Below are 72089 nucleotides of genomic sequence, written 5' to 3' on the forward strand. Positions count from 1 at the left end.
TGGCTCTATACGAGCCCTCTTCCTCCTGTCCTCCTGGACTTGCCTGTAGTCATCCTCGAAAGTGATTGCCGAGTCAATCAGTTCCTGGAATTCGGCAGTTCGTGCCAACCTCAGTTGCATCTTCATGTATGGATTCATGCCTTTCATGAACCGCTTCTTCCGTTTCTCCTCTGTATCCACATCCTCAGGTGCATATCTGGATAACCTATTGAAATCCCGAACATACTGCATGATTGGTGCAGTATTCTGTCTCGATTCTTCAAATTCCCTCTTCTTCGGCTCCACCACGCTGTCCGGAACATGAGCATCCCGAAACTTCTTCTTGAACTCCTCCCGGGTGAATACCTTATCCGGAGGGTGTCTTGCTACAAGGTTCTCCCACCATGATGCTGCTGGTCCCGACAACGGATAAGTGGTATATCTGATCTTCTCCTCATCGTTGCAACCAACGGTCTTCAATTTCCGTTCGGTATCCATAAGCCAATCTTCGGCGTCCATTGGTTCGGAGCTGATGTGAATGGTAGTGGTCTTGCATTTTGGAAGTCCGATAGTGTTACTCCCTTGCCTTCATTACCCCTCTCATTGATGACATGGGTAAAGAAATCCTGCATATTCTTGCTCGACTTTCCCGGTAACGCCTTCTGTCTTCCTCCATTGACCTCATATACTTGTTGGAAGTCCGGGTGCAACATTGGGTGTGGTGGTGGTGGTGCGTTTTACTGCTCTAGGCTGCTGCATCTGCCTCCTCTTTTTCTCTTTCTTCCCGCTCTCTCGCGAGCCTCTTCGGTTTCTACTAACGCCATTTCCCCCTAGTCCTGTAACAAAGAGCGATTACTCATAATTACACCATGCGAATGTTTTCCGAGCTCAACTCATTGCCCGATACTAGTCACACAATTAAATCAAGAAGCAAATCCAAAACAAACATTTATTATGTATATACACCGTATAATACATAACACACTCACAAACTTATATTACATGTGGTATATATAAACCATTTATTTGGCTCCAAGCCCAAGCCAACGGGAATTTAAAATACGTTCTATTACAATACCACCTAGATTACTTTATTCTTCCTTGGAGCTCTACTCCTCATCGTCTTCATTCGCCTCCGCGTACATCCCCGGGGTCCAACCGGTACGGCGACTAGTCTTCCGAACACCGTCCGGAACAAAGGTCCTTCCGAGTAGGTATGTAATCTGAATCGGACGAAGTGCCGAGACAGAGATCTGTCATTCCAAAGTAACTAGATAAGGACTCATACATATCCCCAGTGGAATACAGTGCCTCTTCTCCAGTCATCCATGGAGGATTCCTATTCACTTGACCCCTCATCTTCTTCTTCTTCTTTTTCTTGGTTCCAGAACTCTCACCTACTTCGTACTGCGATGGTTTAGATATGCCCATCTCCAAATCTAAAGAAATGGAATCAGTACCTTTCTCTTCCTGCTCGTAGTGTTGGTTAACATTTGGGTTAACCGCATCACTCTCATCTCCGGTATCACATGGAATTGGCTCCTCCTCATCACCGAAAGGTTCCCGAAACGCCAACCCGTCGAGTTTTCAATCGGTGACTCCGAGCAATTTATGTTCCATGAGTGGTCTCCCCCATATCCGAGTATCATATGATGCTGACACATGTGGATAGTGCGGAACAAAGTTAGGTGTAAGTGGGTCTCTTGTAGGTAGATTTCTCTTGAACCACTGGTCACTCAAATCTACATCACTATCTGGGTTAAAGAAGGGTGTAGTATGTTGTGGTTGTGCCCTCAAGTCATGCATCCGAGTTTGGACTTTATCAGGGTCCGTGAACTCAGCTAGCATGTGGTCAATCTCACCTCTCATCTTCATGTGTAAAAGATACATCGTGGTCAATAAAGACTTACGGCTATCCATGTGCTGTGCTGCAGCTTCAGGACTTCTGTGGGCTAACACCAAATGATTAAGAGTGGGATCCTCATCTTCCTCGGCATGAGGTATATGAGAAAACTCTGAACATAGGAGTTCTACTGACTTGTGCTGCCTTATCTCAAGGATTGCCTTGAATAGGCCCATATGGTAGGCTGTGGTGATAGTTTTGGCTTCTCCGTATGGCATTATACGGCTCATCAGCAGTTTTTCCGGTAGTTGGACCGATACTCTGCACTTGGCTAGGATTTCCCCATCATAGTAAGTATACTTGATAACAGGTATCCGTGGATCGCAATGAAGTTCCTTCAACATCCCACACAGGAGAGCTGTTATTGGTCCATCATAATCACCAAGCCAACCCTCAACTTTCCTCAAGTCCTCTTGGGAAAAGTGTTCGCCATTATGGCTGTATACAAAAACAGAATATTAGTAGTGATAATGCATCATAATAGCTATAATAAAGAATTATCGCACTAAAATATATGGTTTTGCTATTCTCAAGTGAATAACCACCATATTTCTAGAGAATCCTTTACTATTTCTACTAGGCTCCTACAGGTTTCTTCCCTATACTAGGTTTTTCCAACCTAAGGTCGCAACATTTGCTACGATACCAGCTACGGTGACCCGACGATACCATCGCATGTTGTAGTATACAAGTCGTTGATATGATCTTTGTGAAGGGACTTCCTCACAAATTGCCATATCCCTCGAGTGGTACAACAGAAACATTGCAGGTCATAACACTCCATACTTTATTACAAACATTGTCTTACAAGTTGGTATCCTCACAGGTCCTATGAGAACACCCTAAGAGACTACTAAAGTACCATTACAACTTATACTAAAGATGAAAAGAGCTCAACAACTTATTTAGGTAAGTTCTACGTTGCTCGGCTCTATGATACTAAGGTATGTCACTACTCCTCCACCTCCGTGTCATCCGGTCCGTAGACTATCCCATAGTCTACGCCTTCTACTCCGCCAGTAAGATCAGGTTCTTCGTAGACCAGCTCGTAGCTTCCTTCTGGTGCTCCATCGTTGATAGCCTCCACTTCGGGATCACGAGTCTAGCAAGGGTGTCGAAAGAAAGTGAGTACGGAGGTACTCGAGCAAGTTCTAAAAGAATAAAAGGTGTTTGATGCACTAGCTACGACCATTGATCGGAAATCGCAGGTCAATGCATGTTTTGCAAACATTTCTTCAAAAGGTTGCTTTTATTATGAAAACTATGCCCGTCGGTCTTCACAGGTTGACCGAACTTCGTGGAGTTCCTTTCTGCCGCGTTCGCAGTTCCCTTCCCGGAACAAGGAGTGACGACCACAATTGGATACACTCTGCAGAGGTGCGTTACTTTTCCCACAAGAGATCTCACCCTTTTTGCCATCCGCGAGGGACTTGCCCCCGTTCACACTTCCTTTGGTGTGAGGCCGGGTATAAAGATCCAAGCCCACACCGCCTTCTCCGCGATTGCAAACCCACCCTTTTGTCCGACCGTATACCTCCGGTAGACTTCCCCGATAATACGGCTTTACTCATGGTATACTCGGACAATCCTTCATAGATCGGAAGAGATTAACATCCCCAATGGATGGGGATTTAAAAGGATTTCCCAACCTATTGCGGCAGTGCCTCCAGCACCCCACCGTCTCCCGATCCGTTGGCGTGCAGAAGGGAAAAGATACAGCTGGCTTTTCCAGAGCCATTATAGATCTCATGGTCAACGCGGTTTGTACGGCGCTAGAATCACTGGACGGCATTGGTAATTTAATCCTAGGGTGATATAACCCATTGCAATGGAACCTCCACCATATCAACACATACCATGGTTCCATTGCCAGCCACATAGTCATATTCATAGTTGGAAATTAACATTTCATTTGCGATGCAGGAATGATAAGTATATAGCTTTGCATTAAAAGTAGTAGAAGATAATCAAGTTGACATGAGCAAGGGTGAACTTGCACGTGGACTCGCGAGATAGTGCGGTTCAATGCAGTTGATGGAACCTGGACCTCGGGTTCTGTAAGAAGCATCATTGTCCGGTAAGGACAATGTTATAAAAATCCAAATAATGCAATCATGGATGTATTATTTTATGTTGAATCCCTTTACCCCATTGAATTATTACAATTTAGGGTTGTATTTAAGATTTATGTCTTTGACGGTAATTTACAATTGATTTAAAAGTATTAATCATTGTAATTCACACAAAGTACAACAATTCAAAGTAACATGAGTTTACTTGGTAATTACCTTAGTCATTCCAAAATAATTTGAAATTATAGAGTTACCTCTATAGTTTTTGGAATAAAAGGGAATATAGTAGTTTTCCGGGAAAAATTCTCTGGTTCAAAAGAGATGACTTGGAATAATAGAATCTCATTTTGAAATGTTTGAAAATAAGTTTTTGAACTTATTTGAGATTTTTCCTTGAATTTTAAATACAAGGAAATAATAATTGAAAATTCCAATTGATTATTTAAATTCTGAAAATTCATGATTTTGAATTTGTTTCATAAATTCCATTTCATATTTTATTCTGGTTAAGATTTATTTTTCATTCATAAATCCAATTTTTATTGGATTTTTAGAGTTGTTTATGATTTATTAAAATTTGGTAAAGTTTTGATCTTTTATTAATTAGAAAAAGACCAAAATACCTCTTGGACTCATATTGGGCCCAGCCCAATAGACTAACCCAGGGACGGCCCAAATAGGCTGGCCCCCTTTTGGGTTTGGTGGCGCCGAAGCGGCCCACCACTCTCACTCTCACTCGGCCCTCTTCTCACTCGTCTAACCCTAATCTCTGGCGACCCTGAGGCGATGGCGTCGCCGCCATGGCCGCCGCCCTGCTCCGGCCATCACCGGCCTCCTCCGCCGTGGCCACCTACCGATCTAGAACCGCCTCGAGCAGATCTATCGATCTGTCCGAGCCGTTTCTCTCCTCTCGTCCTCTCCCGGCGAATCGCCTCGGTCTGGATCTCCTGGAGAATCGCCATGGGCGATCTGGTGATTCTCCGACGAGCTCTCGCCTTCGTCGTCGACGTGTGCGCCTCCGAGACCGACCCGGCGCGGGTGCTGCTTGCGGCGCCCGTGCCGTCGTCTCCAAGCCGTGCTGCTGTGGTGGTGTTCGTCGGCGTAACGCCGGCGACTTCCCGGCTTTGCAGGCTGCTATGGCCGCGCGGGCACCGCCTCGCCATGCCATAGCTTCGCCTCCGAGCGCGGGTAAGGTCCTCTCGCTCCTCCTCCTTCTCTTCCGTGCGCCTCCCTTGCCACTCGTTCTTCTTCCTCCTCATGATCTGTTGCTCTTTGGTGGTCTTGTGATCATCTAGAGTCATACTACTGCTGCGCAATCTTACTGTGCTTCGGTTTACTGCAAGCTCATGGTCAGATTACCAGTTGCTGGTACTGGCACATGTCGATTTGCTTGCTATCTATGCTGTGCTTACTTCTCTGCTGCTCCTAGCATGCTCTGTACTTGCCATGCTCTACTCGTGCTTGCTCAAAAGCTATCTATTCCATGCTATGCTTGGTTATGACTTGCTTATGCTTACTGGACTATCATGCTTGCTTGTCTAGGTGTACTTGTGATGCATCCGTGACACTTGTGTGTGTGCCGCGAGGTGCCCGTGATATGATTCAAGTACTAATTCCGCAATCTAATGATCCATTGGATCATTTCTTGCTTGTTGGCAAATCTCTCTGTGTAGCTTGGCTTGCTATGATTGATCAATTTGATCAATTGTTTGTCGATGATTGCTTACCGGCTAACACTCGTGGTTATATGGTTCACTTATTTGGTGATGCTGATGCTCAAGCATCACTGTGCTGTTGCTTACTTGCTCTAGTGGCTATGAATTAAGTTGTATTGCTTAATAGTATGCTGTTGTCATGCTTAGCATGGATTTGTGATAAATTCATGCTTAGATTACTTAATTATGATGAACTGCTTATGCAGTGATGATTTAAATGTCTTGCTTGTATATGAGTTTGTCTGTTCATGATTCTTTTACAAGCAATTAAACTCCGAATCCATTTCTGGATAGTGATGTGGTCTATTTGGCTTGCTCTTATTTGGTGCTAAGTGTGATGTGACCTCGGTAGCCTTGCTACCGATCGGTTGCTCACCTAGTGGTTGGATCTTGTTGGCTACTCAACTTTGCTTGCATATTAGGGAATCATAGTAAGTATGAATGCCAATATGCTTGCCCGTGAAGAAATCTAGGGTTTCGATGGTTATGTGCCTAGGATTTTCTGTGTAGTCTATACTAGCTGCTATTTATTGCAATACATCTACTGGTGCTATCTGTGCATCAGATCTTGCTTCTGTGCACAAGATCTGTATCTGGATGGTTTCTGTTTTAGTAGCTTTTGACTGGCAGTAATCCTTGGTGAAAACCAAGTGATGATCTACCCATATGAGCATCTGCTCATTCCATGCTTATGCATATGATGGATTAGATCCATTGGATCTCTTCCAGGAACTAGGTATACCTTGTTCCAGCTCCTAGAAAGTAATGCTTTGTTGATGCAGACTTGGGTTTGTTCACAGCCCTTCACCTCCAGAGCTTGGATGATCTTCTAGGTCACCATGATCTCTGGTGGCTTTGAGGAGTTGTGTGTTGGTTCTGTTCTTGCTCAAGAACAGATGAACTCTGCTTGTTTTTGCTTCACCCTTACCTGGTGATCTTATCTGGTCGACTGGTTACTGGTTCTAGGGTTTGTGCTCCTTTTATATGATCCCTACTTCTCTCTCTGCATTGACACACAAGCCTGGCATGCTTGGTGACTATGCTCTTGCATGGCCTTGCTGTTGCTGCCCAGCACACTTGAGCTGTGTGCTCTCATATGCTGAAACTTGAGCCCCCTGCAGCTGCTCAGTTTTGGTCTGATGCTGATCCTATCTTGTGCTGTCCCTGGTTTTGGACAAGCACAAGTGTGCTGTGACTTGGTTCTGTCCAAACTGAAGATTGTGTCACTTGCTAACTGTCTAAACTGAATCTTGAGCTAACACTTATATTCTGGCTAGTGTTTGTGATTTGTTTTGCGGGTTTTGAAGTTGAATATGACCGTAATATGTTCTTCAAGCATTTAGTTTAGGTTTTAGTTATAGGAGCAAATTGTAATCTTCATTTTCATTTCTGTTTATTATTTATCAATTCTTGTATCAAGAATATTGTAAAGACTATGTATTATGTGTTGATGATCAATAAAGCTCAAGTTTTTGTTTATGAGCTTTTGGATTTATGTAATGTTTAAATTCTGAATTACATATTGTATTTATGATTTACTTTGAAATTCAAAGTTGTTTAAATTATGAATTCCATTTATATTGTTCAATGTTTATAGTTTAATGTATTAACACTTGTCAAATGCAAACATTCCCCAAAGTAACAAGTTACAAAAGAGATCATGTCGAAATTTCCTAACTCACATTGCCTAACCCTAGATGCAAAATGAGAGAGAACCTCGATCCCTCTTAGGTTTAGTTGCAATAAGGCGCGAAAATTTCCCCCGTTTTGCAATGAAATGCACATCCCATTTCTAAATCTACCCTTCGTTGTTCCTATGTTCTGGGTTATTACACAACGTCACTTATAACATCGGTGGCGTTGTTATCTGTGTTCGTACCGATGTCGACTATTTCGATGTCAAGTTTCCTGATTCTGTCCAAGGATGGCGCAAAAAGTGGCTCTACATTCACGAAGAAAGCGCCAACTCCGTTGAGCACAACATAATTCCTTTCGACGGAAATGCCAAAATTCAACGTCGCCGTTCTTGGGATGCCGAAGCTTCGAGGAAGAGAAAAGGCGACGAGGCACTCATGTCTCGTATTCGTCGCCTTCAAAACACTCGAGGCAAGGAGCTGTCTGGTGTTCAAATCACTGCCTACTTCCTTAAGATTAGAGTGCAGCCTCTTCAGGCTCGCAAAAATCCCCTTTGAACGTACTCTGGTGAAAATGACGCCAACAGAATCTCCAGTGATCTTTCCACCAAGGACTTCGAGAAGTTGCTTCGAAGACTTTCTCGTCTGGGCAAAGACCCAATTCCTTCCTCAAGTCGCGTGGAACCTTACAGCTCCACCAATCCACTCCCCAAGGTACTTTGTCTTCCCGAGTTTTTTATCCCGTTCCGCACTTTCTCTTCATCTCATTGTATTGTCATCTCTTCATTTTTCCTTTTGTCATTATTATTTTTTACGTAACCATCCTACTATGACTTCCCTTCCTCCTCTTCCTGAGGGTGGAGAAGTCGAAGAAATGGCCATCGTTGCCGAAGATACTCAAGGCTCTTCTGTTCCTGAAAGTGAAGTCGCGGGTTCTCACAAATCTGCGGCTTCTCATGAAAAAGAAGCTGAGTCTGAAGCCAGTGAATCGACGCAATCCCTTCCTCCTGCTGTTTCTCCAAAGAACAATAGGAAAAGGAAAAATGCCGAGGATTCTGGCACTTCTAAGGTTGAAGAAGTTGTTCCTTCTCATCCGAAGGCAGCTTATGATCCTTATGTTGAATCCCTCATCAGCTCGTAAGTCGACTTTATCTCTCCCCTTTTTTTGTACTCGAAATATTTATCTTGTCTTGCTTTTTATACTGTCGATTTTTTGTTCAATAGTGATGAGGAAGAAGAAGTACCGATTACTGACGTGGCTCCTCGGACAAGCACGTCACGTATCGTACTTGTTTCGGACACGCTAGTTGAAGGAGATGAAACGTCGCCTCCTCAACAAAACGTCGTCACCACTACTCCACCATCAAGCCCCTTGCTCCTTCACCAAAAAGGGCAAGGGTTGAAAAGATTGTTGAACCTGCCCCTCAATTGGGCAGTTCGTCGACTCTGCTCTTTGATGATGTAAGCTTGTCGACATCTATATTTTCTTTATTTTTATCTTTTCGCATCTTCACTCTCTTTTTCATGCCGATGTTTCAACTCTGCTCTTTTGATGTTGAACAGCCAATGATCAAAGAGCTTCTTCGCATATGATCCCAATTTATTGGGTACCGTGAATATGCCGCCAGAGCCGAAGGTAACGACTTTTGTACTTGCTATTTTTCCTTGACTTTTTATTCCTGTTGCTTGTCGCTATTTTTTGATCTTTCTTCTATCTTTTTTCCATATCTCGACAGAGAAACTTGCAGAGGCCAACGAACGTGCCAACGCACTTGCTCAAAAACTTGAGCAAAGTGAGGCGGCTCGCAAGAAAGCCGAACTTGCTGCTAGCGAAGCCAAGACCGAGGCTGATGAAGCCAAGGCGAAGGCTGCTGGTGTCGAGGAACTGCAAAAAAGGCTTAAAGATGCTCGAATCCGCTTTAGACGAGCAAAAAGCCGCACAAGCTGCTCGTGAAGAAGGAATTCTCAAGCGTCCGAAAACCCAAAGCCGCCGCACTTTCAGCAATTTTGCTGATCCTTTCTATTTTTATCGAATCGTTGTTTCTTGTCTTTTCACTTATGTTTTGTTTTCTTGTCAGCCCAAACGAACCAGGGTTTTGATCCGACGAATCTCGTCAATGACCCTGTCCTTGACGCACTTTCCTATCTGGAACTTCATGGGTCCGAGATTCGTGAAGGTGTGTCGAATGCGAGCGCAGTACTGTCGGCATTGTTCCCATACTTCTTCCCGAAGAAAGAGGAGCCTGCGACTTTCCTCAGCCTCGCCAAGATGTTCAATACATCGGAGGACCTTGGACTGAAGGTGCGCCAAGAAAATATGAAGGTTGCTGTTGAGAACACTGTCGCGTTGGTTGCCGACAGTGGACAGGCTATTGACTGGATGAAAGTTGGCGACACCGAGCAGATTGAGCAATCAAGATGGCGGTCGCTGATGAAGGCAGCCAAGCCCAACACGAAGAAGATCTTGGCCTATCTTGGGATTAAACCAGCGTCGACTCCTAGTTCGTCAAGGCCGGAGGTCTAGTTGCATGCCTCTCGTTTTTCTTTTTGCTTCTTTTGCTCTTGTCGCCAAAGTAGTCATTTGGCGACACGTATTTCCTTAGCTCCACCGTAATGCCCTTGTAATTATTCCCAAGAGATTAATGAAGAACTCTATCTTTGCCTCGTCATTTGATGTTGTCCCGTTTAAATTTCAGTTGATATTTGATAACTATACTCCAACTTCCACTCCTTCCAATGTTTCGCCTTCTTCCCGCGCGAAGAGAACTCGTATCGATACCGCACCTGTCGATGATACCTTGTCGCAAGAATTGGATGAGCTTCGACAACAACTTCGATATGCGAAGAAGAAAACACTTGTGATGATGGAGCAATCCCGTAAGTCATCCGAAGCCGAAAAAGTTGCCCTTCAGCAAGCTCGCGAGGCCGTGGCTGCTAAAGAGATTGCTGCTTCCGAGGCTGAAAAGGCGGTCACTCGAGAAAATTTCATGCTCGAATTAATGAATGAAGCCAGTGCAGATATGTCGGGTATGTTTGTCTCATCCTGTGATATCTTTCATCTTCATGCTATTGTCTCTTAAAGGTTTCCCCTTCGTTGTTTTGATAGGTGCCTTTATTGATGCTGCTGCCGAGGAAGAGAGGGTAAACGCTAGGACAAACCTCCTTGTTAATCTTTCCTTGGACCATGGTTCTTTGTTTTGGGCTACTCCAGAGAGGACCCGCCAAATTACCAGATTTCAAGATCGCACCTCTCAAACCCGTGATTTCCTTCACTTCTGTACCAAAACCTTATCCATGGTTTACAACTCCATGTTTCCTCGGAATGTCCAACCAAAAAATCTTCCTGAATTGATGGAAAGGTTCAAGGATGCTCGCAGTATCCACGACTTTGTCAAAGCACAACTGGTAGCTGGTGCCAGATTTGCTCTTATCATGCTCCAGATCTGCCACTCGAAGCTTGACCTTACCTAGGTTGTCGAGAAGGTTCACCAAAAGGTAAAACGTCGGAGAGTTGGTGTTGACAGGATTAACACGAAGGTTACGCCTATAGCCGAAGAAATGATTGAGGACCTGCTTCGGATGGATGCCGACTTTTTTGCCGATGGCCATTATGCCAATTTTCTTGGTGCTGCTCCTGAGGAGAACAGAGTTACTCTTGATGACATACTGAATCAAGACTAGTTATTTTCTTCTTGTAGATATTTCTTCTTTGTAATCCATGACTATATTGTAAAGCAACCATTATATTTCTATGTTTGTCTAGCCCCGAGTGTTTCGGTGACTCTTTACTATATTTGTATATTTGCGAGGTTGTGAACCAAGGCATTTATATATTTAAGGCGAATATGAGCCCCCGAGCTTTTATTGAGTACTATTTTGTATTTTTATTGACTCGCGAGGTATTTGAATACCAAGGCAAGGTTTTTCTTTTGTCGATGAACTATATTGAAATTCGTCGGAGCAATGACTTTGGTCATGTCGATAAAGAAGAAAGGTGATATAGCCACTATCTTTATTATATTGCAGCACCGCGAGCCCGCCTCATTAAAAACCTTCTCCGGCCCCACTCGGTGCCCCGAAAAAAAAAAAGAGTGCGTCTGAAAACTCGCGGGCGTTTCAGTACATTGACGTTTTACAAGGACTATATTTCGACTCTAGGCGTAGAACCGCCTAAGTTGCGCCACGTTCCAGGGGTTTGGCTCCTCCACCCCTGTCTTCTTGTCCTTTATCCCGTATGCTCCTCCTCCGATTACTTCCGTGACGATGTAAGGGCCAAGCCACGGTGACTCGAGTTTTTCATGACTTTTTTGCGTGAGCCGAAGAACTAGGTCGCCCACCTGAAAAGATCTTGGCCGCAAACGTCGACTGTGGTAATTCTTCAAGTCCTGTTGATATTTGGTTACCCGAGACAGTACTTCATCTCGAGCTTCATCAAGTGCATCGACACCATCTTCTAGCGCTTTTCTCGATGTCTCTTCGTCATACTCCGTGACGCGTGGAGAGTTGTGCTCTATCTCGATTGGCAATACTGCTTCTGCTCCATGAACCAGAAAAAACGGAGTTTCCTGTGTCGCTGTATTTTGTGTTGTTCGGATGCTCCACAACACACTTGGTAGTTCTTCGAGCCGGGTATGTCGAGCTTTTTCTAGTGGTCCTAACAAGCGCTTCTTGATGCCATTACGGATGATGCCATTGGCTTTCTCGACTTGCCCATTGGTTTGAGGATGTGCAACTGACGCAAAGTTCAGCTTGATACCCACCTCTTCGCAATAGTCTTTGAATTCATTGGATGTGAAGTTGCTCGCCGTTGTCCGTGACGATGCTCGTGGGGCACTCCAAATCTGAAGACGAGGCCTTTTATGAATTTTACTGCGGATGCTCCGTCCGGTGAATTTATCGGCTTCGCTTCTATCCCCTTTGTAAATTTGTCGACAGACTACTAGCATATACTCTTTTCCTCCCGGCCATGATTTGTGTAATTTGCCCACCATGTCAAGTCCCCATTGAGCGAAAGGCCATGACAATGGTATTGGTGCTAGCTCGCTGCCGGAGAGTGAGGTTTTGCGGCAAACCTTTGACACACGTCGCAAGTTCTTACTATGTCCTTAGCGTCCTCAATTGCTGTCAACCAAGTAGAATCCTGCCCGAAAAACCTTGGCTGCGATAGCTCGACTACTTGCGTGGTGGCCACATATTCCTTCGTGCACATCCTTCGGAATTATTCTTCCTTCTTCGGGTGTGACGCACCTTTGCAAGACGCCTGAAATACTTCGCTTATATAATTCTCCCTTAACCACCGTGAAAGCTTTGGAGCGTCGAATTACTCGCCTTGCCTCGACCGGATCGTCGGGTATTTCTTTCCTGAGGATGTATGATATGTATGGCTGCATCCACGGTATCCGTATTACCATGACCAGGTCTTGCTCTTCTTCTTCTTCCTCTTGCTTCTCCTTGGTAGCCCCCGAGGGTTTCTTCTCCTTCTTTTTTGATTTTGTCGACTCGGTGGATCTCTCTCGTTATCTCTTCCCAAAATACACCTGGTGGGACTGCAAGGCACTGCGACCCGATGTTTGCGAGAACGTCGGCTTCGTCGTTGCTCAATCTACTAATATGATTTACTTCGCATCCATCGAATAATTTCTCGAGCTCATTGTACACCTCCTTGTATGCTATCATGCTATCATTGATTGCGTCACATTGGTTCATAACTTGCTGAGCTACCAACTGTGAATCGCCAAAGATTTTTAATCGAGTTGCTCCGCAGGCTTTCGCCATCTTCATCCCGTGTATGAGAGCCTCATATTCTGCTTCATTGTTAGATGCGTTAGGGAACGTCATCCGAAGGATGTACTTCAACTTGTCGCCTTCAGGTGATATGAGTACTACTCCTGCGCCAGCCCCTTCTAGTCTCTTGGACCCATCAAAGTTCATAGTCCGGGTTCTCGATAAATACGGAGGTCCTGTATTTTGCAACTCCATCCAGTCTGCGATGAAGTCCGGCAGTATTTGCGACTTTATTGCTTTTCTTTTTTCGTACGTGATGTCCCGAGGGGAAAGTTCTATTCCCCAAAGGGAGACACGACCCGTAGCTTCTGGGTTGTTCAGTATATTGGACAAGGGAGCTTCATTGACCACTATGATCGGGTGTTCCGAAAAATAGTGGCGCAATTTTCGTGCTGTCGTGAACACTCCATATGCTAGCTTTTGGTACTGAGGGTACCTTTGTTTTGAGGGCGACAAGACTTCGCTCACGAAGTATACTGGCCGCTGCACTCCATGGATTTTCCCTTCCTCTTCTCTTTCGACAACTAACACCGTGCTAACCACTTGGGGTGTGGCTGCAATATACAACAGGAGAGGTTCCTTTTCCTTTGGAGCCACCAGGATTGGTGGTGTCGAGATTTTTCGCTTCGGATCCTCGAAAGCTCTATCGGCCTCTTCGTTCCACCGGAATTAATCTCCTTGTTTTATCGGCGCATAAAATGGTAACGCTTTTTCTCCTAACCTCGGCGACGAATCTGCTCAAAGCTGCGACTCGCCCGGTTAGTCGTTGTATTTCTTTCAACTTCGTTGGCTTTCTCATTGTTACTATGGCTTGTATTTTGTCGGGATTTGCTTCAATCCCTCTTGCTGAAACTAGAAACCCCGAAGTTCTCCTGCCGGGACGCCAAAAGAACACTTCGTCGGGTTCGGCTTGAGGCAGAATTTGTCGAGGTTGTCAAAAGTTTCTTTGAGATCCTCGATCGGCGTTGCCCCCTTTTTTGACGTTATGACGACATCATCGATGTATACTTGCACGTTTTTCCCGATCCGTGTTGCTAAACACTTCGCATCATCCTCTCGATATGTTGCTCCCGCATTTTTTAGACCGAAGGGCATTGTCTTGTAGCAAAACACGCCGTAAGGTGTAATAAACGCTGTTTTGGCTTCATCATCTTTTTTTAATCTGATCTGGTTATAACCGGAGTATGCATCCAAAAAGGAAAGACGTTCACAACCTGCCGTGGAGTCGATGATTTGATCGATCCTTGGGAGGGGAAAGTGATCCTTAGGGCAATGTTTGTTGAGACACGTAAAGTCGACGCACATGCGAAGGACTCGTCGTGTTTTTCTTCGGCACCATCACCGGGTTAGCTACCCATGTGGCTTCTGTAGATATCTCTCTTATAAAACCAGCTTCCTCTAGTCGATTTATTTCTGAAAGCATGGCTTTGCGGTTTGGTTCCGAAAAACGCCGCAAAGGTTGTCTGATTGGTTTCGCTGTTGGATCCAGATTTAGGTGGTGCTCGGCAAGTTCCCTGGGTACTCCTGGCATGTCAGCTGGACACCATGCGAAGATTTTCCAGTTCTCACGGAGGAACTCGACGAGCGCGCTTTCCTATGCGATATCCATGTTGTTTGCAATGGATGTCGTCTTTTTTGGATCCGTCGGGTGAATCCGCACCTCCTTAGAATTTTTCTCTCGTGTTGAAAGTTGATTCTTTGTTTGGCCTTCCAACGTCCGGCGATACGTCGTAATCGGTCATGCTTTTCGACGCCAAGTATTCAGCTTGCATCCCGAATGTTTCGATAACCGATGGAAATCTTTGTCGCACTTATCGGCTAAGGCGAAACTCCCTTTGACCGTGATTGGTCCCTTGGGTCCAGAGCAATCTCCATAACGAGTATGTATAGTGTGGTACTGCCATAAATCTAGCATATGCTGGTCGTCCCAACAAAGCGTGGTACTTGTGATGGAAAATCCACGACTTCAAACTCCAGCTTCTCGATTCTATAATTCTCTCGGGTCCCAAACTGGACATCGAGATTGATTTTTCCCAATGGATAGCTTGGTTTTTCCGGTGTGATGCCGTGGAACCTTGTGTCTCGTTGGTTTCAAGTTTGCTAAGGATATGTTCATCTTCCTCAATGTATCTGCATACATAAGGTTTAAGCTGCTGCCACCATCTATGAATACTCGAGAAACGTCAAATCCTGCGATAACCGCCGGCGGAATAAGTGCTTGACTGCCCTGGTCGAGGAACTTGCTGCGGATGATCTCGCTATTGTGAAGCCGATATCTTGTCCCGACCAATTAAGGTACTCAACTCGTTGGTGGAGGCATTTTCTCTCGCCATAAACACCTGTCGTGAGATTACTTTTTGAGCTCTATTGGACGGCCTTCCCTTCGAATCATCGACACCGCTCCGTTGGAGTTAGAATCAACATAGGGTGGTGGTGCGAGTGCTGCCGCTATTCTGAGCTGGTGTCGATTGTCCTCTTTAATCGCGGGAGGTGGCGGTAGATGAACTTCGCTCCTAGGCTCCCGAGGGTTTCTCTGTGCTGCTCGAGCGTGAGCATTTTCTCGCGTATCCGAACATTGCTCGAAAATTTCGACAGTCTTTCTGCAGGTGCCCTGACTGTCTTTTCCCGTTGTTGTCGAGGAAGAAGTGCATCTGGCACGGTCCGTTCAGCATTTCTTCGGGGGACACAAAAGGTCTTGGAAACCTCGGCCCACTATTTTGTCTGTTGCGGGAGTCATCCCTATTATCGCTTCGCTGCTCATTGCTTCTCTGATAATCATCTCTGTTGTTTCCTCCTGCGCTGGCTCGGAATCCAGCCGAAATTTGCCCTGGAGCGTCGTAGTTCGCAGTACTCGTCGAGGAAATCGTCGCCTCGATTGATAATTTCGACCACGGTCCTCCTCCGGCGACCTGTGTCGTTTATTGTGGACAGCGTCTTCTCCGTCCGCCCATCTATTTGCTATCTCCATTAACGCGGATACTCGTTTTTGGATTGGTTCTTCCCAAGTCCTCGACAAAATCCCCACGCCTAATTCCCGCGACAAACGCATCTATTGCTCTCTCGTCAGATATATTTTCTGCCGAGTTTTTTATGATGTTCCACCTTTGGATATATTTTCTCATTGACTCATCTGGCTTTTGTCGACACGCCCTCAGCTCTTCTAACGACGCAGGTTTTTTGCATGTGGACCTGAAGTTCTTGACGAATACGTCCTCGAAACTTTCCCGAGCTGTCGATGGATCCCGGCGGAAGTTTTTGATCCAAGATCGTGCGGCACCACTTAAGTGCACCTGAATACTTTGCATGGCTGTTGCTCTAGTTCCTCCAGTTAGCTTCACCGTCTCGAGGTAATCAATTAGCCAGTCCTCTGGATCTTGCAAGCCGTCGAATTTTTTGAAGTGATCGGGCAACTTAAATCCCGACGGAACTCGAGTTTTTCGTACTCTCCTTGTGAAGCACGGTAAACCGCACATATCCTCGTCATTAAGCTCCGGGGACTGCCGATGATCCCTTCTGCTTTGCCTCGCTCTATCGACCCTTGCTTGTGCTCCTGTATCTCTTGCTCCGCTTGGTCCTTCAGGAACTGCTGCCGTTGCTGCCGCAGGTCGTGGACTATTTTGCCGTGCCGCTCCTTCGGGAGGCGTTGCTACGAACGCTGTCCCCATAGCTCCAACCCCTGCTAGCGCCATATTGTATAATGTTTCCCTTGGATCTCCTGGGGGTGGCCTGGATGCGAGGATGTAAGCTTGTGTCGCCATATACCCAGCTTCTGGTGTCTTAGGGATAATATTTCCTCTTGTATCTATCGACATAAAAGACATGTCGAGGTTTTGAACCAAATACTCTCTTCTACGCTTCGGGTATGTGTTGTAACCTTGATCTTCCTCCGTTCCGAGCCTCCCCGTGGCTATCACCCGAAACTCTAGATTGTCCACTTAAATCTGCCCTTCTCTCCGCTGGATGCGTAGCTGCCTCCTTTCTCCTGTTCAACTCAGTCTGTCCGTTTTCTATTTCTCGGGCGGTTCGTGCGAGCCTATATTGATAAGCTTGCGGTTCTTGAGCTGTAGCTGTTGTCGTCATTGGCTCCGAACCATCTAGGGCTTTTGCCGCTCTATCCCAGAGCTGCTCTGTGGAAGTTGAACTCTGACGCGTGGTGTGGGCCCGACATATTTAGTGCCCATACCTCTCCTTAGATCTGAGGGATCGACAAAAGGATTACCCAACTCGTCGAAAGCCTCCGATGTTTCCTCTTGATTTTCGATAGCATAAATCTGATGATATTTGGTACTCAGATCTATGTTGGGTTTGGTGACATCATTGTTGAGATTGATGAAGACCTTGCCCATCGTGATGGATTTGTCGATGAGGTCGTAGTCGTCGACATCGCTTGAGCCATCGCTTATATATGAGTCCGCAGATGACTCAAACGATGTGTCGCCGAAGATCTTGGCGAGTCTCTCTCTTGTTCGATGCCGACGTAACGTGTTGCCGAAGTTTCTTCTTCTGACTCAGTTGACGATGCATAGCTTGAAAAATCAGAATCGATCGCCGATGATCCCGACGAAATCGGAATTTCGACACGATACGATCCTTCCTTCTCGACGCGAAAGTGGAACCTTCCGAACGTCATCTCCAAGGGCTCCGCCAGATACGCATATGCATCCAAACGGGAGGGTGGGTGAGGAACAAAATCGACGAGACCAGACGAGCGATCCGTTTACCTCGATCCATAGCGTTGCTTCCGGTTGATGATGTCGAAGATCTTGAACGTGCCATCGAGATCGGATCCTTACGCCTCTAATTCCCACGGACGGCGCCAATTGACAAGGGATTAACTTATCAATGCCTATGGATTGTAGGCTAGGGTTTAGTTAGAAGTAGAGGGCAAGTAGATCTCGAAGGTTTCAGCCGAAAAGTACTCGACGAATATGAAAACTAGGGTTTGCGGACAATGATTCGATGATCTCCTCGTCCCTCGACTCCCCTTTATATAAGAGGTGGAGCCGAGGGTTTCGTTTTGTACAAGTTACGTAGTCCGGGACGGTTTCTAACTCATCCCGCCAGATTACAAATAACACTTCCTACTACAACTCTATCTTTTCCTTAAATACATCTTGGGCTCCCGAATCTTCTTATTCTTCGGATAGTGGGCCTTCAATAAACTCCGGGTACTATATTCGGCAGGCCCATTTGGGATGCCTATGTCAGCCGGTGTCAGCTCGGTGGCGGAGCAACTCAACGGCGTGCTCCAGATGCGGTGCAGAGCTACGAGGACCTGATTGCTTTTTCCAATTTTCTTTTAGGGTCTTCTTTGTAAAAGCTCGGACCTTATCCAAAATTCCCCTGATCTGTAGGGGCTTTTGTACAATTTGTAACCACCGCTTCTTTATTCAATGCAGCTTCTAGGGTCTTCGGACCCTATCCCTGTTCAAAAAAAAGAGATTATTATACCAGCATTTTTGTTCTAAAGGAGGGAGACTACTAACTCACGGTAGTAGAAAATCCTAACATTAGAACATAAATATTACTCCCTCCGTTCTAAAATCATTCATACAAACTTTTGTACTTCCTCACCATTTATTTGTGTACTCTGAGCATAGCTAACAATGAGATGAGATTCAGACATATAAATATGGGCGCACTACTAGGAAACTGCATATTTGTGGCACACTTTTTTTGAATTTGGTGGCGCATAATCCATGTGCCACAGAAGTCACGCCACTAAGTTTTATTTATGTGGCGCATAACTACGATATGCTCCACAGAATTCTCAAAAAATCCAAAAATTCAGAAAAAATTAAAAAAATCAGGAAAAACTAAATATTTGAATTTTTTGAACATCTAGTAACACTTAGAACATATCTTAAATCATATAGAAATAACAACTTCCTGCTAGGTCACCCATCCCCAAACTCCACCTAAGCACGCTTAACTTTTGAGTTTTATTTGATTGAGCTAGCCTTGTACCACTAAAGTTCTTATTGATATTAATATCATATCAACCCTCTTAAGGCTTGTTTGTGTATATGTGTGTGTAGTTTATGTGTGGTATGTATATATATATATATGTGTGTTCAGGTGTGTCTTAAAATTTCTCAAAAAATCAAAAAAAATTCAAAATTTAAAAAAATACAAATTTTTAAAATTTCATAAAAATCAATTTTTTAAAAAAATAAAAAAAATTACAAATTTCATAAAACTCCGAGAAAATACAAATTTCAAAAAATTAAAAGAATTACAAATTTTTAGAAAACTTCAAAGAAACTAAATTTTTTCCAAAAAACAAAGCAATCCTTAAGTTAAAAAAATACACATTTCTGTGTCGCATATGGTTTGCATGCGCCACATAATTTCAACAATTATGTAGAGCATTTTTTTATGCGTCACAGAAATATTTTTATGGAGCACGCATTTTTAAATGCGTCACATAATGCAATCGTGCCTATAAGGGTTTTCCTATTAGTGGTGGTGTGGATGATTTGAACACAATGGCATGCTAATGTCAGGTCTTCAATTACCAGATGCCCAATCCTATCATATTCGTTGTGACAAACCTCTTTTTCATTTACATGAATCTCAATGTTTTGATCAGGTTGTTTTTGGTGTCCAATGAGAAGTCTTCTAAGAAATAATAAAACAAATACTTCCTCGAGTCTGTTTTAAATGACTCAAATTTTTAGTATAACTTTGTACTAATCTGAGTCAATTAAAAATGATCGAACGGAGTATTATAGTTCAGTTCAGAAGAGCAAATATCCTTGGTTAAATTATACTTTCGGAAAAAATTCCATTACAAAACTAACAGATCCAACAGATAACATTGTCACATTATTAAAGTTTTTCACGGGTAAAGTATAACCTCTGTAGAATATATTGAAGAAAGATAATAGAGCGTTAAAATACGGGAATATACCCAAAATATTCTAGGGACATAGAGCAAGAAGATAGGAGTACATATACAAAATATATTATTCATGAAAAAAGGAGAGAAAAACCTGTGGTGAAAAGATCCGAGGATGAACTGGCCAAACCGCCTCCCTTCTCCTTCGCGCTCTCACTATAAATACCTTCTTCCTCATCTCCCATCTACAATCACACACCACAAAGGCGCAGAACCGCAGCAGGCGCATACCACAACACCCCAGACAAACCCCACCAAATCCCGCAACTCCGCACGGCCAAAATGCTGGCCGCCGCCGCCTCCGTAAGGCTCTCCCCGGCGTCCACCACCAAGCTGACCTTCAAGCCCATCCACCTCCCTCCCCTCCCCAACGCCGGCCTCCGCCCCCTCTCCCTCTCCGCGCGGCCCCTGTACCACCAGGAGCCGTTCCTGGCGGCGTCCCGTGACGACCGCGCCGCGTCCATGGCGCCCCCTGCCGCCACCGCGGACGGCGCACGGCCGGTGGAGACGGCGGAGACCGCGAGGAGCGCCAAGATTGGGGTCTATTTCGCCACGTGGTGGGCGCTGAACGTGATCTTCAACATCTACAACAAGAAGGTGCTCAACGCGTTCCCGTACCCGTGGCTCACGTCGACGCTCTCCCTGGCCGCCGGCTCCGCCATCATGCTCGCGTCCTGGGCCACCAGGATCGCCGAGGCGCCCCAGACGGACCTCGATTTCTGGAAGGCCCTGTCTCCGGTGAGCAATCCGCCTGGACCTTTTCTTTTTCCAAGAAACAATCCTGCACACATTGCCATGCATGCATGGTTCGTCGGCGCGGCTCTGTTCTTGAGATCTGTGCTGATGCGTGTCTTGGGAATTTCTTTTGTCAGGTGGCGATTGCGCACACAATCGGGCACGTGGCGGCGACGGTGAGCATGGCCAAGGTGGCCGTGTCCTTCACGCACATCATCAAGAGCGGGGAGCCGGCGTTCAGCGTGCTCGTCTCCAGGTTCTTCCTCGGCGAGCACTTCCCTGCGTCCGTGTACTTCTCCCTCCTTCCGATCATCGGTGGATGCGCTCTCGCCGCCGTCACCGAGCTCAATTTCAACATGACTGGTGAGCAATCTGCAGAATACCATTTTCTGAATCTTACCTCCAGCAGATTTAGATACATGAGAAACATCATGACTTGATATTTTCAATAGTTCTGACTTCTGAACAACATAACTGTCGACCAATCCTGAGGTCCATAATTTAGCACGTCTTCTACCAAAACCTGATCTATCTTTGATGTCAAAACTGGACAGCCTTGTACTTCCTGGATACGATTTCTGTGCCACTGAATAAAGTTGGTGATTTAATCATGGATATATTTGACACGTGATAGCCACAATTGGAAGGTTTGACAGGCACTCTGATCGACCTGCTGCTAATGCTGATACCAAACCCTCTGCAGGATTCATGGGGGCAATGATCTCGAACCTCGCGTTCGTGTTCCGGAACATATTCTCCAAGAAGGGGATGAAGGGCAAGTCTGTGAGCGGTATGAACTACTACGCCTGCCTCTCCATGCTCTCCCTGGTGATCCTCCTCCCTTTCGCCTTCGCCATGGAGGGCCCCAAGGTGTGGGCTGCAGGCTGGCAGAATGCAGTCGCCGAGATCGGTCCCAACTTCGTCTGGTAAGTTCGATCACGTGCATCCTCCTTGTCCAATTCACTGTCACAAGTTCACAACCACCATGTCATGCTATTCAGGCTTAGCAATTCCAAATGTACTGAACTTGGAATCAAACAGTATAGCATTCATACTTGAGAAATGTCACAAGTTCAATTACACAACACAAGGACTATGATGCTTTCTGTGACTATTCACTCAGTTCATGTGTCTAAGTGTATTCCTCTATGGCTTTTAGGTGGGTGGCTGCACAGAGCGTGTTCTACCACCTGTACAACCAGGTGTCCTACATGTCTCTTGACGAGATCTCGCCACTGACATTCAGCGTCGGCAACACAATGAAGCGTATCTCCGTCATTGTTGCCTCCATCATCATCTTTCACACGCCGGTGCAGCCTATCAACGCGCTCGGAGCGGCCATCGCCATCCTCGGAACCTTCATCTACTCCCAGGTGACCCATCCCACACGTTTCATTTGCCTCACCATACATGCGTGAGAAATGAGGTAGCCAATTCAGTATTCACCACTGAAAGTTAACCAAAAATCTTCGGTATTGCAGGCAAAACAGTAATGGGAAGTCGGGAACGGTATCTCTTTTCGCCGCGAGTCGGCTCGGCATTGGAACATGACATGTTGTTGAGCATATCTAATTAAGAACCCCTTGTAATATATATTAGGAATCGGTTTTTTTGGTTTTCTTCTCTTTGTAGGATTATTAGCTGCCAATGTCTCTGAATTCTTCGTTTGTTGTTCTATGACCGTGACTCTGATGATGTAGAGAGGTGAATGAGTCCATCTAAATAAAAGTTGTCAGGAAATTTTGCTCGCCCCGTTGCACGGTTTGCCCCCGATCTCTCCTACGTGGTCCTAAACACAACTCGTGGTTCAGAATGCATTGGGCGTTGCTCTTTTGCCCCCAGATTGTTTTCTTGCTGGCGATGGATACAGGGCATGGCTGCTTCGTGCAATTTGCGAGCCAGGATCTCTGAGATGGGTGTTGCATTTGGCGCATAGCTCGTTTGCTGCGTGTTGCCCCATGTTTCCTTGGCCTTTCGTTTGGGAGTATCTGCTCGGTCCCCGGCTTGTTTTGCTGCCTGTTGACAAGTGCTGGCGTTTGGGCGCGGCATATACCTGCAGTAGCATATATTCTTGGTTTAGAGGTTCACCCTTTCCAGGGCTCAAAGGGGCATTGAATTTGAGTTTGAGTCTCAGATTCAGATGTTTCTTTCGGTGCTTTGTAGGAAGATCACTGAGACTGAGATGGCGTTCGATTGTTTGACGTTGGCTAGATGCTACGGATTGAACCTTTATAAACTATCGAAAGGGCGCACAGGCACAGGTGATGTACACGTACTTTTGTTTCCCGTTGTAGTAGTGCTAAGCTTATACAGGCACATCAGTACTGGTTTTTTTTCTTCTTTCTGACAGAGCAGTACGAGCTTAAGAGTAGATTGTTTGTAACGTTGGCAATGGATTCTACATTGCAGTGATGCATTAGGCATTCGAGTTCACACAAGTGGGTTTAAAAAAGTAAACAACAGAATGTTGGCAAAATAGGGTCTAGTGATCGACCATAGAAACAAACTTCTCTACCTGGCCTACAAGAATGTCAGCACAGACCTCAGTTATCTTGATTCTCTTGTGGCTTGAGTAGAGATCGTTTCAGACCTTAACTGCCAACAATATGTGAATGTTCCAGCAATCCTAACAGCTATCTTGCATGTCCAAGAAATTCGAACAGTTATAAAGCTCAGGTTACCATGTGACTCAAACATACAGTGCAAGCGATCATGCAGGCAAACTACCACTAATGAGGAGCCACGGGACATCAGATCTAATGAACAAGCCTGAGATTAGAACAAGTCATTATGCACATTCAAAGAGGATTCAAGCTACAAAACTTCATTCAGCCAAAATTAATCGAATACGAGACACACAAGTTTCGATACGTGACAAGGTCTGTTATAATTTAACTTCTGACATCAAAAGCTTAAGACATGTTGTTGAACACCACAACTACAGATACGTGAAAGCTATTTAGAAGAGAGATGTCCCCTTGCCCTTCTTATCTCCACCGATCTCAAAGTGCTTGCACCTCTGCAAAGAGGAAAAAGAAAGACTGAGCAAGCACAACAGACACAACGAAGACATGTTCAGTTTAAGAGAAAAGGAACTAACCTTGATGGCGCGCTGGGAGTAGTGCTTGCAGCTCTGGCACTGCAGCTTCAGCACAATCTTCTTAGTGGTTTTTGCCTGAAGAAGGTCACCAAATTAGCACATCATACAGCTGCCTCTTATCTTCATAAGATGTTTACATTGGAAAGGCACATCATAAGGAGAGGCACTGAGATGATAGGCCACTCAGAGAAATCCTACACTATATGTTGTGCTGGCAGGTCAATAGAGAATCACAACGACTATGTTGCAGTACCTTCTTGTGGAAAACAGGCTTGGTCTGACCACCATATCCCGACTGCTTCCTGTCATAACGACGCTTTCCTTGGGCAGAGAGGCTGTCTTTTCCCTTCTTGTACTGAGTGACTTTGTGAAGGGTGTGCTTCTTGCATTCCTTGTTCTTGCAGTAGGTCTTCCTGGTCTTCGGAACGTTCACCTATACAACATTTGACACATTAGACTCATGCTATATGGTTTGCAGTGAACTGGATAGCAGGTTCAGATGACAATGTCTATGAACAAATTCAGCAAATGTTCCCAAAAACGTAGACAAAAATCATTGGCGCAAACTCCAGTCGAGTCCTCTGAAACATGCTTATAATTGGCATCATAAGGATAATAAGGTCTCAAAGATTTCATGCCATCATAGGACCCCATAATTAAAATCTCTAACTATCAAACAATTGAAACATAAGTTACATAACAAAGAGATGTCACTCCGCAAGAAAGAATATTGCCTAATGATTCAGGAAAATAGTAAAAGTCTATTTAAGAACAGCGAAGTACCACCAGAAAGGATTGCACATAAAACAGAGCATAGTTCGAATGTCAAAATGGAAAAGCAAAACACTGAAGACTGCACAATTTGGTCGGCCACACTGGGTTCTAGATGTATCAGGTAATCTCGAGAATTCTGCTGCCACAAGATGATACATTTAAAGTTGCATGAATACAAACTATTGTCAATCTAAGAATAGACACTGAAACCTAATTAGATGGCCACGAGGTGCTATCCGTACCATCTCTACCAGACTAGTATAAACCCCAACAACAGTTCACAAATCTAAGGCACATTTCATACATACAGTAGTAACTAGTAAGTATCCTAAAGCGGAACAAATACCAACATACTGTGGCCAAGAACTAGTAGTATATAGTTCACAGATCTGGTACTAGGAACAGAGTAAACCCTAAAATTGACGAAGAACTAGTAGTACAAAACTAGAATCAACTCTGAGAATGCAAGTACTCGACATGAACTACTCAGATGGCCCGAAATCTAGCAGCTACGAATCAACGAACAGACCACCACGGGAAACCCACTGTCTCAAGCAAAGGAGGGAAAACAACATGGATAGGCAAGATTAGGACAAGAATTTCGAGCGATGGAGAGGGAGGAAGAGCATACCATTTTGGCGGCAGGGGAATAGGGCTCCGGCGTGCTTCCCTATCTGATGGATGAGTTGAGGCCTAGGGTTTTCTAGTCGCCTGCCCGTCGGTTCTTTGATGGGCCTCGAGGCCTTTATGAATAGTCGATCGTCCATTTCATCATGGGCTATATATTTTCTATTTGTTAAGAAAATTGTAAAATGCGTTTGGTTCCTAAAAACACCGTGGGCGTGGGGTGCAGATAAAAGTATTTCAGTTAAAGTGAAAAAACATTCAACAAATCCCGATTTTTCAGAATAAAATATTATTCAAAGAGTCGGCTATTATTCAGCGAAAAGTTGTAATGGCACATGAGCTTCAGTGATCCTGCCAGGTGGAGAGACTCTCAGCCGTTGGTTCTGGCAATCTGTCCATCTACCTGTCTGTATCTTCTGCTGTACTGCCTGAATTTCAGTAGTGTATATAGGGATGTACATGAGCTTCGTCGTTGTATTCCCTGCCATGCTCATTTAATGCACACCACCTGCAGTGTCACTGTGCCGACACTTATCCCTTGAGCTGTGTCCAAATTTTCAACAAGCAAACATGCTCGCCAAACCAACTTCCCACATCCTTTTGCCTTTGCCTCGTCGGAATATTGACTTAGGGGAGGCGGATGTGTGGCGGCAGTGCGTGCCCTCCTGCTCCTAGCTCGGGTACTGCGCGATGATGCCAATGAGCTCATCGTCATCGACAAGACGCGACCGTGAAGGAAATCCGCGTCTTGATGGTTGTCAAGAATGACGTACAGTGGCCGCTCTGGCCCCCACATCAGGGTGTATGGCCGATCACCACCGTACATGAACCTCAGGAGACTGCTGCCAACCGGAGAAGATGCTGGTCTGGAATGGTTCCGATGATTCGAACCACTCTCGTCTGACCAGGATAGCCCCCCATGGAGGTTGGGCTGGTAGTTGGCGTGGTATGCGGCCATGGGAGTGCTAAGCGCGCTAGACTGGAGGTAGGGGAAGGAGAGGCAAGCGAGGGAGAAAGCAAATGGTGCTGCTGCCTATCCTGGTCAGAGCCCAAGGGCTCACTTCATTGGATGGAGACAATGCTGATGGGGCGTGAGATGTCCTGGAAGGGTCACTGACTTTACTTGTTGCTCCAGTCTATAAGGTTTACAGTGTGAAAACGAACTAAAATTCTTGACTTCTATATTTTCACGATTAGCTTTTCATATATTAGTTAACAGTATAATGGAACCACCTAGGAGACACCACAGCGTTTTGACGCTCTAATGGGCTAGCCTACCGTTACGGGCTGCTGACGTCCCAGATCATTATTTGGTCAAACCGAAGTCCATTCTTTCCATCGCGGCCTACCCGACGTAAAAGGGCTTCTACTCCTGAAACCGACCTAGGCCTCTTGCCATTAATCGGGCCGAGAGACAGCCCAATTCATGTTGTACGGGAGCCCTGGTCTTGTGCCTTTGCCTCTTTCTTTTGCGCCCAGTCTGGTTCTGGAGGCGACGCTCCCGGTTGTTACGGCACTCCCGTTCATTAGGCTTCGTCTGTTAATCACCAAGGCGAGGTTCCTGTAACGGACAATTGATTGCCTCGCGGTGCGTAGTGTTATTGGTTTGGCTGGAATTCGCTTTCGCTCGATTAATTCTGGTGCGACGAGCGGGAGCGCCCGTCGGCTCGCCCCTTCAGATCCTGCGATCCCCGGTATAAATATTTACCGTTCTGTGCCATTTCCTCTCCTATCTTCTTCCTTATGATTCATTCGGTTCCTTTGGTCGGATTATTGCTTCACATGGATTGGCTTTCTTTCTAGATCAAGTTGATCTTCCTTGACCTTACAAATTGACTTCTGTAGTGTTTGGAGGACTGATTCATACCACATACCTGGGATTGCGGAAGTTTCTCGCGTGTGATTACACTGCTGGTGCAGACCACCTCCCCGACGCCACACTCTGGGTCAATGTTTGTCCAGCCCCTGGTCCTGTTCCAAAGATCGATCATCCTCTCTAAGTCCCTTCAACTCCAGTTTCCTGTCCGAACTCACATGATCAATATTCTCTCATTTAATTGGTAACTTGTCCACCAGGTGCTACAAAAGGTAGAGTAGATGGAGTAATTTGCTTGTTCTAATTTGTGCCCATATGCTGCCGATTTCTGACTCTAGATGTGTTACAAATAATAAAATATCTCCTTTGTTTGTTGCAGGATAGAAATCATATGATGCAAGTAGATACGGCACTGGAATAATCGAAGCTGCACTTTTATGAGAAAGTACAAATACATATTTGAAGATCTGATGATTTAATCGTGAGTGTATAATAGGTTATTGGGCTTTTGTTCCTAGCTCAGGATATACAATGTGTTTTAGTTTATGCACAGTTAGTGTTTGATGAAACATATCCAAAGGGCTGAAGAACTACGAGAGTTCATTTCAGGTCTGTTACTTTCCTTCTCCTAGCTTTCAACATCTTACAAGGTTTTTTCTTGTTAACATGCTCTTGCTTTATTAAATCATCCATGACAGCAAAAACACAAGAGGGTTCCCAGTTTGATGCTCAGCATTAAGAGTTATGATAGCAAGATGACCAATGAGCTAATGTAAGTTATCTTTGAATAATTCTTTTGTCTTTTCCTCTGGAGGCTCTCTGATGCTCTTTGTCTTCTCTCTAAATTTAATATCTTGTACTTCGTGTCATAACTTTATATGCAGGGACCAAGGTGAGACCGAGGAGTTTTAACTTAGAATGATGAAGTGTGAGAGTTTTGATGAGCCTCTTCCTAGAGGCATCGACACTTGCGCAATGACCCTTTTCAAAGACATCTTCCTGTTCCATTCTACGATTTAACAATATACATCAACCAATTATTTGTAGGAGGAGAATTTACCTAAAGCTTTGGAACAGAATCATCCTTTCATAGAAGGATATATCAACTAATATAGTATACACTAATAATACAAGAAAGCCAATATCTTTGATAATCCCCATTTGAATAGACTATTTTCATGTATTATGTGTTTTTTGAAATGTGTATGAAGCTGTTTGTTCATTAAGTTATCTTTAGACTTTTCACTAGGCAATTGTATTCAGCGATTTCCAGTGAGGACGTAAGTTACCGTTTTTCCTTTGTCAATTAACCATAAGAATTAGCATTTCTCATCAAGTTATGAAATACTATTCTAAGGATTTCAATCATCCTTGCAATTTCTGGGGATGGAGTTGTTTGAGGAGCAGTTTTTGTAGCCTATGGAATTGCAAACCATTAATATGTGGTAAATTCATTCGTTCAGGTTGGTATACTATATGTATTGTGACTAATGTCAAAATTTTATTTTGTGTGCATATGGATAAGCTTGGTATTTGTCATAAGAATGCTATTTTGGCAAGAAAAGAAAATTCAATATGCCATGAAATCAGGGAGTCTTCTGTTACAGCATGTCCAGTTACGAGAGTTCCTTTCCCTTTTTTTTTTTATAGAAAAGAGGCCATCAGGCCTAGATTTATTTGAAAGCTCGAGGCAAAAGTCGTTCTGTTTCTTTCCCATTGGTCGGGCTATTTGTTGTTATTTTTGAATATTTTATGAAATCTAGCCTGTGAAAAAAAAACTCATATTTTACCTATGCAATGATATGCGGTATTGATACTGCTACCATATAAAGTTGTGCTGTTTTTCAAAACTGTGGTTGGTGACTTGGTATCATGGTCATGCAGAAAATTCTTTTTCGACCAAGGTTGCAGACTGGCACTTAAAATGTATAATAGAAACTTTCATCTGTATTTAATTTTTTTCTTCTAAAGTTAATATTTGCTTGAGCAAAGTATCTGCTATCCATCATATATATGATATATCACTTCCATATTCATCCTAATTATCTCATTAGTGTGCTTATGCACTTGAAACAATACAGCCATGATATGGAACTGCTCCTTGTGTACAATAGGTTTACTACCTGGTTGTGTACAATGCCCTTGGAGTAAGATAATGGCTTGACAAGGCAATCAAGCAAATTGAAAAGGCTGTGGAGCTTCAGGCAGTCTACTGGACAGAGCGAACAGCCTAGGCATGTGTACGAGCAGCGGCAGGACCTCAAATCTTCCCTTAGCATTGGAGGAGGTACTGTTCTTTCAACAAACAGCAAACGTGACCCAAAGTTGCCTATGCAATATCTCTGCATCGTCATTTTTGGACAGTCAAATGATCTAGCATTGGTATGGTCCATTTGAAGGGGTGGTTATAAAATCAATGTATTACCAATTAGAACAAAATGTAACTACTTTGCTAGATCTGTATCACTCATATAAGCTATGTCAGAATTTTTTGAGTTTGTTGGGATTTGCTCAGTTGTGTCTAGATTTTTTTCATATTTTCATCATCTTATTTAATAGGCGGGCGCAGCAACGCGCGCTTTCATGATCTAGTATGTTTCTACAGTAGACCATGGACCGCCCGCCCCGGCCGACCTTGCCCAGCCCGGTCCTGAAATTCAGGGCCGGGATGGACGGGGCTTCCATATCGGACATGGCTCGATCATACTTTTTGAAACTCCACGTTTAGGAATTGTTGTGCTCCATCTTGAATTTTTATCGTGATTTTTAGTTAATTCTCCGTACGGGGTTCTCGGTTTTGAATGGGGCTTTTTTGCTTGTTTTTTTGTATCGTTGTTGGGCATGATTTTGCTAGGCTCCACAGTCGAGGCGGTCCAAGTTTTTTAGCATTGGGCTTTTTTTCGTGGACTGGCATCGAACCCAGCCCGGTCTTAATTTTGCCTAGATGTATCTTTGTCCGATAACCATGTTATACATTTTGCTAAGAAAAACCATGTTATACATTTTTTCATCCCTATATATATATATGAAAATTTTGGAAAAAAATTGAACAAGTTTTTTCATTTTTATGTAATAGTGAATCAGTATATTTTTGTGTTTTTTTTTCATTAATAGGTTGAGGGCCCTTCGGAATTACTCGGATTGACCCCGTATATAATGATATAGACGATCTTCACTGACTCGCCCCAAAATAGTTGACGGCGTGTGCATCTGCAGACCATTAAGCTAGTCGCCGGCACATGATCCCCCAATTTTGGGCACATGCACACAACATTGACTTCAATAAGAAACCCTAAAAAATAAACAATTCAATTTGTACAAACTACGAAAGCTCAAACAATTATTTTACTTTTTTCAATGTTTTAATGAAATTTTCAGGAAACTAAACTAAAGTAATGCTAATCTACAGTTGTCGTTATGCGGCATTCTACAGGATTCCCTCGTTGCTGTTATCCCCTTTGCAGTTGCTGGACCCTTTTAGCCTCTCTTCCCCTTGGTTTGGTCATCAGGGAGTTCATAATGAACACAGACGATTGGCAATTTAAAATAGATCGGTGGTGATTGTTGGATAATTAGGTACAATTTCCATGATTAATTTCAGAATATAAAACATAACAACAGCAGCTACTAACATGTGAAACTCGAACATACTAGATGCATTAATCAACATGAGTAGCAGCAGCGCAAACGGTAAAGCATCCATCGCTAAACAGATCGAGATATGTCGCACGTACCGATCTGGTGGAGGTGGCGGTGGAGGTGTAGCAGATGATGTCGCAGCAGTAATGTTGTTGATGACAACGTTGTTGACGACAGGGACGACGGGTCGAAGTAAACGGCGTTGAAGACGACGGTATGCAGCACCGCCCGACTTGGACGGAAGGCGACCCGTGATGAAGAGCTTGAGCAGTCGCGCAGAGCACTTCCCAAAAATCTAATTCGCCCTCTCCCGTACAGGATCGCAAGGACGAGCGGTTCCGGAGACCTGCTCTCCCGTTCGCCGATGCACGTCGGCGCGCGGGATGGAGTAGGCTACGATGGCGGCGCAAGCAGCGGTAGCCGGGCAAGAGCACGTCGCACGAACGTTTTGAGTCGGTTACAGATAGCCCACGATCCGGGAGCGACCCGAACCGACTAACTGACTAACTGCGACGCGTCCGTCTAGGACTCTGTTCGTTTTCCTGAGCTGCAAAAAGTAAGGAAAGTCTCGGCTCGAGGCTCAATCCACTCACCACGAGCGCGGCGCGCGCGTCGTGACGTGTCGAGACGAGCTCGAGTCGAGCCGAGCCGAGCCGAGACGAGCGAGCGAGGAGGAGGAGGAGGAGCGCGCGCGTGTAGCACTCCTATTCTCACTCACTTACTAGTGGTGGAACAACCCACCTTATAAGGTGGTCTAACTTCCTCCCAACTTTCCATGTGGGACTAAACTTCCCACCTCTTGCCACTCCCTAGTGAGCTGCCACCAACTTGGGCTCAAACTCACAAGGCTGCCACTATGTGGGCTTTGAGATTTATAGGAAAAACTGAAATCTAATTTGGGCCATTAAAAGTGGGTCAATATTTCAACAATCCCCCACCAGATCTCAAATCCCCATTTAGAGATTTACCAATACTCACTGCTTGTTTATATACGAGTGTTTCAGCGGAGACTGTTAAGTTGAACTTCCGCCTAGAACCTTAAGCTACATCCATTCACACTTGAACAATGGACTAAGCCTTGAATTGCAAGTTTTGCGGAACATGGTTTCACTCAAAGTCATGACCAGTACATGGCTGCCAGTAGCCTACCCCGCGGGTGAAGCATATGCGTCATACTTCGTGGTCTCTTCATGAGTTTACTAGAGATCACCCAAATCTCATAGATTGCGACGTTTAACAATCGGACTCATATAGGTGTGTTATTTCAAGAATGCTCTGTAGGACAGCATCTTTGCTAAAATAGCCAACATAAACACATTAAGGCTTTTGCCAACCTGACTTACAGCAATTGAGAGTTGTGCATCTTCACTTAGAGAGGGTTACATAATACTCTCCTCAATTAAACCACTAGTTTGTTCTTCCCAGGTCCTAATTCACGGGATCTCCGATCACAAAGGTTGGGTTACCACTATGGTGTAACATCAACGGGTCTCAAACCCATCTCCCTCGATGCACTTTCTATCACATTACGTGATAGTCCCTTTGTAAAGGGATCTGCCAGGTTTTTGTCTCGTTTGAATATATGTAACGGTTATTACTCCGGAGTTTCGCAATTTTCCGACGGACTTCAAACGTCTCTTGACGTGTCTTGATGACTTCGCGTTATCCTTAGAATTGTTCACTTTGACAATTACGGTTTGATTGTCACAATTCAAAAGAATTGCCGGAACGAGGTTTTTCAACCACGAGCCAGTCCATCAAGAGCTCACGCAACCATTCCGATTCAACGGTGGTTGTGTCTAAAGCGATAAGTTCTGCTTCCATAGTTGACCTCGTCAATATGGTTTGCTTGCAAGATCTCCATGATACTTGCGCCACCTCCAAAGGTAAATACATACCCACTTGTGGCGTACATATCAGCTACATCCGAGATCCAATTCGAATCACTATATCCTTCAAGCACAGCTGGGTGCCCCGAATAGTGAATCCCATAACTCATTGTACCACATAGGTAGCGCATGACCCTATCAAGTGCATGCCAATGATCGGTACTCGGGTTTGACATGAACCTACTCAACTTGCTAACGACAAAAGAGATGTCCGGTCTAGTCGCGCTCGCTAAGTACATGAGTGAGCCAACAATCCGAGAGTATCTCGGTTGATCTACGGCAATCCTCCGGTTCTTGCGTAATGTCACACTCGGGATCATAAGGTGTTGGAGAAGACTTGCTATCAATATAGCCGAACCGGCTCAAGATCTTCTCAACATAATGAGATTGTGTTAGAGTAATCCCACTCTCGTTCTTAATAAGCTTGATGTTCGGAATCACATCGGCTTCTCCCGGATCTTTCATATCAAAGCACTTTGACAAGAAAGACTTGACCTCGAGTATTACTTTCATGTTTGTACCAAATATCAGAATATCATCCACATACAAACATAGTATAACACCTTCGCCCCCACCATGGCGATAGTAAACGCACTTGTCGGCCTCATTGACAACAAAGCCTACGAAGTCAAAGTTCTGTCAAACTTCTCATGCCATTGCTTAGGTGCTTGTTTCGGGCCATATAAAGATTTCAGCAACTTGCACACCTTTATTTCTTCACCTTTTACTACAAACCCATCAGGCTGATCCATATAGATTTCCTCTTCCAACTCTCCATTAAGAAAAGCTGTCTTTACGTCCATTTGATGAACGACAAGACCATAAGAGGCAGCCATGGACAGTAGTACTCGAATGGTGGTAAGTCTAGCGACAGGTGAATAGGTGTCGAAGTAATCTTCGCCTTCTCTCTGTGTGTAGCCTTTAGCTACAAGCCGCGCCTTGTACTTCTCAATAGTACCATCAGGTCTTAGCTTCTTCTTAAACACCCATTTGCAGCCCACAGGCTTGCATCCATGGGGTCGTTCTGATAGCTCCCAAGTTCCATTAGAAAGAATCGAGTCCATCTCATTATGGACAGCTTCTTTCCAGTCATCTGCATCTGGAGATGCATAAGCCTCTGCAATGGATGTGGGAGTATCATCCACAAGGTACACAATGAAATCATCACCAAAGGATTTTTCAATCCTTCGTCTCTTGCTCCGTTTAGGAGCTTCATTGTCATACTTCTCAGTAACATTCTCATGTGATTTTTCAAAATACTCATTAGATGTACTAGACTCAGGAATTATCTCAGTAGAAATTCTAGCAATCATATGCATATCTTTCATAGGAAACATATTCTCAAAAAATGTTGCATCACGAGATTCCATAATAGTATCAACATGCATATCAGGTACCTCGGATTGAACTACTAAAAATCTATATCCTACACTCCGAGGAGCATAACCTAGAAAGATACAATCCACTGTCTTTGGTCCAAGTTTGCGCTTCTTAGTAATTGGAATATTGACTTTCGCCAAACACCCCCATGTGCGCAAATACGAAAGTGATGGTTTTCTCCCAGCCCACTCCTCGTAAGGGGTTTTATCTTTATTCTTGTTAGGAACTCTATTCAGGAGATGACATGAAGTCAATAAAGCCTCCCCCCACCATGCCTTAGATAAACCAGCAAGTGGCTAACATGGAATTCACCAAGTCGATCGGCGTGCGGTTTTTCCTCTCGGCAACCCCGTTTGATTGGGGTGAATAGGGAGGCGTCCTCTCATGAATAATGCCATGTTCCTCACAGAATTCATCAAAGATTTTAGGAAAATATTCGCCACCACGATCCGACCTAAGACGCTTGATCTTTCTCTCTAGTTGATTTTCAACTTCGGCCTTATAAATTTTAAAGTAGCCTAAAGCTTCATCTTTAGTTTGCAACAAATAAACATAGCAAAATCTAGTCGCATCATCAATCAATGTCATGAAATATCTCTTTCCACCTTTTGTCAACACACCATTCATCTCGCATAGATCAGAATGTATGAGTTCTAGAGGTGCCAAGTTTCTCTCCTCGGCCGCCTTGTGAGGCTTCCGAGGTTGCTTTGATTGCACACAACTATGACACTTAGAACCTTTGGCAATGGTGAAATTCGGAATTAAACTTAAACTGGATAGCCGAGACATTAAACCAAAATTAATGTGACATAAACGAGAATGCCAAACACTCGGTATCATCACTAACATTGCCACAAATATGGTTCACAGACTTATTACTGAAATCAGAAAGCGAAAAGCGGAACAAGCCTCCGCACTCATAGCCTTTACCAATAAATTGTCCAAACTTGGAAACAACTACTTTATTCGACTCTAAAACAACCTTAAACCCATATCTGCATAGAAGTGAGCCGCTAACGAAATTCTTGTTCATAGTAGGGACATGCTGCACGTTCCTCAGCTGCACGATCTTCCCCGAAGTGAACTTCAGATCTACCGTGCCAACACCACGAACAGAAGCATGTGACCCATTGATGCGTGTAGTTGACACGTCCGTTGGGAACCCCAAGAGGAAGGTGTGATGCGCACAACGGCAAGTTTCCCTCAGTTAGAAACCAAGGTTTAATCGAACCAGTAGGAGTCAAGAAGCACGTTGAAGGTTGATGGCGGCGAGATGTAGTGCGGCGCAACACCAGAGATTCCGGCGCCAACGTGGAACCTGCACAACACAACCAAAGTACTTTGCCCCAACGAAACGAGTGAGGTTGTCAATCTCACCGGCTTGCTGTAACAAAGGATTAACCGTATTGTGTGGAAGATGATTGTTTGCGAGAGAAAACAGTAAAAACAAGTATTGCGAGCAGATTTGTATTTCAAGTATAAAAGAATGGACCGGGGTCCACAGTTCACTAGAGGTGTCTCTCCCATAAGATAAAAGTATGTTGGGTGAACAAATTACGGTCGGGCAATTGACAAATAGAGAGGGCATAACAATGCACATACATGACATGATAAGTATAGTGAGATTTAATTGGGCATTACGACAAAGTACATAGACCGCCATCCAACTGCATCTATGCCTAAAAGTCCACCTTCGAGTTATCATCCGAACCCCCTCCAGTATTAAGTTGCTAACAACGAGACAATTGCATTAAGTATGGTGCGTAATGTAATCAACAACTACATCCTCGGACATAGCGCCAATGTTTTATCCCTAGTGGCAACAGCACAACACAACCTTAGAACTTTTCGTCACTCGTCCCAGTGTCAATGCGGGCATGAACCCACTATCGAGCATAAGTACTCCCTCTTGGAGTTAAAAGTAAAAACTTGGCCGAGCCTCTACTAGAAACGGAGAGCATGCAAGATCATAAACAACACATATGTAATAACTTGATAATTAACATGACATGGTATTCTCTATCCATCGGATCCCGACAAACACAACATATAGAATTACGGATAGATGATCTTGATCATGTTAGGCAGCTCACAAGGTCCAACAATGAAGCACAATGAGGAGAAGACAACCATCTAGCTACTTGCTATGGACCCATAGTCCAGGGGTGAACTACTCACTCATCACTCCGGAGGCGACCATGGCGGTGTAGAGTCCTCCGGGAGATGAATCCCCTCTCCGGCGGGGTGCCGGAGGAGATCTCCCAGAATCCCCCGAGATGGGATCGGCGGCGGCGGCGTCTCAGTAAGGTTTTCCGTATCGTGGTTTTTTCGCCTCAGGGGTTTCGCGACGGAGGCTTTAAGTAGGCGGAAGGGCAGAGTCGGGGGCCAGACGAGGGGGCCACACCATAGGGCGGCGTGGGCCCCCCTGGGCCGCGCCTCCTTGTGGTGTCGCCACCTCGTGGCCCCACTTCGTGTGTTCTTCGGTCTTCTGGAAGCTCCGTGGAAAAATAGGCCCCTGGGTCTTCGTTTCGTCCAATCCCGAGAATATTTCGTTACTAGGATTTCTGAAACCAAAAACAGCAGAAAACGAGAACCGGCACTTCGGCATCTTGTTAATAGGTTAGTTCCAGAAAATGCACGAATATGACATAAAGTGTGCATAAAACATGTAGGTATCATCAATAATATGTCATAGAACATAAGAAATTATCGATACGTCGGAGACGTATCAAGCATCCCCAAGCTTAGTTCTGCTCGTCCCGAGCAGGTAAAACGATAACAAAGATAATTTCTGAAGTGATATGCCATCATAACCTTGATCATACTATTTGTAAACATATGTAGTGAATGCAGCGATCAAAACAATGGTAATGACATGAGTAAACAAGTGAATCATAAAGCAAAGACTTTTCATGAATAGTACTTCAAGACAAGTATTAATAAGTCTTGCATAAGAGTTAACTCATAAAGCAATAAATCAAAGTAAAGGTATTGAAACAACACAAAGGAAGATTAAGTTTCAGCGGTTGCTTTCAACTTGTAACATGTATATCTCATGGATAATTGTCAACATAGAGTAATATAACAAGTACAATATGCAAGTATGTAGGAATCAATGCACGGTTCACACAAGTGTTTGCTTCTTGAGGTGGAGAGAAATAGGTGAACTGACTCAACATAAAAGTAAAGAGAATGGTCCTTCAAAGAGGAAAGCATCGATTGCTATATTTGTGCTAGAGCTTTTATTTTGAAAACATGAAACAATTTTGTCAACGGTAGTAATAAAGCATATGAGTTATGTACATTATATCTTACAAGTTGCAAGTCTCATGCATAGTATACTAATAGTGCCCGCACCTTGTCCTAATTAACTTGGACTACCGGATCTTTGCAATGCACATGTTTTGACCAAGTGTCACAATGGGGTACCTCCATGCCGCTCTGTACAAAGGTCTAAGGAGAAAGCTCGCATTTTGGATTTCTCGCTTTTGATTATTCTCAACTTAGACATCCATACGGGACAACATGGACAACGGATAATGGACTCCTCTTTAATGCATAAGCATGTGGCAACAATTATTATTCTCATATGAGATTGAGGATATATGTCCAAACTGAAACTTCCACCATGAATCATGGCTTTAGTTAGCGGCCCAAAGTTCTTCTCTAACAATATGCATGCTCCAACCATGAAGGTGGTAGATCTCTCTTGCTTCGGACAAGACGGACATGCATAGCAACTCACATGATATCCAACAAAGAATAGTTGATGGCGTCCCCGAAACATGGTTATCGCTCAACAAGCAACTTAATAAGAGATAAAGTGCATAAGTACATATTCAATACTACAATAGTTTTTAAGCTATTTGTCCCATGAGCTATATATTGCAAAGGTGAATGATGGAATTTTAAAGGTAGCACTCAAGCAATTTACTTTGGAATGGCGGATAAATACCATGTAGTAGGTAGGTATGGTGGACACAAATGGCATAGTGGTTGGCTCAAGTATTTTGGATGCATGAGAAGTATTCCCTCTCGATACAAGGTTTAGGCTAGCAAGGCTATTTGAAACAAACACAAGGATGAACGGTACAGCAAAACTCACATAAAAGACATATGGTAAACGTTATAAGACTCCATACCGTCTTCCTTGTTGTTCAAAACTCAATACTAGATGTTATCTAGACTCTAGAGAAACCAAATATGCAAACCAAATTAGCAAGCTCTAAGTATTTCTTCATTAATGGGTGCAAAGTATATGATGCAAGAGCTTAAACATGAGCACAACAATTGCCAAGTATCAAATTATCCAAGACATTTTAGAGTTACTACATGTATCATTTTCCAATTCCAACCATATAACAATTTAACGAAGATGAAACTTCGCCATGAACACTATGAGTAGAGCCTAAGGACATATTTGTCCATATGCAACAGCGGAGCGTGTCTCTCTCCCATAAAGTGAATGCTAGGATCCATTTTATTCAAACAAAACAAAAAACAAAAACAAACCGACGCTCCAAGCAAAGTACATAAGATGTGGCCGAATAAAAATATAGTTTCGGGGGAGGAACCCGATAATGTTGTCGATGAAGAAGGGGATGCCTTGGGCATCCCCAAGCTTAGACGCTTGAGTCTTCTTAATATATGCAGGGGTGAACCACCGGGGCATCCCCAAGCTTAGAGCTTTCACTCTCCTTGATCATATTGCATCATACTCCTCTCTTGATCCTTGAAAACTTCCTCCACACCAAACTCGAAACAACTCATTAGAGGGTTAGTGCATAATAAAACTTCACATGTTCAGAGGTGACACAATCATTCTTAACACTTCTGGACATTGCATAAAGCTACTGGACGTTAGTGGATCAAAGAAATTCATCCAACATAGCGAAAGAGGCAATGCGAAATAAAAGACAGAATCTGTCAAAACAGAACAGTCCGTAAAGATGGATTTTATTAGGCCACCAGACTTGCTCAAACGAAAATTCTCAAATTGAATTAAAGTTGCGTACATATCTGAGGATCATGCTCGTAAATTGGCGTAATTTTCTGAGCTACCTATAGGGAGATAGACCCAGATTCGTGACAGCAAAGAAATCTGGAACTGCGCAGTAATCCAAATCTAGTACTTACTTTTCTATCAAAGACTTTACTTGGCACAACAAAACTCAAAACTAAGATAAGGAGAGGTTGCTACAGTAGTAAACAACTTCCAAGACACAAATATAAAACAAAAATACTGGAGTAAAAACATGGGTTGTCTCCCATAAGCGCTTTTCTTTAACGCCTTTCAGCTAGGCGCAGAAAGTGTAACTCAAGTATTATCGCGAGATGAAGCATTGATATCATAAGCTTCCACATTTGTAGTGGTACTAGGGGCTTTGTCAATTTTAGGCCTATAATAATATTTCTTTGGTTTAGGCACTTTAGAGGCATACATAAACTTTTGCTCCTTCCCCACATAAGCTTTCTCTCTAAACTCGTAAAGATGAAAAGGTTGAACACAAAGTTCCCATAGCTTTTTCAAGTTCGCCAATCCTATTAATTTGATTATCATGGTCAACACAAGTTCCTAGGACACTAATTCTTTCATCAATTCCTCCTAAGGATTTATCAAGTTCATCAGTTTTATCAAGTAATATTTCCAACTTAGTTTCAACACTCGGAAATTTTTTCTCTATGGTTTCCAATTTTTTCATAACATCCTCAAGGGAGGTTTCAATTTTAGTTTCATTAACAGTTGGTGTTCCAAATAAACTCTCAATGATGCAGCTAGCTTCTAAAACGGGAGCACCTAGGAAGTTACCTCCCGCGAGACAATCAAGAACATATCTATTCCAGCTAGAGATACCAACATAAAAATTCCTGAGTAGGATAGTAGTGGAGTGTTTCTTAGTACACCTATTATGGGCATCACTAATTCTATACCAAGCATCTTTTAAACATTCTCCCCCTTGTTGCTTAAATGAACGAACTTCAACTTCAGGATTACTCATTTTAACAGTAGCCAATAAAGCAAACTAGATAAAGTAAATGCAAGTAAACTAATTTTTTTGTGTTTTCGATATAGCAAACAAGACAGTAAATAAAGTAAAGCTAGCAACTAAATTTTTTTGTGTTTTGATATAATGCAGCAAACAAAGTAGTAAATAAAATAAAGCAAGACAAAAACAAAGTAAAGAGATTGAGAAGTGGAGACTCCCCTTGCAGCGTGTCTTGATCTCCCCGGCAACGGCGCCAGAAATTTGCTTGATGCGTGTAGTTGACACGTCCGTTGGGAACCCCAAGAGGAAGGTGTGATGCGCACGGCGGCAAGTTTCCCTCGGTTAGAAACCAAGGTTTAATCGAACCGGTAGGGAGTCAAGAAGCACGTTGAAGGTTGATGGCGGCGAGATGTAGTGCGGCGCAACACCGGAGATTCCGGCGCCAACGTGGAACCTGCACAACACAACCAAAGTACTTTGCCCCAACGAAACAGGTGAGGTTGTCAATCTCACCGGCTTGCTGTAACAAAGGATTAACCGTATTGTGTGGAAGATGATTGTTTGCAGAGAAAACGAGTAAAAACAAGTATTGCGAGCAGATTTGTATTTCAAGTATAAAAGAATGGACCGGGGTCCACGATTCACTAGAGGTGTCTCTCCCATAAGATAAAAGTATGTTGGGTGAACAAATTACAGTCGGGCAATTGAAAAATAGAGAGGGCATAACAATGCACATACATGACATGATAAGTATAGTGAGATTTAATTGGGCATTACGACAAAGTACATAGACCGCCATCCAACCGCATCTATGCCTAAAAAGTCCACCTTCGGGTTATCATCCGAACCCCCTCCAGTATTAAGTTGCTAACAACGGACAATTGCATTAAGTATGGTGCGTAATGTAATCAACAACTACATCCTCGGACATAGCGCCAATGTTTTATCCCTAGTGGCAACAAGCACAACACAACCTTAGAACTTTCCATCACTCGTCCCGGTGTCAATGCGGGCATGAACCCACTATCGAGCATAAGTACTCCCTCTTGGAGTTAAAAGTAAAAAATTGGCCGAGCCTCTACTAGAAACGGAGAGCATGCAAGATCATAAACAACACATATGTAATAACTTGATAATTAACATGACATGGTATTCTCTATCCATCGGATCCCGACAAACACAACATATAGAATTACAGATAGATGATCTTGATCATGTTAGGCAGCTCACAAGATCCAACAATGAAGCACAATGAGGAGAAGACAACCATCTAGCTACTGCTATGGACCCATAGTCCAGGGGTGAACTCCTCACTCATCACTCCGGAGGCGACCATGGCGGTGTAGAGTCCTCCGGGAGATGAATCCCCTCTCCGGCAGGGTGCCGGAGGAGATCTCCAGAATCCCCCGAGATGGGATCGGCGGCGGCGGCGTCTCACAAGGTTTTCCGTATCGTGGTTTTTTCGCCTCAGGGGTTTCGCGACGGAGGCTTTAAGTATGCGGAAGGGCAGAGTCGGGGGCCAGACGAGGGGGCCACACCATAGGGCGGCGTGGGCCCCCCTGGGCCGCGCCTCCTTGTGGTGTCGCCACCTCGTGGCCCCACTTCGTGTGTTCTTCGGTCTTCTGGAAGCTCCATGGAAAAATAGGCCCCTGGGTCTTCGTTTCGTCCAATTTCGAGAATATTTCGTTACTAGGATTTCTGAAACCAAAAACAGCGAGAAAACGAGAACCGGCACTTCGGCATCTTGTTAATAGGTTAGTTCCAGAAAATGCACGAATATGACATAAAGTGTGCATAAAACATGTAGGTATCATCAATAATATGGCATAGAACATAAGAAATTATCGATACGTCGGAGACGTATCACCCATTCCCCATCAAGACGGAAGAATCCCGGGCGACCTGGTAAGAAGTGAACATGGATATGTCAGCACACACATGAACATTAGCACCTGTATCAATCCACCAACATGGAGATTGAAATACCGAAAGAACAGTAAAGAGATTACCGTACCCATCAGCATTGCTAGCGGTCACCGTGTTGACTTGCCTCGCCTTTTTCTTGCGGTCCGCCCTCTCTGGACAATCCTTAGAAAAGTGGCCAGTCTCTCCACATGTAAAGCAGCTCGGATCTGCTTTGTTTATCATCTTCTTCTTCTTGAAGGTTGTAGTCTTCATAGGCTTATTGAAGGAGGGCTTGTTATTCCCTTTGTTCTTGCTCGTAGGGTTTCTTCTGCACCATGTTGGCGCTAGACCGACCCTCTCCTTTCTCGGTATTATCCTTAGTCCGGGCTTTCTCCTCAACATCAAGAGATGCTATCAGATTTTCAACCGATATCTCCTCGTCTCTTGTGTTTGAGAGTTGTGGCAAAGTTCCTCCATGAAGGGGGCAACTTAGCGATGATGCATCCAGCCACAAACTTGTCGGGTAAGGCACACTTAAGGAGTTCAAGCTCTTTCGCAATGCACCGTATCTCATGAGCTTGTTCGACTACGAACGGTTGTTAACCATCCCGATGTCATGGAAGCTCTCCATGATGTACGAGTTCATCGCTCGCATCGGTTGCACCGAACTTAGCATTCGGTGCATCCCGGAGCTCTTTACCATCTGTTATGTGCATGTACACATCACACGGACGGTCGACAAGAATACTTAGAACACATCCGACGAAGAGAGTATTGTTTTCCTTGAACTTGTTCGATCTTGGTCGGATATAGTTCCTTCGGGTAAACCATCGATAACTTCGAACACTTTCGGATGAGTAAGCCAGAGCATGGTCTTAACCTGCCACCTCTTAAAGTGCACACCGGTAAACTTATCCGGCCTCAGTGCATCGGAAAAACCAGCCATTGTTAACTCAGGAAATTGCCTACAATTAGGTTTTTGGATTGTTGGATAATTAGGTACAATTTCCATGATTAATTCCAGAATATAAAACATAACAACAGCAGCTACTAACATGTGAAACTCGAACATACTAGATGCATTAATCAACATGAGTAGCAGCAGCGCAAACGGTAAAGCATCCATCGCTAAACGGATCGAGATATGTCGCACGTACCGATCTGGTGGAGGTGGCGGTGGAGGTGTAGCAGATGATGTCGCAGCAGTAACGTTGTTGATGACAACGTTGTTGACGACAGGGACGACAGGTCAAAGTAGACGGCGTTGAAGACGACGGTATGCAGCACCGCCCGACTTGGACGGAAGGCGACCCGTGATGAAGAGCTTGAGCAGTCGCGCAGAGCGCTTCCCAAAAACCTAATTCGCCCTCTCCCGTACAGGATCGCAAGGACGAGCGGTTCCGGAGACCTGCTCTCCCGTTCGCCGATGCACGTCGGCGCGCGGGATGGAGTAGGCTACGATGGCGGCGCAAGCAGAGAGAGGTGGAAACCCTAACTCGTGTATTAGATATGTTTTGAGGCGCGGGATGGAGTAGGCCACGCCCACGTCGCACGAACATTTTGATTCAGTTACAGATAGCCCACGATCCGGGAGCGACTCGAACCGTCTAACTGCGACGCGTCCGTCTAGGACTCTGTTCGTTTTCCTGAGCTGCAAAAAGTAAGGAAAATCTCGGCTCGAGGCTCAATCCACTCACCACGAGCGCGGCGCGCGCGTCGTGTCGCGTCGCGTCGAGACGAGCGAGCGAGCGAGGAGGAGGAGGAGCGCGCGCGTGTAGCACTCCTATTCTCACTCACTTACTAGTGGTGGAACAACCCACCTTATAAGGTGGTCTAACTTCCTCCCAACTTTCCACGTGGGACTAAACTTCCCACCTCTTGCTACTCCCTAGTGAGCTGCCACCAACTTGGGCTCAAACTCACAAGGCTGCCACTATGTGGGCTTTGAGATTTATAGGAAAAACTGAAATCTAATTTGGGCCACTAAAAGTGGGCCCAATATTTCAACAGTGATTCACCCCAAAGCATCCGATGCATAAGATTTAGAGCGTCTCCGAGTATAGAATAGTGGCTTCATTAACATCATGTACTGTGCTCCGTAAAAATTGATCCTACCAGACACATTTATGGACGTGTAGACGGAAATTGTATACGTGTCTCTCTGGCACAGTTGACTTAAAGTCACCGCGCGGCTCACCTAACTCCTGACCCACCCACTGTAGTGCAATACGAACACCTTGTATCAAGGCATTTCCAAACGTGTGTATTCCTTGCCAAAATTTTCTGGCATAGCCACCAACGAGGAACAGACGAATCACAGAACACCAGCTGGCGGGTGCACTGGCGCCCATGTTCACGGAACCCTCTTCCATTATTCATTCCATACTTGTACTTGTCTATGCCATGTTAGTTTTCAACTTTTCAAAGAAACCATGTAATTAAGGAGATTACCGGTGAGATGGAAGCTTTTTGGTGGGGTGATTCGGATGTTCAACAGCGTATGCACTGGATGGTTTGTTGGTAGCATTTTGTTTCGAAAAGGATGGGTGTTGGGTGACCACCATGCCTTTATTGATCTTGCTATGTTGGCCAAGTAGAGTTAGAGACTGGTATCTTGTGTTATATGGTTTTGAGAGTCAAATACTACCTAGATGGAAATATTCTTCTTGTTGGACTAAAGTCTGGCTGTATGGGTCGTCTTTACTTGCTAGAGTATCGTCCTATGTTTAAATACCTTTTAGGATGAATTTAGAGAGTGGGCTCACGCCACAAAATTAATGTATGGGTGAATCCGCGGATCCCAAGCAGCCCTTTCAAATATCAAGAGGCCAAGTTCTCCTAACAATGGTGGATGAGTTAATTAATCCGACAACCAACCATTGGGATTGAGCCATTGATCAAGGTGCTCTTCGATCCTCTTGATGTATTAAGAATTATTCAGATCCTATTAAGTGAGAATATGGAGAAAACTATTTTATAGCCTAGCATATGACAAAATCTTACTCCTTGGTAAGATTTGTATGCTATCTTGAGTGGAATCATATTAGTGTCATAGTCTGAGTAGGAGGGACGATCTGGGCTCATCCTCAGAATCCAGTGTGGAGAATTTGTAGAAACCGGAAGTACCAAAGAAAATAAAAGTATTTCCATGAAAGGCTCTACATGGTACAGCCCTGGCATGGCTATTCTTGCAGATTGATATATCTATGTTGCCTCGCAGTGTTCGGTGTGTGCTCGAGGATATGAAGATATTCATCACTTGATGTTTACTTACCACCATGCACAAGTTGTATGGAAATCTCTAGGGCTCCTCAAGTTACTCACTTAGCTCCAGTAGTTGATAGATCTGGTTCGTGGTCTTGGGAGAATTTTTTTAGAATAATAATGAAACCCCATCCAAACTAAGCCAAATTGGCTGAAGGAGTCGATAATAGTTGGGAAATGGTACAACTGGTGGGCTGCATCCAAGCGCGGCACCAACTGACTCGTGAGCACCCACAATGATCCAGCTCATTTCAATATGAGCTCATCCTCATGGACTGTGTTAGATAAATACATAGGTTGTTTTGGCGCTGAACAAGGATGTGTTATCTGAAAGCCTTCGCCAATACAATGTGGGAGGTGCACGTCCCTACTCAGTGGTGGAGCCGGAAATGACCAAAGGGGGGGTGCTAACTAATTGCAAGCAAAAAAATTCTCCTCGATTGTAACCAAAATTTACCATAGTAAAAGTACATTGCAAAAGTAGACAAAAACATAAATAGCTGATTGATGAACAAAAAAACACAAACTATTGCATCCTCTCTAGAAATACCATGAGGACGTTGATATATATCCCTGTAGTTGACACATCATCAGCATGAATCCATTTGAGTCATCAATCTGCACATATGCAAAACAAATAATACTGAAAACAAACATCATAAATATAAATGAGATGATATGAAAATTGAATTCCATTTGTCATGGTGGTCTTGGAGAAGTTGATATTTTATCTTACATGAAGCACCAACAGTGGTTACAAGCAAAGGGCAATTATTAAAGAAATCCTCAACATAAGTACAACACTTGGCAACAGAAACAACCACAAGTTGCAGTTGGTGAGCGAAACAATGTATATAGAAAGCATATGGATTTTCATCCAATTTGCGTCTTTACAACCCATGAAACTGACCTCTCATATTAGAGGCTCCGTCATATCCTTGCCCTCGCAATTGTGAAATAGATAAACCATATTTGGTAAACATAGCATCCAATGCTATCTTAAGAGAACATGATGTAGTATCAGGAACACGCTTAATCCCGAGAAACCTCTCAATCACTTCACCTTTACCATTGACATATCTACATGAAAAAAGTTATTAAGCGACACTTTTTTAGAGATTATATTAAGCGACATTTGATAGAAAGATAGAAATGAAAGATCAATACCAAGGTTGGTGCCATACCTCAAAATCACCGCCATTTGCTCTTTTATTGATTTATCACGAGACTCGTCAACAAGCACCGAAAAAAGACGCCCTTTAAATTCAGAAATAATTACGTTCCTTGTCTCATGTGCACAAGCCTTCACTAAATATTTTTGTATTTCAGGAGATACCATTTGACAGTTCTTGGGAGCATTTACACCAAGAACACTTGCAGCTTTAGGATCTTTACTTTTGTACCATTCCAACCTCTCTAGAAATTTACCCTTGTTGCTTGAGCTTGATGATTCATCATGTCTACGAAAAGCAAGATCTTGCAAAAGAAGAAATCTTACAATACCTAAAACAATAAGCAAGCGAGCTTTGTATTTCTCCTCTCTCTTCGTGCTTTTCTCGGAAAACACATACGCCACACTTTGTCTCTGATTTTGGAAACCAGCGGCACACTTCCTATCCTTGTTGTGGGCACTATCAGGTCCTCCAACATGAGCATTGAAAGTTTCAAGTCCCCGTCTCCAATTAACATAACCATCTTTAGTGAATGTATCATTTTCCCAATTACCAGTCCTTGCAGGTTTAAAGACATAACAATAAAAGCAATAAGCTGCATCTTTTTCCATACTGTATGTTGTGGGTATACTTCATGGGTGTACCATCGATAGTGCCTAGATCCAGTAAGCCCGGGTGGCTCATAGATGGTGATGGTGGCATATGGCCCATCGGGCGGCCCAGTTGCCGTAGATCAAGAAGGATGAAGTCCAACCCAGGAACAAGGAGCCGAATCCACCAATTGACCATGGAAGTCGGATCCGGCCTGGCCCATCAGGGGTAGCCGGATCTGGTACGACGTATAAGGAAAGGCGGATCCTTGACGTACACGGCAATGTAATATACCGTAGTTAGGCAACTTAGATTCCGGCTAGGACTCTCCGTGTAAACCCTAGATCCGTGCGTCTTTATAAGCCGGATCCTGGGAACCCTAGAGGCAGAACCATAACTCATTGTAACAACGCGAAAGCGCCCAGATAATTCTAGACAAACAGCAGTAGGCCTGTCATCGTGCAGGTGTTCCGAATCTGGGTAACTCGCGTACCACCATCCCGAGGACTCTCCGCCCAATGGCCCCTACTTCTTCTTCCCTCCATGAGGATCCCTCCTCTGGAGTACCGTCGAATAGGCAACGACAGTTGGCGCCCACCGTGGGGCCAGTGGCGTCTGGAGGCCGGAACCGGGAGGGTTCCGCCATGGGAAGCTACGATGAATCCATCGCTGTGGGGCATGTCTTTTACGCCGGGAATTTTCCGATCGTCCCTCAGGACGAGTGCTGGATTCCGGCTAAGACCGACCCCGTCAAGCTATCCATCGTCCCAATCGGCGGCATTCACATCTTCATAGGCGAGACCCTCGATTCCGACGGAAACGCCCTGGTATTCACGATGACGCGACCGCCGCTGAGCTGGACGCAGTCGCGAAGATCCGATCTGAGACCCAAGGAAGATTCCGCCTTAGATCTGGAAATTTCAAAGGACAGACCTACCAATTGGCAACGGAAACGCAAGCGAGAGGATCCAGATGACATATATGATGAAAAAGATCGTCCCTGGACTATAGCACAGCTGCGTCCTTTCCACACTTAGCAATTTTCATTACATACTTTGTAATAGTTATGATACATGATCAATGAAATAAATCATATGGTTCATTCTTTGAGTCTTTTACATCCTTTAGTTGTTCGTTTTTAGATCGTGTAAAATATTCCGACTAAAACCGCAGAGCTGGATGTTTCCACCTAGGCATGTATGAAAGTTGTTATTTTCAAAATCGTCCCAAAGGGCGTAAGCTTAAGTTTTCTAGTGGATGAGTTTTTCGTTGCCAATTTATGGATTCCTGGTAGCGATTTCCGGCACCTTCGTTGGGGGCTTGTTTCCGTGGTTATTGACGGATCGCCATTAGGCTTCGTCGCCGTCGGAGAGTCTTTTCCGGCTAAAGGTCTTCCGGCTCGCGGAAGGTCAAATAAATAAGCCAGAAAACTTAGAAACTAGCACTTGCTTTCAAATCAAACGAAACATGCATTCTTAAATTAAAATGGATTGCAGGATAAGTATTTTCCGCCCACACACGCATGTTTCGTCCTAGCTACTTCAAATGATTAAGTTATATTACAAACCCACTCAGGGGCCAAAATGATGCATCTCATTGTTTTTTCAGGAATCATTCGGAGGATTGTGCGTCATCATCGTCCTTGCCGGACCCCTCGCCGGAGTCATCATATGAGCGATTCGCGCTGGACCCGGAGCCCTCTTCGTCGTCTTCGTCATCCTCTTCGTCGGAGAAACCGTGAGGAGGAGCATGCTTCTTGTACCAAGACGAATGATTAACTCGTCGAGAAAATAGCGTGTCATAATCCTCGGTTTCCGTGAGAGCTGCCTTGATGTTGGTGCCCTTGGGAACTCCGCGCGCAATCGTTGCAAAATTCATGGCAGGGAAGTGCGCTTTGCACATCGCCAAGGCAACTGAGGCGACTCCGCGGGCTGAAGATTCCTGCCAATCCTTGATCAGATCCGGCACCATCCGCATAAGTTTCGTTATCCGGTCGATGAGTGTGGTGCGGGCTCTTTTCAAAGACAGCGATTCGGCGATGCCACGGTAAGCCTCAAAGAGGTCATCAATGGAATTCCGCGCTTCTTCATAAGCTTCAGTCCTGGGGAGGGGAGATTTCTCCGACCATTCGAATCCGAGACACGCTGATTCATATGAAAAATCGCATGGTTAGTTTTCCGAGATGGGACGGAATGACTGCAGTGGAGAAGCCGGAAAAATGTGAAGTCCTTACGGAAGATCATCTTGTCAATGTTCGCCGCCTCCGCCTCATAAGCCTTTGCTTTAGACACCAGAGTTTTGATCCTCTGGTTACGGAAGATCATCTTGTCAATTTGATTACTTTATCTCTACTGAGTTCCGTACATCTCACAAAAAAGACCCTATAATACCACCATGGGGACTATATGCAAAAGGTAGGTAGACGCGTCCCAACTGTTTAGATTCATTTGGCGCCAAATTGGCAACTGGCTTGATGGTTTGCTCGTGCCAAGTGGGCAATTGTCGCGATGTTTCACTCACACCCTTCCCAAATAGACGTCGATCAACTCGTCTCCTCCCGGGTTTTATCACTCGCGCAAACTTGGTAACCGTCGCAACGGTTCACTTGCGCCCTCTTTTAGCTTATGCCCCTTCAACTCGTGTCCGCTCGAATTGTATCACTCTCGCCAAAATGATATCCGTTGCAACGGTGTAGAAGGCAATTTGATACAATTGAGTAGTCTACGGAATACAAGACAATTTAACTACTTTTTCTCTATTATTAAGTCTTATACATTTGGCTAAAAAAAGCAAAGCAGAAATATGAAAACCCTAGAAAGGAAATGGACCGCTTAGCCGCCTACACAGCGGCTAAGGCAGCTTGATGCGCCGCAGCCGGTTTAGGACAACCTCTGACGTGCGGCAGCCGCTGTTTTTCCCTCACAAAGACACCCTTGCGGATCGCGTGCTTCCTTCCTGCTCCTCCATTCCTCCTCCTCTCCCTCCCCACACCTTCCCTCCGTAGCCACCCGCCTCCCCTCCTATAACTCCCCACCTCCCTCGCCTCCGCCACCGCCGCCCAACCGCATCCACCTACCCACCCAACCTCCCACCACCGTGTGGGATCTGTCTTCCTTCGATCAACTCGAGGGCATCGTGCGAGACTGCAGCGATGGTCGAACTGGCCAGTCGGCCAGCAACAATTATACAATTTTTTTATATTTATACCAAACATGTTTACTTTTGTTAATAATTTTTTCCATCACTAGCTAGGTGTATTCCATATTTTCTGATCAATACATTATTCAGTATAGTATTCCGAATTATGTGTTTCATACATCTGTACAAAAAGGAAGCATGCAACTGTGTATCCAAACGTTAAGATGTCATGTTCAATGTTTCACATATCTCTATTTATTGCAACAAAAATTTCTCATGCTAGAGTGAAGAGATATTTAATTAATCACAAAAATAATTTAATCATGTAAATTTTGGGATCATTTATGGAAATATTTTGTTACAGAACATTTTTCTATAAGTTTAAGCAAAGTAAAAATATATTTATCTGAGTTAAGTTATGGAGCTAATCAGTGAATATAATTGTAGTGTCCTTGCACAAAGTTATATCTTGTTAGAGAATTTTGAGCAAATATCTAATGGATGTTTCTAGAGTTTACCCTGGCTTGGGCAGCCTGGCTCAACCTAAAAATCCCTAGCTTGGCCCAAATATATACAATATCATATTAATAAGTACTCCCTCTGGTCTCTTTTAATTGATTCGAATTTAGCACAACTTTGTACTAAATCTGAGTCAATTAAATAGGATCGGAGGGAGTACTGCATTTACGAGAACCGATCTCCTCCAAGGGACAATAATTTGCCTTTTCAACTACCAAGACGCTTCTGAAATCTTTCCTCGACGAGTTTCCATTCGCCAACGTCAGTCTCCGATACAACCTCTTTATTAAGATTTTTTCTTTAGATTGTGAGCTTGTAAGGAGTATGTGGCTACATGTATCTTTCGGTTCAGAAATCGTGATAACGAAAAGCTCCCAAATTTGAATAGAACTCGTGTGCTACTTTGAGGAGTGTACGATTCAAAGAGCGTGTTTAACTGTAAGCACCCTCCAGCTTAAAGATTGAACGCTTGAGTTTTGTACCCGGAAGTTGTAAACTCGCGTGGAAATTTGAACTTCTCAAGGCTGAATCACTAGTTTGGTAAGTAGTGAGCCTTGAATTAATGGACTTGTAGACTTTTTTTCCTTGTAATTAATGTGTGTACAGCATGGGCTCGCAACGATTCAGGCGTACAAGGTTTCAAATCCAGACAAGCAAAATAGGTTGTGATGGAGCCGGAACAAACCCAGCATGTCTGACAGGCAAATGATTTCTGACGGTGCTAGACATTGCCCTGTTTTCGATAAAGGGAATATATTAATATCAAAAGATACCAATTACACCTAGCCTCTGCAACAACGCACCACCCTAATAGCCCTACGGATGCACACAACAAAAAAAAAACTAAGAAACAAAAGTTCCGCTACAGTATCTCGGGCCTAACAACAACAATACATCCACCGCCAAGACAACACCTGAAATACAGACTCTCCAAAAAAGATGCCTTCAAGAAGGGAACAGTGCTCTAACACCGTCGTCGCCCGATCAAAGATCTTAGGTTTTCACCCTGAAGATAGTCCCCGCTCTCAAAACAATGCCTCCAACAAGGTCATTGCCAGGCACAACCAGTTAAGGCCAGACCTTGCGTTTTCACCCTGAAAGGTAGGACTCTGAACTTCACCTGTGTTGTCGCCCCCACTTTCATACCGCTGATGTGAAGCCCGGAACACCACCAAGATCCGACCACCATTGCTCTTCCACCAATCTTGACTTTCATGACCTTCTCCGCCAGCACCATGGAAAGAAAACAAGCTCCATGATATTAACAGCCAGCAGAGCTTCGAAGCGCTCCCTCTGAAACCAAACGGTCAGATAAAAAACATGGGTGCGCTCGACCGAAAACACCCAAACCAGCAATCTTCAGGCATTGATCGCACAATGAATTTCGCCGGCAGGACCTTCCGGAACACGACAATCCAGCAAGCTCGGTGGGAAGAAGCTTCCGAACGATCTTCACTTGGCGCAAGAAAAACCCTAGGACTGCCACCTTTATTAGGCAGAACGGCAGGCCCCCTCGCCGCCGCCCGCCGGCAACCTGCTCCGCCGCGGACGCCGCACTCTACCAACGGCCATGAGGCAGCAAAGAGAACGGCGACGACCAAGCAGGGTCGACTCCGACCAGACCGGCCCAACCATGCAGCGAAGAAGACCGGATAGGCAGCACGGGAATCACCCAGATCAAGATCTGGAGTTTTCCCCAAACGCCACCCAATCTGGCCCAGATCTTCACCGCCGGTCAAGGCGCCGCCGGAGGAGAGTCTCCGCCACCACCCCGACCAGGGACGCCGCCCTGGTCGCTGCACGCAGATGAGCCACCACCACCGCCCTAGCAGCCATGGCGCAGATCTCCGGCGTCCACCACCCCAGTCCACCTTCGGGGGCTAGGCCCGCCGCCACCGCGGCAAGGGCCGGCGGCAGCGGCGGCTAGCGGAGCAGGCGGAGGGGGCTGTAGGCGGCGGCGGCGCGGTGTCGCCCCGGTGTCGCCCTAGGGAGCGACACGGGAGCGGGCCGCCTGACTTTGGTAAATTCATGGAGCGACACGGGAGCGACCAGACATTGGGAGGTGGCGTTTTGGCTCATAGGAGCAAATGCTCCCATTTTACAAAATAATTAAAAAACATTTTTAAAAATGTCAAAAAATTCTAACATAAATTTTTTGGTGTACATCGTGACATTCTTTGTTAGTGCACAAGTTTTCATGGAGAAACAATATTTTATGTGGCGTGTACAAAAAAGACAAAAAAATATCATGTACGTAGTCGTGTTATAGCATCAAAATTTGTCTTTTTTACGGGAGCCACAAATTTTTTTAGTTTCTTTTGAAATCTTGTGCACGAACATAAAATGCGTAGATGTACATGAAAAGTTTTACTTTAAAATTTTTTGACACTTCGAAATGTAGATTCACATAGTGGGAGCAAATGCTCCTATGAGCCAAAGTGAATATCTCCAGACATTGCCCTTTTGATATTTATCAGCTCAAACGACCGTTACATTTTATGTATTAACAGAGAAGCAAAGCAACCAAAGGCGGGCAGCCGGCAGGTCGTCCAACCAAACAAGAGGGAGGTAATCTCGAAATTGCATGGGTGAACCTGGGAGCAAGCGCACCCTATATAGAAAAAAATATAATAATTCAGAAAAAGGTCAAAAAAATTCAAATGTTTTTGGGAATCAAAGATGATCATGTATTGTACTCGTATACGAAAGATTCACCATGGAATAACTTCTCTTGTTTCCTGGGTGAAAAAAACAGACTTGAAGGTCCTATATTAAAGTACTATTCACGCTATATTCGTCATAGATTTGTTATTTTTTTGCCTGAAGTCAATGTGAAACATTTTTTGGCCAAACAAATTTATACGAGTACAATACTTGATTATCTTTGATTCCCAAAAGGATTTAAATTTTTTTGACTTTATTTAAAATTACTACATTTTTTAGAGTATATAGGGTGCGCCTGCACCGGAGAGCCAAAAGTTCGGGTCAGAGGTAATCTGCCAGAACAAGACTGGCTAGCTAGCTTGCCTAATTAGCTTATGAGATACAGTATTTGCCCTACGAGGACACATCCTTCGTCAAATGATACTTCAGAAAAAACTACTAGCAATGACCTACACAGCTTCCTTACACAGTCTGTCGGCAGGCAAACCTTATTTGCAGCTCTACTTCTCTCAAGCTAAACTATTTCTCGGCGCTCATCTGTTTGCGGCGAAACTTCAACCGCGAAGAAAAAATTTAATCAAGCTACCAACTGCGACGTGTTCTCCACTACACTCTGAAGAGCAGACGTGTTGTGCATCATTCGGTGGTTGCCACTAAGCTAGGTACTATTTGCATATATAAAAGCCCTGTCAAGAGGGGAAAAAAGGGGCGTGTATATTACATGGATTCCTCCTATACATACAGGGATGCGAGACGGACATCTCGCGGTTACCTCTTCAGGAGAAGGGAGGGATGCACCTCAACATACACCTATGTACATTGTACAACGCTGCGCATCTTGCCTTCCTGCCTGCCTGACAGCCTCGATCGACCAGACACCGATCGAGAGGCGAGAGCTTGGTTAGTAGCTGGAGAAGGAGGGGCGAAGGGCCTCCTCCTATGGCGTGGGGCCGTGTTTGTGTATCTAGTACTGGGGTCAGTTGTGATCAGAAGTCTATGATAGGCTCGCCGACGGTGAGGTTGCGCTCCACCGTCCAGGGAAGGTTGAAGAGCTTGGCCGTGATGAACTTGAAGATCTTGTTCACGTTGATGTTGTGCGTCGCGCTCGAGAAGAAGAGGGTCGCCTTCATCGCTCTTGCGTATGCTCGGGCCTGCCAACAAACCAACACTGTCAGCATTGCATGTTATAAAACTCCACCAAAGTCTCAATTAGAATGGGCTGCAGTAGGTACAGACATGCGGAAAGGAATGCAGCTAACTTAATCTTATGCATGATTCTCCTTATATTGGCTAAATAATACTAGCACGATATATCCATTGAACTTTTCTTGTTTTCCTTTCTTTTCTTGATAGTACTCAAAGGGGTCCACGGTAGGTACACAGATGCTGTAAGAGATGCAGCTAGCTTAATCTTATGCAAGAAGCTCCTATATGTGGCAAAGATATATCCACTGAACTTTTCTTCTTTTCTTTTCTTTTCATTCTGAATGATTTGATGATGGAACTTCTTTTCTTTATTAGATGCGGCTAGCTTTTCTGGCTTAGGAATGTCTAGTAAGAAGTGACCATCAATCTACATTCTGTACCCTCCGGTCCCACGCTGGAGAAAGATCCGCATAATTTGCTTTCCTGAAACTGAAAGATTTTCGACCTGTGGCTGGTGAGACAAGATATGATAACAATATCTGCTACGACATTTCTTTTCTACCGTCAGTGTACTTCATCTTGTTTGTTGTGCTTGACAAACATTCATCACCGACGACCAAGCCTACTTGGCGATTACCCTGACAAGCAAGACCCACTGGCTTCAATTCAATGTGCAGTAATAGACATTCATATGTGGTGTGGTACTCTGTCTCAGATTAGATCAGTCTTAATTAGTCCCCTGTACTCGATTCAGGTTTTGATATGGGCTCTATTGTCGCGGTCACTCGGGTACGCCAGGCCTGGGATACCAGTGGCTCTGATAAAACTAGAAATCTTGTGGTTTTCTGACACTACTCAAAACTAAAATCTAGCGCTGCCAATCGGTGACCATAGAAAGACTCGCCCAAGATTAAAATTTTCTGGTTCCTGTTAACTGACTGGCACCGTTTCAGATGTAACACGCATGGGTAGCGCAGCCCCAAGTTCTGCCGTCAGAACCAAGGCAATGGCCTCATCTTTCTATGCTAACCACATTGGAGATGCAGAAGGCCCGTGAACCAAGACATAAAGACAAAAGGTGAACCATATTTTGATCACAACAAACCGTTATAAAATGCAGTACCTCGTTAACGATGGTCCACTGCATCTCAAGAGGAAGCTGAGCGAAGTCATCAAACTTCGTTCCGATTAGGATTGGAATAGCCGTCTGCCAGATGTAAAAAGAAATGTATGTTCAGTACAGTACAAGAACCATGAACAATGTTCGTTATGCAGCTAGAGACGTGATTAAAAAAAACATATAACCAAAGTTTCTCCAATGCACAGCCACCATGATCCAGCTATAGCATAGGAGACAGCTAACATGCAGGGAATAAAATCCAAAGAACCGAAGAAAAATTACAGCAAGCAATGCACCAACCTTATTCCACTTCCTTGCCCTCTCGTACCAATCTATGACACTGCAGCAATCAAATTAAAAGCAGAAATAAGCACCTGGTGACGGAAACAAAAATCCAATGAACTCAGAATTAGTTTTCTGAGCCCCACAATGCGGTGAAATTGATTTGAATACTAACTTGGTGAGCGTGCACCGGCTGGTGAGATCGAACATGAACAAGATGGCCACGGCGTCCTTGCACGCGATCGGGACGTGGTCGGCGGACTGGCTGTCTCCTGCATCAAAACATTCAGGATCCCTGTACTTGGATGAACGCAAAGGGCAATTTGGTGTCTGCATCTATTCTGCACACAGTACCTGCAACATCCCAGATGTTGAAGGCGAGCCTAGCGCCCCGAACCGCCAGCGTCTTGTCCATGAGATTGAGGCCCGTCATCTGCAACCCGTTCTGCTCCTCCCCGTCTCCGACATACTTAACCTGCAGCCGAGATGAATGACCATGACAAGAATGATGAGTTAGCTGAATCGGCAGGCTACTTTCAGTTGCAGGCTGAATGAATGGTGAATTTGTGATGCATTTTCAAGGCTGGTGCCAGGTCCACACTTTGGTGGTTTGTCAAAAACATGGAAGAAAGGAAAGGATGAGGAAGAAGCTGCTTACCATGAAGCTGGTCTTGCCGGTGTGGCAATCCCCGAGCAAGCTGACCTTGAGGCCGACGACGTCCTGGGCGTCCACCGCGTCGGCGTCGGGCGCCGGGAAGCCTTCGTCGTCGAGCGGGACGGGGGTGAGCACGTCCCCGGCCTGCGGCGGGCCGAGGCGGCGGTACTGGCCGCCACCGCCCCCTCCGCAGGAGGAGCAGGCGAGCAGCTGGTCCCAGACGAGGCGCACGACCCTGGTGGCGACGGCGAGGCGGAGCAGGCGCGCCCACCGCAGGTCGAGCCGCAGCACGGCCGGCCTGCGCCGGCGGCCGGCCCTGCCACGCGCGCCGCCGCCGCATAGCTGCGTCGGCGCCACGTTCATGGAGGCCGTCGTCGTGGTCATGGCGCCGCGGCGCCCATGCACGCCCCGGTGCGGCCGGAGGTGGGAGGAGGAAAAGAAAGGAGGCGCCCGCAGCACGACGCGGTATTAAGAGCTGGGAATCGCTGGCTAAACAAAGAGCTCGCGCTATAAAAAGGCTGGTTGGGCGCGCGCGCGATGCTTTTGGTGTGTGCTTACGGCGGAGGGATCATGGCCATGGATGGTGGATTGATGGCACGCACGCACGCACGGCACCAAGGTACGCTTGCTTCGGTGGCTTTCCTAGTCGTCGTGCATGGGTAATTGGCGCGCGCGGGCGAGATAAGAATCGGGAAAGGAGATGGTGAATGTGGTTGTTTAGTAGGAGGGGTGTCTGAGGAAGACGACGACGTGTCGTGGTGGATGTCATGTCCATGGCCGATGGCCGATGGCGGTAACGACCGGACGGTGGAGGTGAGGGGAGGTGGTGGTTGACCCGTTAGCGCCACGGTCACAACGAGACATGGCATGCAGTAGTAGTCTGACTATGAAATCTGGATGACGACGATACATTCACGATATCAGCGTGCGTGCTCTAACCTCTCTCTCTCTCTCTCTCGCCTGCGATGGCACACAAATTTTTTTTTTCTAGAAGTTGTTGCAATGTTGCGGTTGATGCTAGGAGTGGACCTGTTCAAACCCTGGGCCGGGTCGGGCTTGCCAAAGCCCTACTACCTCAATGCCAAGCCTGGTCAGCTTAAGTCATGCCAAGTGTGTAAATTTGACTTTCTGCAATTGTTTCATCACATGTGTGAACAGAAGTCCAGATGAACTAGAGTCAACTATGTTCAAGGACTTTGGGTTTTCCACTAGTATCATAGTATATTTTTGTTGTTTTATTTTGCTTGACTCGATATACTCCCTCCGGCACTTATTATGGATCGGGGGCGGAACATTACTCGGCTTATCAATAGTCGTTGGTTTCTTTACTACAAAAGGTACTTACACTCCCGCCTTGGCCCTGGGCTAGACGCGTGACTCGCCTTAGGGCTATTGGACACGAATACCTAGTCCAATGGCAAGAGTTGCGGCGACTTCAGTTAAGGTCATTGATGCGCTTCGGAAGAACGAGACTATGGTGAAGAAATGACATTGTGCTAAGAGGCGAATCCCATAGTGGAGGATTACTTGGTCTCTTGTTGTGCAATGGTTGGTGTTAGCGCTGTTGTGTAGGTTTACAACATCGAGTTTTGTTACGCATCTTAGATATTTTTTTTAGCTTGGTTATAGATGTTCCACCATTTATGTCGGGCTGTTAATGTTTTGCCTATTTCGTCTCGATGTCCTTTAGGTTGGGACTAATCCACATGCGCTGCTTATGTTCTATGATGATTTGTTGAAAAACTCGACACTCGTGTAGGGTTCACATCTCGTTTTCGATATAAGAAGGGGTCATTCTATTCTTAATTTAATTATGAAATGTAGGAACACCACCCCCCCCCTTTCGAGGTCCTCGGAAATAGGATGTAAACATTTTTTTAAGGAAAGTGACTAACCATAGCATTGTAATACAATACTATTAATCTTTTTTTTAAATAGTACTAGCTTGTTCCAAAAGTAAGTCTTTCAGCACTTTTTACCAATCAAACAATTCTATGTTTGATATATGAAATGAAAATTACTGTTATATTTATCATATTATTTATTTATAATGTGCATGGGTTCCAATGTGAGATGAAATGTTTATACAAAACTAGCACAGGGACCCTCGCAAATGCGAGGGCATTAACTGTATTACTTTTTACAAACTCTTTCCGCCCCATTACCTCCTTCTTCATTGATAAATTCACCATTTATTAAATATGGATATATTCCTAAATTAAATTGTATATGATTGTATTTCTAAGAAATGAAAAATCATTATAATTTATGGCAACATTTTATTATTTTAGTGTGAAACATCTGAACTTTATTGATCATTATTCATATAGTGATACCGAATATTGGAACATATATATTTAATTAGTTGATCCTAATAATACACGTAAGGCGAGAAACAACTCTACAATATTTTTTTCATCAAACACGGACTACGCTTGCCGTATATACATTCATAGTGTGGACGTATGTGTAAAAGATCAAACCTGCACCATTCTAATTAGGACCCATCACGATCATGGGTAATTTGGGTGTAAAACGTATTAACTTGCATTCTTGTATGTATATTTATTAGTTAGAAGTGATATACTTTATTTGCCAATTCCATTCAAGTATACAATCAATAAAAAAATATAGATTAGTTTATCTACCATTCCTTAAGCCACCTTATGGAGGAAACATGGGCTTCTTTTAGAAGAAATTCAGAGGGGCTTCCAGAAATGGCCGATTCAGTTATGAAGATTATTGATATATTGGATTTAAACTTCAAATTTAGTTTGATGTGCACACAAATTTAGCTGGTTGGACCGAAAAAAAGATGGTGGTGGATTGACCACATAAATGTATACAGTAGGATATTTTAGTTTTCTTTTACATCGTACGTGAACTGAATAGCATATTTTTCTATGCTTAGCAACTCCATGTCTCACACGTACTCTATCTATAGACTCCTACTTTACTTGATTATACACCTCCAAGTTTCTATTATAAGGAATTAGAGTCCCATAGTGACACGATTTTATGCTAAAAAAATTAACGTGAACGCTACGGATTACTTTTGTTTTTTCGTGGTGATCTGGTACGTGCCCTTCCATATTTGATACTACGTAATATTAAATATGTGACCTATTATCTGATTCTTCACGGTATTTGCCTAAATGGACTTGCCTTTTTTATATTTTTAAGGGAACAGACTTGCCTATTAGTACGGGATCTCTTCTCCTCAAAAGTTGCTTTCCATAGTTGTAGCTAGATTGACACGTTATTATGTAAAAGAATAGCACGGTAGTATGAGGAGACCATCAATGTCATGATCAGATTTCGCTTGTCATTAATGCCTTCTGCGCCCTATCTATTCTATCATGTGAAATAAAAACGGTGGTAGTTTCATAATTGATCGTGTCAACTTGCTTTTTAAGTTACGTAACATTTAATATTTTTTAAATCATAGCCACAAGTTTTAGATCTAACTGTTAAAATAATTTAAGTGATGTGGATTAACGTGGTGTCTCTATTTTAGTTCCGCATTTTGCTTTTAGTATATAATAGATGTGATCATCAAAGCACCATCTCGAATACCATGTACATGTCTTAAAATATTTAAAGATTGGATCGGAGGAACTTATCTTTCAAGATATTTACCTTTCTGGATTTGTCGGGCTTCAAGCTTCAAAATAGAGCCCCCTCGAACCCGATTAGCTAGGATACTGTGGGGCAATGCCGTGGCGGGAAGGGCTAGCCATGATCAGGTCTAGTGGGAGCCGTGAGCCTTCCTTTTGGTACATAAGTTTGTGTATGGAAAACGACTGAGGTGAAATTTGTTGTACATAGAATTCTATACTGAGTTTGGTTTTCTGACGGATACATGCTTTTTAGGTCATCTTTTAATTATTCGATGGTTACCCTATGGCGTAATTGGTAAAAAAAATAAACTACTCCCTCCGTCTAAAAATAGTTGTCTTAACTTTATCGAGATACAAATATATCTCTAACTGAAATGCATCTAGATACATCCGTATCTATAATAGAGAGAGACCTGTTTTTATATGGAGGGATTATATTTGGTGGAGTTTTATTTCAAGGCATGCTCAAAGAAAGTGAAATTTGTTAATTTTTTGGACAGTCTAGTTGAATTTCGCGAAAATCGAATGGTTATTCTCGTCCTTTGACCGCATTGGAAACAAGAATTGCTATTGACCAAATTTGACAGACTGAAATGCTTAAACCTATTAGTCATACTCAGGTGGTTGTACTATTCAGCCTTGAGTTGTGGGTTGCTTAACCCAATCATTCAAAAAATCATACATTAAGTGTGAACCGTTGGGCATATGTTAGTAACTCGTCAGGTCGTCGTCCCTCTTCTCTACCAGTGCTCCAATTTATGGTGCCTGTTAGTACATCAAATCAACGTGCATGGTGCTATTGTTACATCAAGCGATCGATGCTTGGAAGGGGACGTGCTATAAACTGGCAGTGAGCTCGCGTGACGGTTCGGACTGATCGGTTGTATAGCCTTTTGTATAATTTTCAGTAATGCTGCATCATATGATGCAAACTAGGTCTGACATGTCAAACAATAGATAGATGTATCAAGAGTATTTACGTGATTCTGAGTGGACGGTGGAATTGTTTGTGAAAGAAATTGGACGGTGCAGGGTCCAGATCGGGAGTGTGCTGTACTCTGCCATTGTATTCAAAACTTATTGAAGTTGTAGATCGGATATGATTGTACGAGTTCGAAAAAAATGTTCGCACCTCCGATAACCAAAAAATGTGACAGTGATGGCCATAAGAATTTATTTAGATGAAAGGCGCTCCCGCACCCATTTCAATCAGAAACCAAACACACAGTATCACATAAAACATTTGCAGGGATTAGAATTCTACAAACTCTCCTCTTTTTCATTGAATCCAATGCAAACATTGAGACGTTTTTTAGTCCCCTCACATAAAACACACGTGGTTTACACCATAAATTTGTCCCATCAAATTAGGTAGAAAGTTTTCCATTGCAGACTAGCGAACTCAAGAATCTTCGAGTGTATTATGCGTTTCAAGGCATTACTGGACTGGAGTACTCAGTGTGATCCTTATCATCAGAGTGATCATGTGCTTAGTTTTTTTTTTGAGATGATCATGTGCTTAGTTAGTTTAGCTCACGAATATAGATTAATCTGACTGTGGTCTGGACTGTCGATCGGGTTAAATTACACACACGGGATCAAACTGTACAACTGTCGCACCGAGACAAGAAGCAGCAGAAGGGAAAACTAGTCGAGCAGGTGAATCTTGTACCGCGCGCACGGCTTCCGACGCATTATGCTGCTCCGGATCCGATCGAAATCTGTGGCCGGTGGCTGTGCTTATCTTTAAAAAGAAAAAGAAAAAGAAAAAGAAAAAGAAAAATGGATCTGCTACTTATCTGAAACACAAACATGTGAATCCCAGTTTAGCTCTCGGCATTTAATTTCAGGTGTCGTTGTAACAGAGGTGATCAACCAAAGCAGAACATTATACCCAAAATAAGCTGCTCATTTTTTCTATATACGGTTGTATATAGATATTTTTTTGAGATGGATATATAGATATGTTTTTAGTGGTTCGTATCTAGAAAAAATAAAGCACATTATTTTAGAGCAGATGGAGTATAAGTATTGCAGGAAAGTGGTGGGCAACATCTAAATACTCGGTTTTGGGGGGATTTGCGGGTAGGTGAAGTTCCTCTTAAAGTAAAATTTGTTAGGTTATATAATCTTACTTTTAATTCTGATATTCTGGTAGCTTAAGTATTTCAAGAAGGTTGGACTGTGTGTAGGTTTTAGGAAAACATAACAAGAGGAAACTGCAAATATGTGTAGGGAGTTATAGAATTTGTGTGGTGAAGTTATTTGAACTGAACATAGAATGTAAGTGGTTATTAGAAATCAGGAAAATACACTGCTAGGTCTTTGTACTCTGCTCTCAACATGAATTAGGTTAGATGTTCTTTAAAGAGTTTATGGTTTATTAAAGTGCCTCTTAAGATTAAGGTGTTTCTGATGAGACCTAGGGTCTAGGGTTTGGCCCAATCTCATGAATTCAACCCAAATTGGAGGAGGGAAAAGAGGAACAAACGAAAAACGAGAAGAACACGAAGAACAGAAACACACGCCAATCCGATACAAACGAATTTCATTCCCGTGGCTAGGGACGGAGCCAGGAATGAAGTATAAGAGAGGAAATCTTAGTATGAGGGGGCAGAACTAGCTAAAATCATAGAAATAAGGAGCTGCCATGGCTTGTGTTCAAAGGAAAATCATGAGCATAGGGGGGCGCAGCCCCCCCCCCCCCCCCGTCTCCCTTGTCTCCGTCCCTGCCTATGGCTCGATAGACCATGCCGATAGAATCAACCGGAAGTGACCGCGAGGTAGAATTCTGGGTGAGAGATCGGTGATGGAGATGAACACATATGTTTGAGAGAGAGAGAGAGAGAGAGAGAGAGCGGAGCACACTAGAATCTGACACATAAATATTCAAATCTCAACAAGAGTGGCCTTGATTACATAGGAATTGCAGTTCCAAGAGGTACATGAGACTTAGCTCAAGATTAATCTCAATTCTAGTCTAACCCTAGAAAAGGGGAGGCACGGGAGCTCATATAGGCCAGAATTTAGTCAAGGGTAAAATGGTAAAAGTGATACTTAATTTAAAGCCGCTCAGATTGCGATCAACGGTCCAGATCTGAGGACAAAACGCACTGGGCGGTAGTTCAGGTGGTAGTACCGGTGAGAGTACCTGAGAAATGGCACATTTGTGCCAAACCTTACTGGGAGCCCGGACGACGAGTGATACTTTGGCCGGTACCAAGGGCGGGGGTACCGGTCGACCACTTCTTCTTCTTCGTCCTCCTCCTCCTCCTCCTTCTTCATCATCATCTTCTTCCTCCTCCTCCTCCTCCTCCTCCTCCTCCTCCTCCTCCTCCTCCTCCTCCTTCTTCTCCTCCTCCTCCTCCTCCTTCTTCTTCTTCTTCTTCTTCTTCTGCTCCTCCTTCTCCTCCTTCTTCTCCTTCTCCTTCTCCTTCTTCTTCTCCTCCTACTCCTCCTCCTCCTCCTTCTCCTTCTCCTCCTCCTCTCCTCCTCCTCCTCTTCCTCCTCTTCAGTAGTTCCTCCTCTTCAGTTCCTTGTCCAAGCTTGTACCTAATGACACATAGCACATCGGCATGAGGTAGCATTCCGTTCAAGGTTGTGTCGAGGTCGAGTGTAGAGAAGATTGAGTTCATCTTGTCATGTATGGCTTCCACTCGGCTCGTGTCACCGCACCACTTGGGTACTACTTGGCCTTGGTGTAGTGTTGTCCTTTGGAGGGGCTAAATTAGTTTCTTTGACTGGTTTTTAAGAATGTGTTTTGACTAGAGATGTTTTGAAACATAGAGGTCGGGAGGGGACAATGTGTTTGTGCACACGGGTGCATATGCACCCTTTATTTGAAATGTATTTTGAACATATTTAAAAATGTGAAATAAATATGAAAAAGTTTACTGTTTATATTTTAGCATGTTACATGCTCAGAAAGTTGTTTCAGCAAAAACTGACATGTTTTGTGGCCAGTGTAAAAAAGGAAAAAAATTGGTGCTAAAATAATCTATTTCTCGAGACATTTTTTTTGTCTTTGTACATAGATCATAAAAAGTATCGGTTCTATGTGAAACTTTACATGCACACATAAAACATGTCCCTCTCTACATGTGAACTTTTTCCCATTTTTATAACTTTTAAAAAAATATTTTATATATACCAGGTGCATATGCACCCAAGATCAGATTTAATTTTCTTGTCGGGTGGGTAGTAGTAAATGTTTATTCTGTAGCGATAACGAAAGTATAGATCATCTATTTTTGCACTTCCAGATGGCTTTCCCTAAAAAATGCCTGGGGTCGTACAATGTCTTTTAGACATTAGAACAGTTTTGAAGTCAGTTTCAGATATAATTAGTTGGGTTTTTAGATTTCCTCTACTATGAGTGGTTTTGTGGCAACATGAGAGCATCTCCAGTCGCGTCCCCCAAACCGTCCCCCAAAGGGATTTGGGGCGCGCCGGACAAAAAAAAAGTTCCAGCCGCGTCCCACAAAGCCCATTTTTTTCCGGCGCGGCCCGATACGGTGTCCGGCGCCCCGAGCCCGTCCCCGTCCCACAGGGGACGCTCCGGGGGCGCCGGACACAACGCAAGCGAGGCCAACCGACGCGGGGCCGACCCGTCGGCGGCACGAGGAAAATTCGTCTCACACTCCCGCCAAATCCCGCCGCTCCCGCCAAATCGCGCCTATACCGCCGCGCACGGGCCTCCCAAAACATATCCCGCCGCCGATTCATTTCTCCTATCCCGCCGATTTCTTTCTCCCTCCCGCCGTCCACCCGCCGCCGCTACCCTCTCCCCATTCCATGGCGCCGCCGACAGCCCCCAAAAAGATGGCGAAGAAAGCGGCCAAGAAGCCGCCGGGTGATGGCGTGTATTTTCACACGTTCGTTGGGCAACCCCAAGAGGAAGGTATGATGCGCACAGCAGCAAGTTTTCCCTCAGAAAGAAACCAAGGTTTATCGAACCAGGAGGAGCGAAGAAGCACGTTGAAGGTTGATGGCGGCGGGATGTAGTGCGGCGCAACACCGGGGATTCCGGCGCCAACGTGGAACCTGCACAACACAACCAAAGTACTTTGCCCCAACGAAACAGTGAGGTTGTCAATCTCACCGGCTTGTTGTAACAAAGGATTAACCGTATTGTGTGGAAGATGATTGTTTGCAGAGAAAATAGTAAAAATAAGTATTGCAGCAGATTTGTATTTCGAGTATTAAAGAATGGACCGGGGTCCACGAGTTCACTAGAGGTGTCTCTCCCATAAGATAAAAGCATGTTGGGTGAACAAATTACAGTCGGGCAATTGACAAATAGAGAGGGCATAACAATGCACATACATGACATGATAAGTATAGTGAGATTTAATTGGGCATTACGACAAAGTACATAGACCGCCATCCAACTGCATCTATGCCTAAAAAGTCCACCTTCGGGTTATCATCCGACCCCCTCCAGTATTAAGTTGCTAAACAACAGACAATTGCATTAAGTATGGTGCGTAATGTAATCAACAACTACATCCTCGGACATAGCGCCAATGTTTTATCCCTAGTGGCAACATCACAACACAACCTTAGAACTTTCTGTCACTGTCCCGGTGTCAATGCAGGCATGAACCCACTATCGAGCATAAGTACTCCCTCTTGGAGTTAAAAGTAAAAACTTGGCCGAGCCTCTACTAGAAACGGAGAGCATGCAAGATCATAAACAACACATGTATAATAACTTGATAATTAACATGACATAGTATTCTCTATCCATCGGATCCCGACAAACACAACATATAGAATTACGGATAGATGATCTTGATCATGTTAGGCAGCTCACAAGATCCGACAATGATAGCACAATGGGGAGAAGACAACCATCTAGCTACTGCTATGGACCCATAGTCCAGGGGTAGACTACTCACTCATCACTCCGGAGGCGACCATGGCGGCGTAGAGTCCTCCGGGAGATGATTCCCCTCTCCGGCAGAGGTGCCGGAGGCGATCTCTGGATCCCCGAGATGGGATCGGCGGTGACGGCGTCTCTGGAAGGTTTTCCGTATCGTGGCTCTCGATGCGGGGGTTTCGTCACGGAGGCTTTAAGTAGGCGGAAGGGCAAGTCAAGAGGCGGCACGGGGGCCCGGACCATAGGCCGGCGCGGCCGGGGGTGGGGCCGCGCCGCCCTAGGGTTTGGCCACCCCGTGGCCCCTCTTCGTCTCGTCTTCGGACTTCCGGAAGCTTCGTGGAAAAATAGGCCCCTGGGCTTTGATTTCGTCCAATTCCGAGAATATTTCCTTACTAGGATTTCTGAAACCAAAAACAGCGAGAAAACGACAATCGGCACTTCGGCATCTTGTTAATAGGTTAGTTCCGGAAAATGCACGAATATGACATAAAGTGTGCATAAAACATGTAGGTATCATCAATAATATGGCATAGAACATAAGAAATTATCGATACGTCGGAGACGTATCAAGCATCCCCAAGCTTAGTTCCGCTCGTCCCGAGCGAGGTAAAACGATAACAAAGATAATTTACGAAGTGATATGCCATCATAACCTTGATCATACTATTTGTAAACATATGTAGTGGATGCAGCGATCATAACAATGGTGATGACATGAGTAAACAGGTGAATCATAAAGCAAAGACTTTTCATGAATAGTACTTCAAGACAAGTATCAATAAGTCTTGCATAAGAGTTAACTCATAAAGCAATAAATCAAAGTAAAGGTATTGAAGCAACACAAAGGAAGATTAAGTTTCAGCGGTTGCTTTCAACTTGTAACATGTATATCTCATGGATAATTGTCAACATAGAGTAATATAACAAGTACAATATGCAAATATGTAAGAATCAATGCACAGTTCACACAAGTGTTTGCTTCTTGAGGTGGAGAGAGATAGGTGAACTGACTCAACATAAAAGTAAAGAGAATGGTCCTTCAAAGAGGAAAGCATCGATTGCTATATTTGTGCTAGAGCTTTTATTTTGAAAACATGAAAACAATTTTGTCAACGGTAGTAATAAAGCATATGAGTTATGTACATTATATCTTACAAGTTGCAAGTCTCATGCATAGTATACTAATAGTGCCCGCACCTTGTCCTAATTAACTTGGACTACCGGATCTTTGCAATGCACATGTTTTGACCAAGTGTCACAATGGGGTACCTCCATGCCGCCTGTACAAAGGTCTAAGGAGAAAGCTCGCATTTTGGATTTCTCGCTTTTGATTATTCTCAACTTAGACATCCATACTGGGACAACATGGACAACAGATAATGGACTCCTCTTTTATGCATAAGCATGTGGCAACGATTATTATTCTCATATGAGATTGAGGATATATGTCCAAACTGAAACTTCCACCATGAATCATGGCTTTAGTTAGCGGCCCAAAGTTCTTCTCTAACAATATGCATGCTCCAACCATGAAGGTGGTAGATCTCTCTTGCTTCAGACAAGACGGACATGCATAGCAACTCACATGATATCCAACAAGGAATAGTTGATGGCGTCCCCAGAAACATGGTTACCGCTCAACAAGCAACTTAATAAGAGATAAAGTGCATAAGTACATATTCAATACCACAATAGTTTTTAAGCTATTTGTCCCATGAGCTATATATTGCAAAGGTGAATGATGGAATTTTAAAGGTAGCACTCAAGCAATTTACTTTGGAATGGCGGATAAATACCATGTAGTAGGTAGGTATGGTGGACACAAATGGCATAGTGGTTGGCTCAAGTATTTTGGATGCATGAGAAGTATTCCCTCTCGATACAAGGTTTAGGCTAGCAAGGTTATTTGAAACAAACACAAGGATGAACGGTACAGCAAAACTCACATAAAAGACATATGGTAAACATTATAAGACTCCATACCGTCTTTCTTGTTGTTCAAAACTCAATACTATATGTTATCTAGACTCTAGAGAAACCAAATATGCAAACCAAATTAACAAGCTCTAAGTATTTCTTCATTAATGGGTGCAAAGTATATGATGCAAGAGCTTAAACATGAGCACAACAATTGCCAAGTATCAAATTATCCAAGACATTTTAGAGTTACTACATGTAGCATTTTCCAATTCCAACCATATAACAATTTAACGAAGAAGAAACTTCGCCATGAATACTATGAGTAGAACCTAAGGACATATTTGTCCATATGCAACAGCGGAGCGTGTCTCTCTCCCATAAAGTGAATGCTAGGATCCATTTTATTCAAACAAAAACAAAAACAAAAACAAACCGACGCTCCAAGCAAAGTACATAAGATGTGGCCGAATAAAAATATAGTTTCAGGGGAGGAACCTGATAATGTTGTTGATGAAGAAGGGGATGCCTTGGGCATCCCCAAGCTTAGACGCTTGAGTCTTCTTAATATATGCAGGGGTGAACCACCGGGGCATCCCCAAGCTTAGAGCTTTCACTCTCCTTGATCGTATTGCATCATACTCCTCTCTTGATCCTTGAAAACTTCCTCCACACCAAACTCGAAACAACTCATTAGAGGGTTAGTGCATAATAAAAATTCACATGTTCAGAGGTGACACAATCATTCTTAACACTTCTGGACATTGCATAAAGCTACTTGGACATTAATGGATCAAAGAAATTCATCCAACATAGCAAAAGAGGCAATGCGAAATAAAAGACAGAATCTGTCAAAACAGAACAGTCCGTAAAGATGGATTTTATTAGGCCACCAGACTTGCTCAAACGAAAATGCTCAAATTGAATGAAAGTTGCGTACATATCTGGGGATCACTCACGTAAATTGGCATAATTTTCTGAGTTACCTACAGAGAATTAGACCCAGATTCGTGACAGCAAAGAAATCTGTTTCTGCGCAGTAATCCAAATCTAGTACTTACTTTTCTATCAAAGACTTTACTTGGCACAACAAAACATAAAACTAAGATAAGGAGAGGTTGCTACAGTAGTAAACAACTTCCAAGACACAAATATAAAACAAAAATACTGGAGTAAAAACATGGGTTATCTCCCAAGAAGTTCTTTCTTTATAGCCATTAAGATGGGCTCAGCAGTTTTAATGATGTACTCGTAAGAAATAGTATTTGAAGCAAAAGAGAGCATCAAGAGGCAAATTCAAAACACATTTAAACCTAACATGCTTCCTATAAAAAGGAATCTTGTAAATAAACAAGTTATGTAGGCATAATGTAACAAGCATAGAAAGATAAAACAAGTGTAGTTTCAAAAATTTCAGCACATAGAGAGGTGTTTTAGTAACATGAAAATTTCTACAACCATATTTTCCTCTCTCATAATAACTTTCAGTAGTATCATGAGCAAACTCAACAATATAACTATCACATAAAGCATTCTTATCATGAGTCTCATGCATAAAATTATTACTCTCCACGTAAGCATAATCAATTTTATTAGTTGTAGTGGGAGCAAATTCAACAAAGTGGCTATCATCATATATAGGAGGCATATTGTAATCATAAAAGAAAATTTTCTCCTCAATGCTTGGGGGACTAAAAAGATCATGCTCATAGAGCCAGCTTCCCCAAGCTTAGAATTTTCCATAGCATTAGCAACAATGGTGTTCAAAGAATCCATAGTAATAATATTCCCATTAGCATGCATATAAAGTTCCATGGGTTTTTTAATTCTATCTTCAAACACATCATGTCCTAATTCAAGATAAAGTTCATAAAGATCTCTCATATTTTTGTTGTTTTCCATTATGCTTAACTAGTGAAATAAAAACATGCATGATATTAAGTAAAGTAAAACAAGTAACTAATTTTTTTGTATTTTGATTTAGTGCAGCAAACAAAGTAGTAAATAAAATAAAGCAAGACAAAAACAAAGTAAAGAGATTGAGAAGTGGAGACTCCCCTTGCAGCGTGTCTTGATCTCCCCGGCAACGGCGCCAGAAAAAGAGCTTGATGGCGTGTATTTTCACACGTTCGTTGGGCAACCCCAAGAGGAAGGTATGATGCGCACAGCAGCAAGTTTTCCCTCAGAAAGAAACCAAGGTTTATCGAACCAGGAGGAGCCAAGAAGCACGTTGAAGGTTGATGGCGGCGGGATGTAGTGCGGCGCAACACCAGGGATTCCGACGCCAACGTGGAACCTGCACAACACAACCAAAGTACTTTGCCCCAACGAAATAGTGAGGTTGTCAATCTCACCGGCTTGCTGTAACAAAGGATTAACCGTATTGTGTGGAAGATGATTGTTTGCAGAGAAAATAGTAAAAACAAGTATTGCAAGCAGATTTGTATTTCGGTATTAAAGAATGGACCGGGGTCCACAGTTCACTAGAGGTGTCTCTCCCATAAGATAAAAGCATGTTGGGTGAACAAATTACAGTCGGGCAATTGACAAATAGAGAGGGCATAACAATGCACATACATGACATGATAAGTATAGTGAGATTTAATTGGGCATTACGACAAAGTACATAGACCGCCATCCAACTGCATCTATGCCTAAAAAGTCCACCTTCGAGGTTATCATCCGAACCCCTCCGAGTATTAAGTTGCTAAACAACAGACAATTGCATTAAGTATGGTGCGTAATGTAATCAACAACTACATCCTCGGACATAGCGCCAATGTTTTATCCCTAGTGGCAACGAGCACAACACAACCTTAGAACTTTCATCACATCGTCCCGGTGTCAATGCGGGCATGAACCCACTATCGAGCATAAGTACTCCCTCTTGGAGTTAAAAGTAAAAACTTGGCCGAGCCTCTACTAGAAACGGAGAGCATGCAAGATCATAAACAACACATGTATAATAACTTGATAATTAACATGACATAGTATTCTCTATCCATCGGATCCCGACAAACACAACATATAGAATTACGGATAGATGATCTTGATCATGTTAGGCAGCTCACAAGATCCGACAATGATAGCACAATGGGGAGAAGACAACCATCTAGCTACTGCTATGGACCCATAGTCCAGGGGTAGACTACTCACTCATCACTCCGGAGGCGACCATGGCGGCGTAGAGTCCTCCGGGAGATGATTCCCCTCTCCGGCGAGGTGCCGGAGGCGATCTCCTGGATCCCCGAGATGGGATCGGCGGTGACGGCGTCTCCGGAAGGTTTTCCGTATCGTGGCTCTCGGTGCCGAGGGTTTCGTCACGGAGGCTTTAAGTAGGCGGAAGGGCAAGTCAAGAGGCGGCACGGGGGCCCGGACCATAGGCCGGCGCGGCCGGGGGTGGGGCCGCGCCGCCCTAGGGTTTGGCCACCCCGTGGCCCCTCTTCGTCTCGTCTTCGGACTTCGGAAGCTTCGTGGAAAAATAGGCCCCCGGGCTTTGATTTCGTCCAATTCCGAGAATATTTCCTTACTAGGATTTCTGAAACCAAAAACAGCAGAAACAGACAAGCGGCACTTCGGCATCTTGTTAATAGGTTAGTTCCAGAAAATGCACGAATATGACATAAAGTGTGCATAAAACATGTAGGTATCATCAATAATATGGCATAGAACATAAGAAATTATCGATACGTCGGAGACGTATCACCGGGCAATGCGACGATAGGGGCGAAAGCGCCGTTCGCGAAGCCGCGGAAGGCGCCGGCTGCGAGGAAGAAGCCTGAAGGAATGACCGAAGATCAATGGCAGCAAGATTGCCTGCGCCGGAAGCTATCGACGGCGGAGCGGAAAGGACGGAGGGCGGCGGAGCTGGAGAAGAAGGCTCTGGCGGCGCGCCAGCACCAGCACATAATGGCCGGGTGTATCGCCGCCACCAACGCGAGCCCATATAGTATGAACGTGCCGGTGTACGTTCCGGGAGTCTTCTCTCCGTCGTCATCTGCCTTCTACAACGACGGCCCCTCCGGCACTCCCGGGTGCGTGACGCCTAACTTGTCGCCGCACTAGCAGGATGCGCTGCCGCACGGCGGCTTCAACCCCAACAACCTCTACTCCCCGGCGTATGAGCAGCGCGAGCCAGGACCCGGTCCGGACGGCGGCCCTTTCACCGGCCGCAGGGGTCCGCTCGAATACGACGGCGCCGGTGCTGAGGAGGACGACGGGGTTGAGGAGGAGGACGACGAGGAAGAGGACGGGGTGGAGGACGACGAGGAGGACGACGA

General features: G+C 44.3%; 3 protein-coding genes and 1 non-coding gene across 4 annotated transcripts; 1 reads left to right on the top strand and 3 right to left on the bottom strand.

The window, feature by feature from the left end:
- Nucleotides 1-20193: 20193 nt before the first annotated feature.
- LOC124676782 (glucose-6-phosphate/phosphate translocator 2, chloroplastic-like) lies at nt 20194-22470 on the top strand. Its single transcript, XM_047212812.1, has 5 exons — nt 20194-20726; nt 20861-21086; nt 21427-21649; nt 21883-22096; nt 22205-22470. The coding sequence occupies exons 1-5, from the start codon at nt 20271-20273 to the stop codon at nt 22214-22216; spliced, it is 1131 nt and encodes a 376-aa protein (XP_047068768.1). The 5' UTR covers nt 20194-20270; the 3' UTR covers nt 22217-22470.
- A 1201-nt stretch (nt 22471-23671) lies between these two features.
- LOC124678422 (60S ribosomal protein L36a) lies at nt 23672-25309 on the bottom strand. The gene is made up of 4 exons (XM_047214317.1): nt 25229-25309; nt 24077-24256; nt 23824-23898; nt 23672-23742 (listed from the first exon to the last, which is right to left on the bottom strand). The coding sequence occupies exons 1-4, from the start codon at nt 25229-25231 to the stop codon at nt 23683-23685; spliced, it is 318 nt and encodes a 105-aa protein (XP_047070273.1). The 5' UTR covers nt 25232-25309; the 3' UTR covers nt 23672-23682.
- On the bottom strand, nt 24400-24471 carry LOC124679909. Its single transcript, XR_006995328.1, has one exon. It is a non-coding gene; the product is annotated as a small nucleolar RNA R66 (small nucleolar RNA).
- Nucleotides 25310-53835: 28526 nt separating the features above from the next.
- LOC124677683 (septum-promoting GTP-binding protein 1-like) lies at nt 53836-57064 on the bottom strand. Its single transcript, XM_047213645.1, has 6 exons — nt 56395-57064; nt 56091-56211; nt 55912-56008; nt 55755-55794; nt 55458-55541; nt 53836-54339 (listed from the first exon to the last, which is right to left on the bottom strand). Exons 1-6 carry the CDS (start codon nt 56773-56775, stop codon nt 54175-54177), a joined length of 888 nt encoding a protein of 295 aa, XP_047069601.1. The 5' UTR covers nt 56776-57064; the 3' UTR covers nt 53836-54174.
- Nucleotides 57065-72089: the final 15025 nt, after the last annotated feature.

The sequence above is a fragment of the Lolium rigidum genome, chromosome 7, assembly GCF_022539505.1.
Source record: "Lolium rigidum isolate FL_2022 chromosome 7, APGP_CSIRO_Lrig_0.1, whole genome shotgun sequence".
NCBI lineage: Eukaryota > Viridiplantae > Streptophyta > Magnoliopsida > Poales > Poaceae > Lolium > Lolium rigidum.

Bases quoted from the DNA above. Each gene is read 5' to 3' on its own strand.
- LOC124676782 (XM_047212812.1), top strand. From the start codon at position 20,271: ATGCTGGCCGCCGCCGCCTCCGTAAGGCTCTCCCCGGCGTCCACCACC. The intron at 21,087-21,426 runs GTGAGCAATCTG...AACCCTCTGCAG, and splicing joins GCTCAATTTCAACATGACTG to GATTCATGGGGGCAATGATC. The intron at 21,650-21,882 runs GTAAGTTCGATC...TATGGCTTTTAG, and splicing joins ATCGGTCCCAACTTCGTCTG to GTGGGTGGCTGCACAGAGCG.
- LOC124678422 (XM_047214317.1), bottom strand. The intron at 23,899-24,076 runs GTACTGCAACAT...GACCTTCTTCAG, and splicing joins AGCCTGTTTTCCACAAGAAG to GCAAAAACCACTAAGAAGAT. The intron at 23,743-23,823 runs GTTAGTTCCTTT...TCCTCTTTGCAG, and splicing joins ACTCCCAGCGCGCCATCAAG to AGGTGCAAGCACTTTGAGAT.
- LOC124677683 (XM_047213645.1), bottom strand. From the start codon at position 56,775: ATGACCACGACGACGGCCTCCATGAACGTGGCGCCGACGCAGCTATGC. The intron at 56,212-56,394 runs GTAAGCAGCTTC...TCTCGGCTGCAG, and splicing joins CCGGCAAGACCAGCTTCATG to GTTAAGTATGTCGGAGACGG. The intron at 55,795-55,911 runs GTTAGTATTCAA...TGATTGCTGCAG, and splicing joins AGCCGGTGCACGCTCACCAA to TGTCATAGATTGGTACGAGA.